Source organism: Ursus maritimus, unplaced genomic scaffold, assembly GCF_017311325.1.
Source record: "Ursus maritimus isolate PB19 unplaced genomic scaffold, ASM1731132v1 scaffold_5, whole genome shotgun sequence".
In the NCBI taxonomy this organism is placed as follows: Eukaryota; Metazoa; Chordata; class Mammalia; order Carnivora; family Ursidae; genus Ursus; species Ursus maritimus.
This window is the reverse complement of record NW_024426663.1, coordinates 83,486,946-83,558,791: the sequence shown is the minus strand read 5'-3', so window position 1 is coordinate 83,558,791 and position 71,846 is coordinate 83,486,946. Positions and strand designations below refer to the sequence as shown.

Genomic DNA, 71,846 nt, shown 5'->3' with positions numbered 1-71,846 from the left:
GAGAAGGAGAAATCGCCCCCAGCAAAGAAAAGACAATGAGTCTGTGGCCTCTGCCACAGAACTAATGGATATAGATATAACCAAATTATCAGAAATGGAATTCAGAGTAACAATGGTCAAGATGATGTGTAGACTTGAAAAAAGTATTAACAAAAATGTTAATGAGAATATAGAATCTCTAAGGGTGGAAATGAGAGCGAATCTGGAAGAAATTAAAAATTCTATGAGCCAAATGCAGTCAAACTAGACAGCCAGGGTGAATGAGGCAGAAGAAAGTATCAGCGAATTGGAGGATGGGTTAGTAGAAGAAAAAGCTAAAATAGAATCTGGACTCAAAAAAATCCACGCTCAGGAATGTAGGTTATGGGAAATTACTGACTCAATGAAATGTTCCAATGTCAGAATCATCGGCATCTCCGAAGCAGTGGAGAAAAACAGAGGTCTAGAAGAGATATTTGAACAAATTATAGCTGAAAACTTCCCTAATCTAGCAAGGGAAACAAACATTCATTTCCAAGAGTCAGAGAGGACCCCTCCCAAGCTCAACCACGACAAACTTACACCACGTCACATCATAGTGCATTTCACAAATATTAGATCCAAGGATACAGTATTGAAAGTGTCCCGGGCAAAGAAATGTCTCACGTACCAAGGCAAAGGTATCAGAATTACATCAGACCTGTCTATACAGGCCTGAAATGAGAGAAAGGGCTCAGGGGGCATTTTTAAAGCTCTTTCAGAGAAAAACATGCAGCCAAGGATCCTTTATCCACCAAGGCTGTCATTCAGAGTTGATGGAGAAATAAAAACCTTCCTGAATCGCCTGTCATTGACGAATTCCATAACCACGAAACCAGCCCTACAGGAAATATTAAGGGGGTTCTATAAAAGTAAAAAGACCCCAAGAGTGATACAGAACAGAAAATCACATTCTATAGAAACAAATACTTTACTGGCAACATGGCATCATTAAAATCATATCTCTCAATAATCAGTCTCAATGTAAATGGCCTAAATGCTCTCATAAATAACACAGGGTTGCAGATTGGATAAAAAGACATGACCCATCCATTTGCTGTCTACAAGAGACTCATTTTGAACCTAAAGATACATCCAGACTGAAAGTAAAGGGATGGAAAACCATCTTTCACGCCAATGAACCTCAAAAGAAAACTGGGGTAGTACTTCTCATATCAGACAGATTGGATTTTAAACTAAAGACTATAGTTAGAGACACAGAAGGGCACTATATTATTCTTAAAGGATGTAAGCAACATGTGGATATGACAATTATAAATATATATGCCCCCGACAGGGGAGCAGCAAGATACACAAGACAACTCTTAACCACAAAAAAGAGGCATATAGATAAAAATACACTAATAGTAGGAGACCTCAACACTCCACTATCAGCAATAGACAGATCACTTAAGCAAGAAATCAGCAAAGGAACAAGAGCTTTGAATGCCATACTCAAAGAGTTGGACCTCATAGATATATATAGAACACTACACCCCAGAACCAAAGAATACTCATTCTATTCTAATGCCCATGGAACATTCTCAAGAATAGACCATGTTCTGGGACACAAAACAGCTCTCAACCGATAGCAAAAGACTGAAATTATTCCCTTCATATTCTCAGACCACAACACTTTGAAATTGGAACTCAACCACAAGGAAAAATATGGAAGAAACTCAAACACTTGGAGACTAAGAACCATCCTGCTCAGGAATGATTCGATAAACCAGGAAATCAAAAATCAATTTAAACAATTTATGGAGGTGAATGACAATGAAAACACAGAGGTCCAAAACCTTTGGGATACAGCAAAGGCAGTCCTAAGAGGAAAATACATAACCATCCAAGCCTCACTCAAAAGAATAGAAAAATCTAAAATAGAGTTTTTATATTCTCACCTCAAGAAGCTGGAACAGCAACAGAGGGACAGGCCTAATCCACTCATGAGGAAGCAGTTGACCAAGATTAGAGCAGAAATCAATGAATTAGAAACCAGGAGTACAGCAGAGCAGATCAATAGAACTAGAAGCTGGTTCTTCAAGAGAATTAATAAATTGACAGACTCTCTGGCAAGACTTATCCAAAAGAATAGAGAAAGGACCCAAATTAAAAAAAAAATTATGAATGAAAAAGGAGAGGTCACAACCAACACCAATGAAATTGGAAGGATTATTAGAAACATTAATCAACAGCTTTATGCCAATAAATTAAGCAATCTGGAAGAGATGGAGGCCTTCCTGGAAACCCATAAACTACCAAGACTGAAACAGGAAGAAACTGATTTCTTAAACAGGCCAATTAATTATGAAGAGATTGAGTCAGTGATAAACAATCTTCCAAAAAATAAAACTCCAGGCCTGGATGGTTTTCCTGGGGAATGCTACCAAACATTCAAAGAAGAAATAATACCTATTCTCCTAAAGCTATTTCAAAAAATAGACAGAAGGAAAGCTATCAAACTCATTCTATGAGGCCAATATAACCTTGATCCCCAAACCAGGCAAAGACCCCATCAAAAAGGAGATTTACAGACCGATTTCCCTAATGAATATGGACGTCAATATACACAACAAAATCCTGGGAAATAGAATGCAACGGAACATTAAAAGGATTATCCATCATGACCAAGTGGGATTCATCCCTGGGATGCAGGGGTGGTACAACATTCGCAAATCTATCAGTGTCTTAGATTTTATCCAGAGAGAAAAATTCAGAAATCATATGATTATCTCAATAGATGCAGAAAAAGCATTTGACAAAATACAGCATCCTATCCTGATTAAAACCCTTCAGAGTGTAGGAATAGATGGTACATTTCTCAATCTCATAAAAACCATCTATGAAAAACCTACAGCAAATATTTAATTGGGAAAAGCTGGAAGCCTTTTCCTTAAGATCAGGAACACGAAAAGGATGTGCACCCTTGCCACTATTATTCAACATAGTACTAGAAGTCCTTGCAACAACAATCAGGCAACAAAAAGTTATAAAAGGTATCCAAATTGGCAAAGAAGAAGTCAAACTGTCTCTCTTCGCAGATGACACGATACGCTATATGGAAAACTCAAAAGAATCCACTCCCAAACTATTAGAATTTATAGAGCAATTCAGTAATGTGGCAGGATACAACATGAATGCTCAGAAATCAGTTGCATTTCTATATACGAACAATGAGACTCAAGAAAGAGAAATTAAGGAATCCATCCCATTTAAAATAGCACCAAAAACCATACATTACCTTGGAATTAACTTAACCAGAGACGTAATGGATATATATTCTAGAAACTATAAATCACTCTTGAAAGACATTGAGGAAGACACAAAAAGATGGAAAAATATTCCATGCTTATGGATCGGAAGAATTAACATAGTTAAAATGTCCATGCTACCCAGAGCAATCTACACTTTCAATGCTATCCCGATCAAAATACCGAGGACATTTTTCAAGGAACAGGATCAAATAGTCCTTAAATTTGTATGGAACTAGAAAAGGCCCTGAATCTCCAAGGAACTGTTGAAAAGGACAAACAAAGCTGGGGGCATCGCAATGTCAAATTTCGAGCTGTACTACAATGCTGTGATCACAAAGACAGCATGGTACTGGCACAAAAACAGACACATAGACCAATGGAACAGAATAGAGAACCCAGAAATGGACCCTCTGCTCTTTGGGCAACTAATCTTTGATAAAGCAGGAAAAAACATCCAGTGGAAAAAAGACAGTCTCTTCAATAAATGGTGCTGGGAAAATTGGACAGCTACATGCAAAAGAATGAAACGTGACCACCCTCTCACACCATACACAAAGATAAACTCCAACTGGATGAAAGACCTCGATGTGAGACAGGAATCCATCAGAATCCTAGAGGAGAATATAGGCAAAAACCTCTATGACATCGGCCAAAGCAACCTTTTTAATGACACATCTCCAAAGGCAAGAGAAACAAAAGATAAAATGAACGTGTGGGACTACATCAAGATAAAAGGCTTCTGCACAGCCAAGGAAACAATCAAAAAATCTAAGAGGCAGCTCAGGGAATGGGAGAATATATTTGCAAATGATGCTACAGATAAAAGACTGGTATCCAAGATCTACAAAGAACTTCTCTAACTCAATACATGAGAAACAAATAAACAAATCATAGAATGGGCAGAAGATAAGAAGAGACGCTTTTCCAATGATGACATGCAAATGGCCAACAGACACATGAAAAAATGTTCAAAATCATTAGCCATCAAGGAAATTCAAATCAAAACCACCTTGAGATACCTACCACCTTATGCCAGTTAGAATGGCAAGAATTAACAAGACAGGAAACAGCAATTGCTGGAGAGGATGTGGAGAAAGGGGATCCCCCCTACATTGTTGGTGGAATGCAGGTTCGTGAAGCCACTCTGGAAAACAGTGTGGAGGTCCCTTAGAACGTTAAAAATTGAGATACCCTATGACCCAGCCACTGCACTACTGGGCATTTACCCCAAAGATACAGACATAGTGAAGAGAAGGGCCATATGCACCCCAATGTTCATAGCAGGCTTGTCCACACTAGCTAAATCGTGGAAGGAACTGAGATGCCCTTCAACAGATGACTGGATTAAGAAGCTGTGGTGCATATATACAATGGAATATTACTCAGCTATCAGAAAGAACAAGTTCTCAACATTTGCTGCAACATGGACAGCACTGAAGGAGATAATGCTAAGTGAAATAAGTCAAGCAGAGAAAGATAATTATCATATGATTTCTTTCATCTATGGAACATAAGAACTAGGAAGATCGGTAGGGGAAGAAAGGGATAAAGACAGAGGGGTTAATCAGAAGGGGGAATGAAGCATGAGAAACTATGGACTATGAGAAACAAACTGAGGGATTCAGATGGGAGGGGGGCTGGGGGAATGGGATAGGCTGGTGATGGGTAGTAAGGAGGGCACATATTGCATGGTGCACTGGGTGTTATATGCAACTAATGAATCATCGAACCTTGCATCAGAAACCAGGGATGTACTGTATGGTGACTAACATAATATAATAAAAAAAACATTAAAAAAACTTAAAATTAAAATGCCCTTTAAGAAAAAAAAAGATAATAATATGGAAAATAATGAAACTCAAAAAGAAAGAGGGAAAGATAGGTATCAGATTATGAATGTAGAATTAGGGAACTCAGCATACTCCTGAAAGCATAATAACATTCACACCCATAGGAGTCCCAGAGGAAGAGAAAGAAAAAAGGAGTTGAAAGTCCATCTGTGGAAAACTTCCCTAATCTGGAGAAGGAAAAAGAAATCAGAATCCACTAAGCACAGATAATTCCCATTAAACACAAAAGCTGACCATCATCATGATAAATCATAGTCAAATTCACAAAATATACAGTCAAGGAAAGAATCCTGAAAGCAGCAAGGGGAAAAAAAGTCCTCATACTACACAGAAGACAAATATGGCTCACAGTAGACATGCGACAGAAATTCAGCAGGCCAGAATAGAGTGGCATGATATATTCAGAGCACTGAATGGGAAAAAAAAAAAATACAGCTAAGAGTACTTTTTCCAGCATGGTTTCCATTTAGTATAAAAGGAGAGACAAAGACTTTCCAAGACAGAAAAAAAAAAAAAAAAAAAAAAAAAAAGGAGTTCTTGACCACTAAACCAACCCTGCAAGAAATGTTAAAGAGGACATTTTGGGGGGGGGGGGGAGGAAACCGAAAATAACAAAGGCTAGAAAGAAACCTAAAACATCACCAGAAGCACCAAATTTAGAGGTAACACAATGGCACTAAATGTATATCTACACCATAAATGTAAATGGAGTAAATGCTACAATCAAAAGACATAGGACAATAAAATGAATAAATCAATAAGAAAAGATCCCCCTATATGCTGCCTACAAGAGACTCATTTTAGACCTAAAGTCATGTAGAGATTGAAAGTGAGGGAATGGAGAACGATCTATTATGTTAATGGATGGCAAAAGAAAGCCAGAGTTGCCGTACTTGTATAAGACAAATTAGATTTTAAAACACAAACTCTCCCAACTAACAAAACCTAGGGTCAGACGGCCACACAAGGAAATTCTATCAGACATTTAAAGAAGAGTTAATACCCATTCTCAAACTTTTCCAAAATTTAAAAATGGAAGAAAAACTTCCAAACTCATTCTATGGGGTCAATATTACCTTGATTCCAAAACAAAGACCCCACGAAAAAGGAGAATCACAGGCCAATAACCCTGATGAACATGTGTGCAGAAATTCTCAATAAGACACTGGCAAACTGAATCCAACCGTATATTAAAAGAACTGTTCAGTGGGGCACCTTGGTAGTTCAGTAGGTTATACATCAGGCTCTTGATTTCAGGTCAGGTCGTGATCTCAGGGTCCTAGGATTGAGCCCAGATCAGGCTCCAGATTTGGTGGGGGGTCTGCATGAGATTCTCTCTCCATTTCTCTCTGCCCCTCCAACACTCATGCTCTCTTGTTCTCTGTCTCTAAAGTAAATAAGTAAATGTTAATATATATAAATATATACCATGATCAAGTGGGATTGACTCCTGGACTGCAGAGGTGGTTCAATACTTGCAGATCAACCAATGTGATACACGTTTGCGAGCATTTTATTGAACATTTTGGCATCCATATTGATCAGGGATATTGGGTTTTCATTTTTTTTAGTTCGAGTCTTTATCTGCTGTTTGTATCAGGGGAATGCTGGCCACATAGAATGAATTTGGAAATTTTCCTTCCTTCTCTGTTTTTTGGAATAGGTGAGAAGCATAGTTATTAACTCTTCTTTAAATGGTTGATTAAATTTACCTTGAAGCCATCTGGCCCTGGACTTCTGTTTGTTTGGAGACTTTTGGTTACGTATTTAATTTCTTTCCTGGTTATCAGTCTATTCATGTTTTCTACTCCTACCTATTTTAGTTTCTGTAGTTTATATGTTTCTAGGAATTTATACATTTTTCCAGGCTGTCCAATTTGTTAGCAGTTAGTTTCTCATAATATTATCTTATAATTGCTTGTATTTCTGAGGCATTGGTTCTTTTTTCTCCTCTATAAATTCTAATTTTACTTGGGTCCTTTCTCTTTTGTTTTTGACAATTCTGGCTAGGGGTTTAACACTTTTATTATTTTTTTCCCAAAGAACCACCCCCCTGGTTTCATTGATCTTTTCTCATGTTATTTAGTACTTATGTTATTTATTTCTGCTCTAAACTTTATTAAACGCTCCATTCCTCTGGCTTTAGGCTTCATTTGTTGTTCTTCTTCTTGTTCTTTTAGGTGTAATGTTTTGTTTATTTGAGTTTTTCCTTGATTCCTAAGGTAGGCCTGTATTTCTATACAGTTCCTTCTTAGGACCCCTTGTACTGCATTTCAATGATTTTGGACCATTGTGTTTTCATTTTTATTTATTCCCATGTATTTTTAAATTTCTTATTTTCCTGATAGACCTATTCATTGCTTAATAGCATATTGTTTAACCTCCATTTATTTGTGGAATTTCCAATTTTTTTTTTTACTTCATGTTTCATAGAATTGTGGTCAGAAAATATGCATGGTATGATCTGAATCTTTTTGTATTACTTGAGTTCTGATTTGTCACCTAATATCTGATCTGTTTTGGAGAATGTCCCATGTGCACTTGAAAAGAATGTGTATTTTGCTACTTTAAGATGAAATGTTCTGAATATATCTGTTAACCCCATCCAATCCAGTGTGCCATTCCAAGTCATTGTTTCCTTGTTGACATTCTCTTCAAATGATCTGTCCATTGATTTAATTGGGCTGTTAAGAACCCCTGGTATTTTGTATTATTGACAATGAGTTCCTTCATGTTTATTATTAATTGTTTTATAAATTTGGGTGTTCCCATGTTGGTTGCATAAATATTTACAATTGTTAGATCTTCTTGTTGGATTGTCCCTTCATTGTGGTATGATACCTTTCTGAATCTCTTGCTACAGTCTTTGTTTTAATGTATAGTTTGTGTGATGTAAGTATTGCTACTCAGGATTTCTTTTGATATCAATTTGTATGAAAAAAAATCTCTTCATCCCCTCATTTTCAAGCTGCTGATGTCTTTATGTAGAAAATGAGTCTCTTGTAGGCAGCATATAGATGGGTCTTCTTTTTTTTTTTTTTAAATCTTTTCCTTTCTAACACCTTACATCTGTTGATTGGAGCAGTCTGTTTACATTCAAACTATTTGTTTGTAGTTGTGTATTTACTGCTTGTGCAGATTTTTTTTCTGATCCTTTCTTGTCTATGTCACTTTTGGTCTGTCCTTTGCACTCAAAGAATCCCCAGGGCCGGTTTAGTGGTCACAAACTCCTTTAGTTTTTGTTTGCCTGGGAAACTAATTATCTCTCCTTCAATTCTGAATGATAACTTTGCTGGACAGAGTATTCTTGGCTACAGATTTTGCCCATTCAGCACTTTGAATATATCATGCCACTTTCTTCTGGCTTGCCAAATTTCCATAGAGAAATCTGCAGCTAACTTTATGGTTCTAGTTTTGTATTTTAGGGACTTCGTTTGTTTTGCTGTTTTTTAGGACGTTTTCTTTATCCCTATATTTTGCAAATTTAAGTACAATATGTCTTGGTGTTGGCCTGCTTTTGTTGATTGTAATGGAGTTTTCTGTGCTTCCTGGAACTAGATGTTTGTTTCCTGCTAGGAATGTTTTCTGCTACTATTTCTTCAAAGAAAATTTATGCCCATTTTCTCTCTGTTCTTCTTCTGACACTCTTATAATATGATTTTTTTTGTGTGTGATGATGTCACTGAGTACACTAAATCTATTCTCGAGTTGCGTATTTCCTCTTTTGCTCAGCTGTATTACTTTCCATTACATTACCTTTTAGGTTACTAATTGATTTCTCTGCTTCTTCCCGTCTGGGTAAATTGAATTAACTCTGTTTACAATCTTATTTATTATACTCTTCATCTCTGATTCATTCTTTTCTATCTCTTTTATCTCTGTCGTAAGGGTCTCACTGATGTCCTCTATCCTTTTGAAGCCACTGAATATCCTTATGCTCGTTGCTTTATATTCTCGATCAGGCATGTGTTCTGCTCTTGTGTTTTGGCTGCTCTGTCCTGTAGGGCAATCATCTGTGGAGGCTCCCCTTGCCCATTATGAGCAGTGTTTCATCCCTGGCTTGAATGTGGTGGCTTGAAGGGCTGGCTCTTTCATCAGTGAGGTTTTTTCAGAGATGGGCAGAATCAAGACATCAAGGTATTCATGAATAATAAAATATGAGTGAATTCGAATAAGAACCAGATTCCCATTTTTTTAAATCCCTTCTATCTGAAAACTGAAGTTGTCATCATCTTTGAGAAGTATCTTTTATAAACAGTCAGGAAAGACTGCAATCTCCCAATGGTAACTAAACAAGTCATTTTGAGTTTTCTACCTTTCTTAAGGGTGAGATTTATTGTTAGTTATAGTATCAGTATTATTTATTAGTTGTCCCTGAGAAGAGACACTTAGATGTGTTTCTGGATTAAAAGCTATATGATATTGCCATTTCTAGAAATTTTACTACCTGTATTAGTTACTGAATGGCTGCAAGGCATATATTTAAGGAAATATATGGCACAAAAGAAAACACTGATTACATAATTATTTTGATGTCTTCCTCAATGATCAGTTGAGTTTCTGATAATCAGGAAACCTAGGGAATAAAGAATGTGAATAAAACTCACCTTCTCTTGTTTTGGCCCCTAGTTTCATCAATAACAAATTTGGGATAATTCACAAGAGAGTATAGTCATTGTAGCACAGTTTTCCACTGTACAATGGAAATAAAAATAAAACTCACATTATATGTTTATTGTGTAAATTATTAATCCAAATAAATGTATAGCAATGTCAGCAAATTTAGAATAACTGTGTCTTTACTATTGTATTATTAGTATGATTCTTATTTTATTGTAGATAAAATGGATTCAAAGTATTTCAGTTACCTTAGTCTGCTGTTATTATTAATCATGTTATAACCTTTCCATAATTAATGTCATACAATTTGGAGGAACCAAAGAGTTATACAGTGGATATTGAATGTGTTCTGGAACAACAAAATGGTCTAAACTTACATATCTTGAAATGGGAATACAACGGATATGTTTTTAAAAATATTTGTAAGCAAACATTCATTGAACATTACATCAAAAATTAATGATGCACTGTATGGTGACTAAAATAACATAATAAATAAATAAATAAATAAATAAATAAATAAATAACAAACACTGTGGTAGATAATTTTATATATATAAAATTATATATATATAAAACTATATATATATATAAAACTATATATATATAATTTGTAGGTATTATTTGGAACAGACTAGGTAGTGCATTACTTAAAGCAGAATGATTAGCAATGTAGATGGTAAAAATTAAAATAAGATGGAGATTTCATTTATTCCTCATACCAAAGGCATATAATATTTATTTCGTGATGTTGAATATTGAATAACAAGTGAGTCTATATTAATGTGTGCCTTCATTTTTCTCTAAACCCTGAAGCATCCACAACATATTCCTGTAAGTGAAAGGTTGTGTACATCTACAGGAGCCTCTCATCTCTGCATTGGAAACATGAACTGTGACAAGCATGTGGGGATTACACTCAAGTTACCAGAGTTATCTAAACCCTATAACCATCTCTGCCACTTTAGCGAATTTGACAAACTCACTAAAGTCCTCTGACTTCATTTAAGATATTTTTAAATGGCTGTTTCATATTTTTACAATCATCTCTGAAAATTCTGAAATGTTGTATAATAATCTTTTGTACTCCAAACAAGCAATGTTAACATAAAAAAAATAGTTCTTCTAAAAAACTTGCTTTGTACATGTAAGCAAATCTGTACAGGAATAAGCAAAACTTTATCCATAATGTGTATGTGTGCATTTGTATCTGTGTGTGCATGTTTGTGTTTTTTGTTAATGAATATTTTTGTTTTGTTCTAACATATGAAAGTATTTTTCAAACTTGAGCATGGATGTAAGGAGAGATAATTTAGGCCCTAGGTTATTTGAGTGCACACACTGGACTAGGTCTTGATGATGTTAAAGAATTAGTGTGTCTTTGTGATTTCACTATAGTTGTTCTCAAAGGACATTTCTTCTGCTCACATTATCAGTTTAATACTGACACTCAACATGGCTCAGGAAAATTTAAGCACCATCACTGAGTTGGTCCTTGTTGGATTTTCCAATCACACCCAGGCTGAGATTCCCCTCTTCTTCCTCTTCTCTGGGGTCTACCTGGTCAATCTCTTTGGAAACACAGCTGTCATCATCATGGTGGTAATTGATTCCTGCCTCCAGACACCCATGTATTTTTTCCTCTACCACTTGGCTTTTCTCAACGTATTTTACACCACAGCTCTGGTCCCCAAGATGCTCTTCAACTTCCTTGCTTCTAAGAAAGTTATCTCTTATGAGCTCTGCCTTGCCCAGACCTACATATCCCTATTAATGGGAACAGTTGAGTGCATTATATTGGCAATCATGTCTCTGGACCGTTATGTGGCCATTTGTTACCCTCTATGATACCTGCTTATCATGAACTGGTCTGTGTGTGTGCAGCTTTCTGTGGGGGCATGGACCATCAGCTTCTTTGTCTCAGTGGTGCCCCTCTACTTCACCATGCTTCCCTTATGTAGCCCTTACATTGTTGACCATATTTTTTGTGAAGCACCTGTTCTTCATATGTTCTGTGCTGACACATCCCTACAGGAGACAATGATGGTGATAGGTGCATCTGGTACCGTCTTGCTCCCCTTCGTCCTTATTACTCTCCCTTACCTTCGCATACTGGTTGCTGTGATGAGGATGCACTCAGCAGAGGGTAGGAAAAAGGCTTTCTCTGTCTGTAGTTCTCACCTAACTGTGGTGACCATTTCTTATGGGACAGGTATGTTCATGTACATGAGGCCCAAATGTCTATATTCATCTGAGGGTGATAAATTAATCTCTTTAGTCTATGCTGTCATCAATCCTGCTTTGAACCCATTAGTCTACAGTCTGAGGAACAAGGAACTGAATGGAGCCTTGAAGAGAGTCTTAGAAAGACTGTCAGTGTCCCAAAGTGAAATGATACTATCTTGAGATGCCAGGAGACAGAATTTTGTACTTTAATATACTCTTTAAAAACTGGCATTAGCAACTTAATTAGCCACAATTATGTCATAATTATTGCAAATATACAATATTATTCATTACTGGACACTCTTTGTGACCCTCCTTTTAATGACTAATGTTAGCAGATTATATTTTTATTAAATATTGTTACATATACATTATTTATTAAACAACAAGTAAGTATAACTTATGAGGAAAGTGCAATTGAAATTTCAAGGTAGGTTTTTCAATTCCATAATTTCACATAGAATCTATATTTTATAGTTCATTACCTTATGATATTTGTACACTTTTTTCTTTATTAACCACAGTTCATAGCATAATATTTATTTACCCTTTTCTAGTCTAAGAAATTAGAATTTATGATTCAATTCTTCATCTGTAAGCTGATAATTCCTGGTACATTTGTCCAATTCTAGTGTTTTGAATATGTTACTACATCCCCTCAAACTTGTGCGATCTCTCAAGTCATTCCTTTCTCAGAAATGTATTTGATATGAATACTGCAAAGCTCAGGTCAATTGTCACTTTATACATCAATTCTTTCTTGAAAACCTTATCTTGCTGTAAATTCTACTTCCTTTGATCCAAGACTTTAAATTTCAGCTCTTTTATTGTAAGTTGTATTTTATTTTCTCACATGTTTTTTGACAGCCGTTACATAATTTATTTAGACCATGCATAGAACATTGACTATCTGTAGAAATCTCATAATCTTACTCATTAGACAGTACTCACTGACTTCTAACTGCAGCACAGGGGAATAAAGCCCTAGTAAACTGAAGGGCCAACAGAAAGCCTTCCTTGTAATGGTTACTTATGCTGAGTCATGAAGAATGAGGAAAATTCACTAAGTGTACTTGTGAAGAAGAGAAACTAAATGGAGTTGTGGAGTGAGAAGAAAAAAAAAACTCAGTGAAAATAGTTCATTGTATCTTGGTGGAACTAACTCTACACTGTCCTCAAGTCATATACACATTTTTTTAATTTAATGAACAGAGCAGGTCTTAATATTTTTAAAATGATTCATTTATTTAATTTAGAGAAAGAGAAAGAGCATGAGAGTGGTGGGAGGGGCAGAGAAAGAGAGTCTTAATTAGACACTGAATTAAGCATGGACCCCAATGAGGGGCTCTATCTCGGTATTCTGAGATCATGACCTGAGCCAAAACCAATAGTCAATTACTTATGCATCCTAGCATTTTTTTTTTCTTCTCTTAATGTCAAGTTCCTGTGTAATCTTTATTTATTGAAATAAGTGTCATGTTTTACCTAATCGTACATTAAAATATGATTTTATATGTCAGATTGCCAACATAAATTTGGGGACAGTGTTTTTTTGTTTGTTTCTTTTATTTTGTTTTAAGATTTTATTATTTATTTATTTATTTATTTATTTATTTATTTAATCATGCAAGTGGTCAGGGAGGGGCAGAGAGAGAAAAAGAGAATCTTAAGCAGACTTTGGGCTGAGCAGAAGGAGCATGATTTCATGATCCTGAGATCATGACGGGAGCAGAAACCAAGAGCCAGAAGATTAACCAACTGAGCCACCAAGGTGACCCAAAAATTATTTTTATTCTCCAAATGTTATATTTTATGATGGTATTTTGACCAGTTGATATTAAACTATAAAATGCATTATGTATGCAAATTAAAAAATAAAAAAAATAAAATTATATTCAACTGATGGTTTTACTTAGTTTACTATTTTTAAATGGAAAATCCTTCATTTCATACAGTGTCTACTTTTCTTTACTCCAGATATCATGTCTTTCATTTTCTATTTATGTGGCAAGTGTGATCATTAAAAAAAAAAATAGAACAGTTCAGGATTAGAGCTCTGATACCACAATTGAGAGTCAGTTAAACCTCATTTTCTGCACATATAATTTAAAATGAGAAAAATAAAAATATTTCTTATCTGCTATTGCGGGGGTTACAGGACAGTTTTCTGTGCATAAAATTTTTTTAAGATTTTATTTTATTTATTTGATGAAGAAAGAGACAGCCAGAGAGAGAGGGAACACAAGCAGGGGAGTGGGAGAGGAAGAAGCAGGCTCCCAGAGGAGGAGCCTGATGTGGGGCTGGATCCCAGAACACCAGGATCATGCCCTGAGCTGAAGGCAGATGCTTAAGGAATGAGCCACCCAGGCGCCCCTCTGTGCATAAAATTGTAATAAGTTCTTAGAAAATCAAGTATCCTATTAATACCTAAAACACTAAAACACTGAATTTCCAAAGCATTTTCTTCTGTTTATTTTTTTAATAATAATTTTTTTATGTTATGTTAGTCACCATACAGTACATCCTTAGTTTTTGATGTAGTGACTTCTATTTCTTTAAACCAATGTGCCACAAATATATTTTGGAACCACCTGCATAACCTTTGTCAATACATCTTACTCTAAGACTATTAAATCTCTATCTTTATATGTATGAGGTGAGTTTCCTTTGTGTTGCAATGTACTGCCTATAGGATAGTTTCTGGCTATTGACATCATCTTTCCATAATCTAGACAATAACTCCATGGGGTATATGAACGTAGCTAACAGCCAAAGACTCTGAAATTAAATAAATTGTTCTATTGTCCATGCCTTCCACTTCTAGGAAATCTTCTGGGGAATCATTGCTTGGAGTTCAACTTTTAATGAGTTTTTTTTTTCTTCTGAGAGCAAACATAATAATGGGGTGAAGTTCCCAAACAACACACACTCACACATGCTCATATATATGAGGCAATAATAATAATTTATCATTTATGGTGATAGAAGGCAGAATCCAAGGCTCTCTGAGTTTGATAAACTGAGGTTAAGATATCCTACAAATATTGTAATTTACAACAGGGTAACTATATGTAAAATATATTTTTATGATTGTCAGCGATACAAAATAACTTCACAAAATTCACTAAATCAATGGTTGTTTTCCAGTAATGTCAGCATCATGGCAACATAATGTGTCCCCTTTTTGTTCCCTATTTTAACAACTAAAATTCAGCAACTATTCAGAAGCCAAAGTGCCTTTGTGCAAGCAGTGGAATAAAGCATCACATTTCAGAGTCCCAGGATTCTTGCCCACTTGTACACTAGGTAATAGGCAATACAACTCATGGTACAGGCTGTCCTTCATGTATTTTGCAAGTATTTTCTGTCACTCTGTGACTTGTATTCTAATTTTTAATGTCTTTTGCAGAGCAGATGTTTTCATTTTATTGAAGTCCAGCTTATCATCTATCTATCTCTCTATCTCTCTATCTCTCTATCTCTCTATCTATCTATCTATCTATCCACCTATCATCTATTTCTTTAATGAATTGTGCCTTTGGTGTTGTGTCTAAAATGTCATTGTTGTACCCAATGCTATAGAGGTTTTCTCCTTTGTCATCTTCTGGTTTTTTTTTTTTTTTTTTTACAGTTTTGTATTTTAGATTTATTGCTACCACCCATATTTGAGTTAATTTTTATGAAGAGTACAAAGTCTATGCAAGATTTGTTTTTGTTTTGTTTTGTTTTGTTTTTTGCATGTGGATGTCTAGTTGTTTCACCCTCATCTGTTTTTAAGAAATTATGTTTGCTTCATTGTACTGCCTTTGCTCCTTTGTCAAAGATTAGGTAAAAATACACATAGGGGTCTCTTTCTAGGTTCCCTATTCTATTCCATTGACCTATTTGTCTACTCTTTAGCTAATGCCACAGTCTTGATTACCGCAGCTTTATAGTAAGTCTACAACTCAGGTGACTGGTTTTGTTTGTTTGTTTTTTCTTTCTTTCAATATGGTATTGGCTATACAGAACATTAGAATGACATTGCCTCTATATGTAAAATATATACAAGATATATAAAATATCTTGCTGGGACTATTTTTGACTTGTGAAATCTAAAGAAAAAAAAGTTAAAAATTGAGCTACCCTATGACCCAGCCATTGCACTACTGGGTATTTACCCCAAAGATACAGACGTAGTGAAGAGAAGGGCCATATGAACCCCAATGTTCATAGCAGCATTGTCCACAATAACAAAATCGTGGAAGGAGCCAAGATGTCCTTCAACAGATGACTGGATTAAGAAGATATGGTCCATATATACAATGGAATATTACTCAGCCATCAAAAAGAATGATTTCTCAACATTTGCTGCACCATGGATAGCACTGGAGGAGATAAAGCTAAGTGAAATAAGTCAAGCAGATAAAGACAATTATTATATGGTTTCTCTCATTCTTGGAACATAAGAACTAGGAAAATCAGTAGAAGAAAGGGATAAAGAAAGGGGGAGTAATCAGAAGGGGGAATGAAGCATGAAAGACTATGGACATTGAGAAACAAATGGAGGGCTTCAGAGGGGAAGGGGGTGGGGGAATGGGATAGGCTGGTGATGGGTAGTAAAGAGGGCATGTATTGCATGGTGCACTGGGTGTTATACGCAACTAATGAATCATGGAACTTTACATCAAAAACCAGGGATGTACTGTATGGTGACTAACATAATATAATAAAAAATATAATAATAATTAAAAAATAAAAAAAATAAAGACTAAGTGGGGAAAACCTGACATCTTGATAGTATTTAGTCTTTCTATCCATGAACATGAAATATCTTTCCATTTATTTAATTTTTTTATTTTCAAAGATTTATTTATTTTACAGAGAGAGAGAGGGAGAGAGCATGAGTGGGGAAGGCAGAAGGAAAGGGACAGAGAAGACTTTGTCAAGGAGACCCTGCCCTGAGGGCAAAGACTGCACAGGGCTCAATCCAATGACCATGAGATCACAACCTAAACTGAAACCAAGAGTTGGACATTTACTCAACTGTGTCACTGAGACATCCTTTATTTTCATTTTTTCATCAGACTTTTGTTCTTTTCCTTATATAGATCCTGTACATATTGTATTTGATTTATACCTAAGTATTCATTTTGGGAGATACTAATTAAAATGGTATTGTTTAAAAAATAAAATAAAATGGTATTGTTTTTAATTCCAAGTTCTACTTGTTTATAGTTAGTATATAGGAAAGCAATTGATCTTGTATAATCACTTTGTATCCAGCAATCTTGAATAATCACTTACTAGTTTCAACTTTTTTTGTTGATTCATTTAGATTTACTACATGGATGATGATGCAATCTGTGAACAAAAGGAGTTTTACTTCTTCCTTCCTAGTAAATATATATTTTATTTCCTTTTCTGGGTTTACTGAATTATCAAAAACTTCCAATACAATATTGAAAATGAATGCTGAAAGGGAAGTAGCTGATTTTTTACTGCCGGATAATATTCAATTTGTAGATATATTAAAAATTTTTAATAAATTTGAGATATAATAGTGTGTAAGATATACAACATGTTACATTGATACACATATACTGTATTGTGATTCGTGAAGTAGTAATAATTATATTACATAATTTAGTAAAATATTAGTGTCTATATTCATTATACTATTAATTAGATCTGTTAATTATTTAGTACTTATTACAAATTTGTATACTTAAACACCAACAATCTTATCACCCCCAGACTCCCCACATTCACACACATATCCACTGGTACTACCACTTTACTCTTTTTTTTTTTCATAAATTTTAGTTTTTTAGATTCCACATACAAATGACATAATACTCTACTTGTCTTTGACTGATCTCAGCATAATATGTTCAAGGTGCATCCATGTTACTGGAAATGGAAGAATATGCCCCTTTGTCATGACTAAGTAACTGTTTTATTCATTCATCCATTGATGGTCATTTGGATTGTTCCTATAGCCTCGCTATGGTGAATAATTCTGTGATAAACATGGGAATGTATATGTCTCTTTGAAATCTGTTTTAGTTTTCTTTGTATATACCCAGAAGTGGAATATCTGGATTTCATGGCACGTCTATTGTTAATTTTTTGAGGACCCTTCATATTATTTTTCATAGTGGTTGGAGCAATTTGCATTCCCACCAACAATGTATATTGGTTCATTTTACCTTTTTCACCAGCATCTGTTGTCTCCTGTCTCCTTGATAGCCATTCTAACAGGTGTTGGGAGATATCTCATTGTGTTTTTGATTGGCATTTCCCTGATTAGTAATGTTGACTATTTTTTCTGTGTTGACCATTTTCCTGTCTCCTTTAGAAAAATGTCTATTTAGGTTTTTTTCTCCTTTAAAAAAAATTTATTTATTTACTTTAGAGAGAGAGAGGAAAAGCCCGAGCAGGGGGAAGGGTAGAGGGAAGCGGGAGAGGGACAAGCAGATTCTGTGCTATGTGCAGAGCCTGTTGTGGGGTTCCATCTCAGCACACTGAGATCAGGACCTGAGCCAAAACCAAGAGTCAGATGTGTAACCAACTGAGCCACCCAGGCATCACCAGAATCCCTTTTGTGTTCTGTCTCTATGTTGTCATTATTTTCTACTTCATTTTTAAATTATATTCAGTTAGACAACATATATAGTACATCATTAGTTTTTGATGTAGTGTTCAACAACTCATTAGTTGCATATAACAAGCAGTGCTCATCACAACCCCATCCCCTCAAGTCCCTACTTCTGTAACTGTCTGTCTGTTTCCCAGAGTCCACAGTCTCTCATGGTTCATCTCCCTCTCTGATTACTTCCCATTCAGTTTTCCCTCCCTTCCCCCATGGTCCTCTGCACTGTCTCTTGTGTTCCACATATGAGTGAAACCCTATGATGATAATTGTTTTTCTCTGGTTGATTTATTTCACTTAGCATAATACCCTCCAGTCCATCCATGTCGATGCAAAGATAGGTATTCATCCTTTCTAATGGCTGAATAATATTCCATTGAATATATGAACCACCTCTTCATCCACTCATCTGTTGAAGGACATCTCAGCTCCTTCCACAATTTGGCTATTGTGGATGGACATTGCTGTTATTTAGTTCTATTCATTTTTAAATATGTTTGTTAAATTCAAAAAAATATGAACAAATAAACAAGCAAAGGAAAAACCGAATCAGACCTATAAATACAGAGAAACAAAACTGATGATTGCCAGAGAGGAGGGGTGGAGGGATAAGAAAGAGTGGGGGAAGGGGAGAGGGAAGTACAGGCTTCCAGTTATGGAATGAATAACTTACAGACATAAAAGCTACAACATAGGGAATAGAGTCAATGGTATTGTAATAGCATTTTATGGTAACATATAGTAAGTACACTTGTGAGCATAGCATAGCATATAGAGTTGTCAAATCACTATGTTGTATACCTGAAACTAATGTAACATTGTGTAACAGCTATACTCAAATTAAATTAGATATGTAAAAATTTAATTCCAGGGGTCTTAAACTTTGGAAGACAATACTACCATAGTTGTCTAAATAAGCAATAAAGGGATAGAAAACCAGAATAGTGTACATATTATTGGAAGATAAAGTTGTTAATCTTAATAAACAACATATAATAAAAATAAAATCAGTAGGGATGCCTGGGTGGATCAGTCAGTTAAGCGTCATCCTTTGGCTCAGGTCTTAATCCTGGGGTCCTGGGATGAAGTCCCGCATTAAGCTCCTTGCTCAGTGGGGAGCCTGCTTCTCCTTCTGCCTGCTGTTCCCCTGCTTGTGCTCTCTGTCTCCCTCTCTCTCTCTCTCTGATAAATAAATAAATAATTAATTAATTAAATAAAGTCTTTAAACATAAAAATAAATAAAATAAATAATAAATGGAAAAATTGTTTTTTGTTGTTTTTAAGTTGACTGAATTCCTTATATGTTTTGGATATTAACCCTTAATTTATTGGATACCTTGCAAAAAAATTTCCAATTGTATAGGTTTTCTGTTCATTTCGGAATTTATTCCATTGTGTGCACAAGCTATTGAGTTTGATGTAGTTTCTCTTTCTGAATTTTTCTTTTGTGTATACTTTTGACATCATGTCCAAAAACTCATTGCCAACACTAATGTCAAGGACCATCTTCCTTGCATTTTCTTCTAGTTTTATGGCTATGAGGTCCTATGTTTCAGTCTTTGATCCGCTTTCGGTTAATTGTTGTGAATGGTGTGAATTAAGGGTTCAAATTTTTGGTTCTGAATGTGTTTTTCCAGTTTCCCCAGCACCACTTATTATAGAGACTATCCTTCCTAATTGGATATCCATGCTTTCATGCTCCCCTGTCCCCTCCCACCACATATTACTGTATATCCTGGGACTTAATTCTGTGATGTCTCTTCTGTTCTATTGGTCAATGTGTCTATTTTTGTGTCAATACCATGCTGTTTTTATTACTATGCATTTGTAGCATACTTTGAAATCAGGAAGTATGATATGGTTTTGTTCTTTTTTTCCTCAGGATTTCTTTGATTACTTTTGTGGTTCCACATAAGTTTTATAATTGTTTCTTCTATTTCTGTGAAGAACATCATTGGTTATTTTGATGGAGATTGTGCTGAATCCTTATATGGCTTTGTGTATTATGGCCATTTTAACAATGTTTATCATGATATGTGAACATGGGATGTCTTTCCATTTGCTTGTGTCTTCTTCAGTTCTTTTAGCAAAGTACTCTAGTTTTCATTCTGTATATAACTCACTTCCCTGATTAAATTTATTCCTATGTTTCTTATTGTTTTTGAGGCTATCATGAATGGGATAGATTGTTTTTGAGAGACGCTTCATCATTAGTGTAAATGAATGCAATTGATTTTTATGTTAATATTGTATCCTAGCACTCAACTGAAATCTTTAAAGAATTCCATTTTTTTATTACTCCTTCAATTTTTATCTATATTAGACCATATCATCAGAAAATAACAACAATTTTACTTTTCCCTTTCTAATTTGAATACTTTTCTTTCTTACAAAACTGCTCTAGTTAGGACGCTCAGTACTAAATTGAACAGGAGCACCGTAAGTGGGCATCCTTGTCCTGTCCCTAGTCTTACAAGAAATGTTTTCAAATTTATCCATTGAGTATAATGTTAGGTGTGATCTGTTGTATATGGTCTTTTTTTATGTTCAGCTATGTTTGTGCTATATCCAATCTGCTAAGAGATTTTACACAAAAGAATTATGTACTGTGTGAAATACTTTTTCTGGATCTACTGAGATGTACATGTGATTTTTATCTTTCATTATATTGATGCAATTTATTACATTTATTGAAAGATATATATTGCATCATCCTTATATCCTAGGGATAATTGGCACTTGGTCATGGAGTATAATACTTTAATGTGTTCTTGATTTTGGTTTACTAGTATTCCTCAGGTATGTTGGTTTGCAGTTTTCTTTTTCTTGTGATATCTTTATCTGATTTTGATATCAAAGTAATGTTGGCTTCCTATAATGAGTCCTTCTTGGTATTTTGGAAGATTTTGAGATGTAATGGTACTAATTCTACTTTAAATGTTTGATGGAATTATCCCATGAACTCATCTGCCCATGGAATTTCCTGAGTTGATTACTGATTAAATCTCTAGCTCTTTCCATGGTGCATCACTGAAGATCCTGGTGTGGCCATTGGTCGCCACCTTGCCTGGTGTTACCAGTATAGTGAGAACAAGCCATATCCAAAGTACTGCTTCTTCAGAGTCATCATCGATGCCAAGATCTGCATCTTTGACCTGGGGTGGAAGAAGGCAGAAGTGGATGTGTTCCCACTGTGCGGTCACAAGGTGTCAGATGAATATGAGCAGGTCTCCTCTGAAATCCTGGAGGCTGTTGTATTTGTGTTACCAAGTACATGGTGAAAAGCTATGGCAAAGATGTCTTCACATCCAATGCATCTCCACCCCTTCCATGTCATCTGTATCAACAAGACGTTGTCCCTTGCTGGGACTGACAGACTACAGACAAATATGTGGGTTGCCTTTAGAAAGCTCCAGGGCTGAGGGCTACAGAGGGGAGGGGGGTGGGGGAATGGGATAGACCGGTGATGGGTAGTAAGGAGGGCACATATTGCATGGTGCACTGGGTGTTATACACAACTAATGAATCATCGAGCCTTACATCGAAAACTGGGGATGTACTGTATGGTGACTAACATAATATAATAAAAAATCATTATTAATAAAAAAAAAAAAAAAAAAGAAAGCTCCAGGGCACAGTGACCAGTGTCCATATTAACCATGTCATGATGTCCGTTTGTAGGAAGCTGCAGAACAAGGTGCATGTGATTGAGCCCTACACAGGGGCACATTCAAATTCCCTGGCTGCCAGAAGATCCACATTTCCAAGAAGTGGGGCTTTACCAAGTTTAATGCAGACAAACTTGAAGACATATTTGCTGAAAGGGAGCTCATCCCACATGGCTGTGAAGTCAAATACATCCCAGTATTTATGGCCCTCTGGAAAAATGGTGAGCTCTGCACTCATAACAAACTCTGCACTGCTCCCTATTTATTCATGTGCAACCATAACTTCTACTTCCTGTCAAAATAACCAAAAAAACCAAAAAACTTTACTCCTTAATGGTCCAGATTTTTTATTTCTTCCTGATTCAGTTTTGGTAGGTTGTATATTTCTAGAAATGTATTTATGTATTCCAGGTTTTGTACTTTGCTGGCAAAGAATTGTTCATGATAATCTCTTATGATTATATCTATTTCTAAAAAGTTAGTTATAATGTCTCCACTTTCACTTCTAATTTTATTCGAGTTTTCTCCTTTTTTCCTAGTCTAGCTCAACTTTTTGAAGAACCAGCTCTCATTCTCATTGATGCTTTCCATTGTTTCTGTATCTCTATTTCAATTATTTCTGCTCTGACATTTATTATTTCCTTCTTTCTTCTAACTTTGGGCTTAATATATTCTTGCTTTTCAAGTTACTTGACGTGTAAAGTTAGTTTTTTTTTAAGAGCTAATTTTTTAAATATATGCATTAATTGCTATAAACCTTCCTCTCTAAACTGACCACTTTATCATTATATAATGATCCTTGTCTTTTGTTGCTGTTTTTTACTTGAAGTTTATTTTGTACAGCTATCCCTGCTATACTCTTCTTTTGCACTCTTCATACATATATTTTCCATTGTGTTTGCTTGAAATGTCATCTTCCATCTTTTTACTTTGAGCCTATGTTTGCCTTTGTAGCTGAGATATGTCACCTGTGGGCAGCATATAGATGGATTTTTTTTTCTTTTACTCAGACATTCTGTGCTTTGTAGTTAGAGAGTTTAATACATTTACAATTTGCACAATCATTAATATGTACTACAACTGTTACTACTACTATCTTATCTTATGTCTTCTGTTCATTTTTTGGTTCCCTTTTTTTCTTTTTCTTGCTCTATCTTTGTAAGCTGATTGGTTTTCCATGGCAATTTACTCAGTTTCACCTATTTTTTTTAAGTTTTGCATCCAGTCTAGATATTTGCTCTGTGGTTACCATTAAGTTTACAAATCATTTTTATAGATAAAATAGTTTTATATTTTTTCTGCTGAGAGCAATTTATGTTTACTTGTTTATACAGGTCTCATCCTGTTTTATTCCCCTTTTATATTTTAATGTCACAAGTTATCTTTTGTTTTTGTTGTTGTTGTTGTAGTTTGTTTGTTTTAGATTGAGTAGAGTTGGCTCACAATGTTACATTAGTTTCAGGTATATAACATAGTGATTCAGCATCTCTGTATGTTATGCTATGCTAACCACAAGTGCATCTATCATTTATCACCAAACAATGTTATCATTGACTATGATAGTATATGATTGACTATATTCCTTATGCTGTGCCTTTCATTCCCATGATTTATTTATTCCATTCCTGGAAACCTGTATCTCCCAATCCACATTTCTCATTTTTCCCATTCCCCACATCCCTTCCCTCTGAGATTCCTTTTAAATTACTGTTTTGTTTTTTTTTTTCCTCTGACTCTCTTTAAAATTCTTTGTCTTTAGCTTTTGACAGTTGTAATATGTTTAATCTTAGAGGCATTTTTGCTTTGAGGTAATAGGGTATTTTATTAGCTCCTTGGACTGCATGTTCAGTTCATCCCACAAATTGGGAAGTTCTCAACTATTGTTTCTGTAAACAAACTCTCTGCACTCTTCTCCCTTTCTTCTTTTCCTGGAATATCCATGATTTTTATGTTCTCTTTTTCTAATGGAGTCTGATAGCTCTTGTCAAATTACTTCAGTTAGAAAGAATCTTAGTTTTGTCTCCTTTTTCACCTGAATCCCTTCTACATTTGGATCTTCTAGCTCACTCATTCTCTCTTCCATCTGCTCTGCTCTATTTCCAATGCTTTCTATGGCATTTTTCATTTTATTTATTGAGTTTTTCAGCTCTAGAGTTTCAATCTCTTTGGAAAAGTATTCCTTCTGTTTATTAATTTTATTCCTGAGGTCATCATAGTGTCTTCCTGATTTTTCATGTAGCTGGTGGAACTTTTTCATAATAGCCATTTTGAATTTATCATTTAGATTGCAATACTCTATAACTTTGAGTTCAGTTGCTGGAAAACTCATTTTTTTTGTGTGATATATTACCATGGATTCTTGTGGTCTTTGGTAAAAAGTTCATCTGTTTTTCCATTTAAAATAGCCAATGTCTTTATTATTTAGGCAAGGCTTTGTTTACTTTGATTAAAGGCACAGGAAAGGAATTGTGAGCCTTCCACAAGGTGCTACACAGTATTTATTTCTCCTCTTGGAGATGATGTACTACTGAAGTTGGGAAAATATTATTGTTGTTGTTGTTGTTATTGTTATTATCGTTATTGTTATTATTATTTAAAGTTGGTAGGGAAAGAAAAAGAGAGAGAGAGAGATAGAATAACACACTCTTTTGTACATCTGAAGCTAGTGTAACACTGTATGTTAATTTTTCTTATTTTTAAAAATTAAGTTAAAAAATCTGGCAGAAAAGTAAAGGGGAGTTTGTGGCACGGTGTGGGAAGGTGTACAACTAACACCCCACTTGTGGGATTCCTGATTAGTGGTGTGGGTCCCAGAAGTCCAAGTTCCAGAATTTCAGGGCAAATAGCAAGAGACATTACCCTTCAGATTTCTTTTCCTATTTCCCTTTCCTCAGACACTGCAGTCTCTCTTCAAAGAAAGAGCAACATGTCCCTCCAACTGCAGGTGGCTGGGCAGAGTCTTGCTCACAGCCTTTACCCTCCATTTGCTTTGCCAGAAAGATCTTGCTGTCCCACTGCTGGAACTGGCACCACTTTTTCTGTCACTACCACTTCTGCCTCCAACTTTGCTACCACTCTTCTTGCTCCACAGCATCCTCTATCCTCTGCCGTCCAGTCCACCCAGGATCAGGTGCACAAATCTTTCAGGGATCCCAATACACTGCTCAAAGATTTGTTTTGTTTTGTTTTGTTTTGGTTATAGATGCTGATTATTTGTTAATCAAAGGGGAGAAAAAAGGGAAGAGACATGCCATCATAATACTGAGATCACTTCCCCCTTCAAAAAATTTGTATCCATTATAGCCAAACTTAGATAATAACAAGTAAATCTGAAGTGAACTTTGTGTTATACAAATTTGCATGTAAACATGCTTTCATTTTCTCTTTGATATATACATAAGAGTGGGATGGCTTAATCATAGTTGTGTGGTGGGGGTCCCACAACACAAGACAGAGAGAATGGCAAAAGAGAACAACCAAGAGAGATGGACACAGGATTATAAAGGGAAGCATTACCCTCAAGGCAGTGAATGTTGTAAGGAAGACATGGTGCAGATGGACTAAGAATAGAGTCTTTTTGCCTTGGACACAGGAAAAAAAAATAAAAAGCTGCAGTTTAAAAGAGCACAGACTAGCATATAAAAGAAACAAAACTAGAACACTGACAAATGGCAGAGTAGCTGTGATAATGCTCTGTGGGTCACAGAGATTAAAGGATGACAAGTTTATGTTTTCTTTCCACCTTAAAGGCACAGACCAGGCATGGTCTACTGGCTATATCCTGCCTCAGCAAGCCACAGGTCCACAAACTCATACCAGTCCCAGTCATGCTAGAGCACACACAAAAAAGCACATGCTTAAAAGGGAGGGCAGAGGGGCTTTGGGAATGTTTTTGTCAGAGGCACCTACTACTTCAGTGGGTGCTGAGTCCACAAGCCAACACCAGACCTGGTCACACTATGGCATGCAGAAAAATATTTTTTTCTTTTTTCCCTTTCTTTTCTTTTTCTTTCTTTTCCTATCTTTTTTGTCCCTTTTCCTATCTTTTTTCTTTCTATTCCCTCTTTTTTCCAAGATTTATTGATTTATTTTACAGAGAGTATGCAGCAGAGAGAGGCGAGAGAGAGAGTCTGATGCCAACTCTGCATTGAGAGAGTAGCCTGAAAAGAGCTGATCTCAGAGCCCTGACTTCATAACCCAAGCCAAAAACAAAAGTCCAATGCTCATCTAACTGCTTTACCCAGGTCCTCCTCTTTTATCTTTTTAATTTTTTCTTATAAAATCAATGGTTTTAAGGAGCAGCTAGCATATAAAACAACCCAAGAACCAACAAATGGCTGGGGGAGATGCTAGGGGATGGACTGATGGACACAGCCTATGCACCCCCTCCACCTTGAAATCACAGACTAGTCCAGGTGCACTAATTGGCTTGTTCCCTCAGTGAGCACAGGGCTCATAGCCTACACCAGCCCCAGCTGTCCCACCAAGGTGGCCACACAGTGATATACCCTGGGACACATCTGATTAGCATTCACTACACCCAGGGCTTTACAGCAAGGTAATGCAAGTGCAAAGCACTGCAGATCACTTCAGACCCACACAATAGCTTGATAGGGCACCCCCCATTGCAGTGCTCTAGAACTTGTCAACTCATTGAAGGAGGCATTCCCAATGTACAGTGGTCTGGAAACTCTCAGTTGATGTCTGCTTAAGATCCAGCCAAACTGCCTGGTTGATTTCTGCATGCAGTACCCTGGAAACCCCTATCCCAGTCTTACATCAGTTTCAGCCACTCCACTGTTACTCCCACTACATGAAGTCTCTTGGAACACACATGACTTAATCACTTGGGCTCCACTAGAACAACGATGACCATGGCATCCCTTGTGCTGAGCACCTTGGGACCCCTGGTTTGAATGCAATTCAGCTTCATCTTTCCTGTCAGGACATGTTTTTCACAGGTAGCTCAGGGTCCACATCAACCCATGCTTATGGTAGTTTTAGCTGCCCTTCCAGGGAGCCCTTGCATAGCCTGCCCCAAGACATCTTGGACTGAACCCCACCTAAGCCCCAGCCACCCCTTCAGGGAATCCTATGTGTGGAGAGTCCTGGAACATCCACTCATAAGCACTTCACTTTCAGCTTTTCTGTCAAGATATCCTCTGTACATAGAGCCCTGAGTCCCCCAGCTTGCATCCCAGCCATCCTGCCAGGGCACCCTATGCACAGAGAGCTCATTCACCTCCCAAACCGCATACCACCTCAACTCCAGTGACCCAACCAGGGTGCACCCTGCATAGAGCACCCATGGCTTGCACCCACTTCAGTTTTGTATGTCCTGCCAGGGGGTCTTCAAAACATAGAACACTGAGATATACCATTGTGTCCTAGATAGATTTAGATTTCTTGTGTCCTAGATAGATTTAGATTTCCTGATATGACATTCACTGAATGGAAATCCCCAGGACACCCAGGCCACACCATCCATAGCTCCAGCCAGCTAGTAAATGGCACCAAGCACACAGCATATAAATAGGGGAAGACAATACACAAGACCACTCCTTTTTTTTTAATAAAAAATCTTTTATTATATTATGTTAGTCACCGTACAGTACATCCCAAGTTTTTGATGTAAAGTTCTATGATTCATTACTTGGGACAAGACTACTCCTTTAAGTTTGGAGAAGTAGTTTTTCCCATAAAAATCTTACAGACAGTCAAACAAGATGAGGAGACATAAGACTATGCTCAAAAAGAAAGAGGACAGAAGAGACAATCATAGCAGAAGGGAGGGAAAACTGAATAGAAGAAATCAGAGGGAGACAAATTATGAGACACTCTTAACCAAAGGAAACAAAGTGAAGTTGCTGGAGGGGAGGTGGGTGGGAGGATGGGGTCACTGGGTGATGGGCATTAAGGAGAACATGTGATGTGATGAGCACTGGGTGTTATATGCAATTGATTAATTACTGAACTCTACATCTGAACATAATGATGTGCTGTATGTTGGCTGATTGAATTTAAAGGAAAAAAATGAACAAGACAAATCCTCAGAAAAATAATTAAATGAAATGGAGATAAGCAATATGCCTGATAAAGAATTTAAAGTAATGATGGTCAAGATGCTTACTGAGTTGGAGAGAAGTGATAGTTTCAATAAAGAAATAGCAAATATAAAAAAAGGAATAAATCAAACTTGAAAAATACAATAAATAAAATAAAAAATACACTAGAGGAGGGGTTCCTGGGTGACTCAGTTGGTTAAAGGTCCAAATCTTTGTTTCAGCTTAGGTCATGATATCAGGATCATGAGCTCAAGGCCCAGTGTCAGGCTCCATGCTCAGTGGGCAGTCTGTTAAAGATCCTCTCCTTCTTTTTCTCCCTCTATATGTCCTCCCGTCTCCTTCACTCTCTCTAGCTCTCTAAAAGAAATAAATAAAAATTTTAAGAAATACAGTAGAGGGAATCAGCAGTAAATTGTTGAAAATATAACAATGTATCAGTGATCTGGGAGACAGGGTAATTCGAAAACACAGAAGCTGGACTGCAAAAAGATAATAGTTCTTATATATAATATTTTAAATATATATATATATATGCACACACACAGACACACACACATATATATATGTAAACACACACACAGACACATATATGTGTGTATATATAAGTATATACATACATATATATATATATATATATACACATATTTTTTTCTCTTTTTACTTTTAAACGAGGGTAAGTTATGACCATATAATGTCACTACCTGACTTTTCAGCAGAAATTATGCAAGCCAGAAAGAAGTGGTATGACGTATCCAAAATGCTGAAAGGAAAATAACCATATGTGACAATATTCTACCTGGCAAGGCTATCATTTAGGATTGAAAGTGAGATAATTTCTTTCTTTTCTTTAAATTTGTTTATGTCATGTTAGTCACCGTACAGTACATCATTAGTGTTTGATGTAGTGTTCCATGATTCATTGTGTATAACACACAGTGCACAATGCAATATGTGCCCTCCTTAATATCCATCGCCAGGCTAACCCGATTCCCAACCCCACTCCCCTCTGAAATTCTGTTTGTTTCCCAGAGTCCATAGTCCCTTGAGGTAGTTTCTGAGGAAACAAAAGATAAAAGAGTTTATCACCACTAAACCAGCCCTACAAGAAATATTATAGAGATTTCATTAAGTGAAAAATAAATGGTCATAATTGGACGTGAGAAAATTGTCAATAAAATATATATATATATATATATATGAAACGTGTAAGAGGGAGAAAAAAGAAGTAAGTTTTTAAAATGTGTTTGAACTTAAGCTACAATCAAATTGATACTAACTGGTATATAGTTAGGATATTATATAAGAACCTTATATAAAAACCCAGAAAGTAGATTCACAGAAAAGAAAGAGAAAGAAAGCCAAACATAACACTACAGAAACTCACCAAGAAAGAAACAGAGAACTACAAAAGAAAAAAAAAAATAAAGACAGAAAGAAAGAAAAAAAAAAGAAAGGAAACCAAGCAAGCAAGCAAGAAAAGAAAAGCAAAATGGCAATAAGTACAAACTTATCAATAATTATTTTAAATGTAAATAGCCTAAAAGTTCCAATTAAAACAGTTAAAAATGCAATACCCATATATGTGATACCTCCAAATGAGTCAGCTCACCCCTAAAGACATAGACTGAAAATGAAAGCATGGAAAATAGTTACCATAGAAATGGAAGTGAATAAAAGCCAGAGTAGCAATACCTATATTAGCCAAAATGACCTTGAAACATACATGCTTCTAAAACTGAAGCAATGAGAAATAGAAAATCTGAACAGACTGATTAGTAGCAATGAAATTGAATTGGTATTCGAAAAACTGGTAATAATAGGCCAGTAATACCCTAATGCCAAAACCAAAGATACCATTAAAAAAATAAAAGAAACAGAAAACCAAAGACTAATAATCTTGATGAACATATGGGCAAGAAGCCTTAAGAAAATATTAGCAAGCCTCATTCAAGACTAGATTTAAGAATAACTCAGCACATTGAAGACAGATTTATTCTGGATATGTGACAATGGTTTGATATTCACACATCAACCAATATGATACACCACATCAACAAAACCAAGGATAAAAACCATATGATAATCTCACAGATGCATAAAAAGAATTTGACAAACTTCAGCATTCACCTATGAGAAAAGCCCTCAGAAAAGTGGGTGTAAAGGGAACATACCTCAACATAGTAAAGTCAATATGAGACAAAAGCAGACCTAACATACTCAATGGTGAAAAACTGAATTTTCCTCTAAGATCAAGAACAAGACAAGGATATTCACCCATGCTACTTTTATTCTACAAAGCACTGGAGGTCCCAGCCACAGTAATGATATAAGACAAAGAAAAAAGAGGCACCCATATTGGTAAGGAAGTAGTTAAAAGTCACTATTTGCAGGTGACATGATAATACACATAAAAAAATAAAAAAGACTCCTCCAAAAATCATGGAAATAAACAAATTCAGGAAATTTGTAGGATACAGGATACAAAATGAATACCCAGAAATCAGTATTGCTTCTATACACTAATAATAAAGTAGGAGAAAGAGAAATTAAGAAAGTAGTTCTATTTAAAATTTCACAGTAAATCAAAAACAAAAATAAAAACAAAAACGAACAAACAAAAAAACTAGGGGAACAAACTTAACTGAATAGGCAAAAGACCAGTACTCTAAAACAATAAAACATTGATAAAATAAATTGAAGACAACACAAACAAATGGAAAGATATTTCATTCTCATGGGGTGAAATACTATTGTTAAAATGTCCATATTACCCAAAGCAAGCCACGAATATACAGTCTCTTGCATAAATGATGTTAGAAAAACTCAACAGCTACATGCAAAATAATGAAACTGGACCACTTCCTTACACTACACACAAAAATAAACTTAAAATAGATTAAAGATCTAAATGTGAGACCTGAAACCATGAAAATCCTAGAAGAGAGTAGAAGCAGTAAATTATTTGGCATTGACTATAGCAACGTATTTGCATCTATGTCTCCTAAGGCAAGGGAAACAAAAGCAAAAGCAAACTTTGGGAAGCACACCAAAATAAAAACACTTTGCACAGTGAAGAACATCATTAATAAAACAAAAAATCAAACTACTGAGTTGTAGAAGATGTTTGTAAATGATGTATTCAAGAAAGGGTTAATATCCAAACTATATAAAAAACTCATTGATGCAACAACAACAAAATAATAATTAATAATAATAATAATAATATGATGATGATGATGAACAATGTGGTTAAAGAACGGGCAGAAGAACTGGATTGATATTTTTCCAAAGACAACATACAGATAAGCTACAGACACATGAAAAGATTCTCAACCTCACTAATCATCAAGAAATGCATATCAAACCCACAGTGAGAGGTGCAACTGGGTGGGAGTCAGTTAAGCATTGCCTTTGGCTCAGATCATGATCCTGGGGTCCAGAGATGGAGCCCTTCACTGGGCTCCCTGCTCAACGTGCTCTCTCTCAAATAAATAAATATTTTTAATAAACCGCAATGGGATATCATCCTATACCTGTCAAAATGGCTAAAATAAAAAAGACAAGAAATAGCAAGTTGTTGGCAAAATTGTGTAATAAAAGGAACATTTGGACACTGTTGGTGGGAATGCAAATGGTATAGTCACTGTGTCAAACAAAATGGAGTTTCCTTGAGAAGTTAAAACTAGAAATACCATATAATCCAGTCATTGCACTACTGGCTATTTACAGAAAGAAAACAAAAACGCTAGTTCAAAAACATATATGCACCCCTATGCTTATTGCAGCATTATTCACAATAGCCAGGATATGGAAGAAACCCAAGTTGCCATTGAGAAATGTATAGATACATAAGATGTGATATATTACACAGTCATTAAAAAAAGGGTGAGATTGTGTCATTTGAAGCAACATGGATGGACCTGGAAGGTATTACGCTAAGTGAAATGTCAGACACAGAAAGACAAATACCATTTGTGTTCACCCATATATGGAGTCGAAAAAGAATTTTAAAAGGAGAACTAGACCTGTAAATACAGTGACAAGCTGATGGTTGCCAGAGTGGAGGGGCAGGGGTGTGGATAAAATGGGTTAAGAGGAGTGGAAGATACAGGTGGCCAAGTAAGGAATGCATAAGTCATGAGAATAAAAGGCACAGCTTAAGGAATAAAAATAGAAGACTCTTAATTAAATTATTTTTTAACATTTTAAATGAATTATATCTTTGCTATGTTCTTCTGGGACTTCTAGTACAAATTTAAATATAAGTTGCAGAAATAAGCTTCTATGTTTTGTTACAGATATAATGGAAATAACTAACATTTGATCATTAAAATGATAGGTTAGAAGTGGAATTTGCATCAATTGCAATTATCATGTTTTATTTTACCTCATAATTTTAGGTCAGTGAATTACAGCCTTATAATTTTTAACTATTATACCAACTCTTGTCATATATAAAGCATACTTGGTAATATATTATTTTTTGTTGCAGCATTCAGTTCTTAAATTTTGTGAAATATTTGCCTCAATTTTAATGAGTACAGTTATATTTTGATAATATGTTTATACTATTCTTACTTGGTTTTGATTCCATGAGCCTATTAGCCTAATATAATGAAATAAAGAATCATTTGGAATTATTTTTCTCCCCTATTCTCTGAAGAATTTTCTCTGAGATTATAAGCCTTGTTTTTATCTCTTTATTCAATGCTTGGAGAAACACTTAAATAAACTAACCAGACATCACTATCTCCTTGTTGGAAATGTTAGCTTATTCAGTTTGTGTGTGTATGTGCATGTACAGGTTATAATAAATACTGTTGAAGAATTTCATACACTTCCTGTTTCTCTGCACGTCAGTTCATACAACCTCACCTTCACACAAAGACTTTTTCTTGCATGAGTGTTTCAACTCTTGAGCTCAGTTTAGTACTGAACCAGAGGTAACAAGAATATTATGTATGCTATACCCAGTACCCCAACAATGACTCTAGCAGGGTTTCATACATACACACCTGAACTCCCTTGCCCTTCTCATAAGATAACACTAAGTTGCAATGTTTTGTAGCTGCCTCAATAGCTCTTTGGTGAGAGGAGGCTGGGAAAATGGCTGGGTACAAGGAACTTAAGCTCACCTCATTCCATGGTGACAAACATATAACACCCACATCAGCATAGATTACCCAGAAAATGATCCAAAGACTGGAAGAAGAAACTCCACAACAGAGGTAGAGAAAAGGCCATATCAAAGAAGTTAGGAAGGGCAAAGATAATCTTTGGAAGTGAAACAGACCCTAATGAGCCTGGGAGGGAGGGAGCTGATGGTGGGGAGAAGTACAAAAAACAGATTTTTATACTGAGGGAGCCTCCAGAGGAAGATGATTCCCCCTAATATTTGGCTTTGAAAGTGAGATGGGCACACATTTCCTACGTTCTTATTCTTAAAACCCTATGACTTAGAACCTGGAATTTTATAAATCAGCAGGATCACCTGTCCAAGACCCCAGAAGGCATTAGGAAGTAGAGTCCCCATCCTAAAAGATGCAGCAGGACAAACAGGCTATGGAGATACAACAGAGAAGCAGCAGTTTGAAACACTCTAGGGGCAGATGGGAGGGAGAGTGATTTGTTCATTTCACAGCCTGTTTCAGAGAGGCAGGGATCATGGGAAAACTTCTGTAGGGACAAAGGAGGTGGCAGACACATGTCTATCCCCCGGATATCCAGATCTGGGACACAGAGAGATTCCCCAACAATATCAAAGGAGGGCCACACTAAAACACATAATATTCAAAATGGCAAAAAGTAGTGGAAAGAAAATAAATAAGTAAAAGCAGCAAGAAAAAACATGACAACTACATACAAGGGAACCCTCATAAAACTATCAGCACAGTTTTCAGCAGGAACTTCACAAGGCAGAAAGGAAGGGTATAATATATGGAAAGTGTGAAAGGGAAAAATTTGCAGCTAAGAATATTCTATCAGCAAGGCTGCCATTCAGAACAGAAAGAAAGACAAATAGTTTCTCAGACAAAATTCAAACGAATCCATGAACACTGAATCAGTCCCACAAGAAAGATTAAAGGGGCACTTTGAGTGGAAAGGAAAGACCACAAGTGAGATATGAAAAGTAAAACAAACAAACTAACTAACTAACAAACATCCCCATAAACTCAGTATAAATAAATATTTCTCTAAAAATCAATAAAAGAACTGATTATTCATAAAATACAAGGATGCAAAATATGACAGCACATGCCTTCAGCTGGGAAGGCAGAGGAGTAAACAGTGGGTTCAAATTTAGGTGATCGTGGAAGGAGACGAGATGCCCTTCAACAGATGACTGGATTAAGAAGATGTGGTCCATATATACAATGGAATATTATTCAGCCATCAAAAAGAATGATTTCTCAACATTTGCTGCAACATGAATGGGACTGGAGGACATAATGCTAAGCGAAATAAGTATAGCAGAGAAAGACATATGGTTTCACTCATTAATGGAACATAAGAAATAGGAATATCGGTAGGAGAAGAAAGGGAAGAAGAAAGGGGGGGTAAACAGAACGGGGAATAAACCATGAGAGACTATGGACTTCTCCAGAATTGATCCTGTATTAGATCTTCTCCAGAATAGATCCTGTATTAGACCATCCACAACTCTGAATATGTACAACAAGAATGAGATTGTATAATACATTTTTTTTCTGAACACAACAATATAGAACTAGAAACAACGAAAAGAAAAAAAATTCTAGAAAAACTACAAATAAATGGAGTTTAAATATTATGCTACTAAACAATGAATGGACCAACCAAAAAATTGAAGAAGAAATCAAGTTACATAGGAACAAATGAAAATGTAAAGAGAATGGTACAAAATCTTTGGGATCTGACGAAAGCTGTTTTAAGAGGGAAGTTAATAGAAATAAAGGCTTATCTCAAGAAACAAGAAAAATCTCAAAAAAAAAAGCCATGTAAACTTGCAAGTAATTAACCTACAAAAGAAGAATAAATCAAACAAATCCAGCGAGAAGAAACAAAATAATCAAAATTAGAGCAGAAATAAATGACATAGAATTTAAAAAAAAATAGAAATAGAACAAAATAAACAACAATAGAACAGATCAAAGAAATGAGGAGCTAAACAAAAACAAAAAGAAAACAGGAGCTGCTTCTTTCAGAAGATCAATAAAATTGAGAAGCCTTTAGCCAGATTCATTAAAAAAAAGAATTCAAATAAACACAATTACAAATGAATGAGGAGAAATAACAACCAACATCACAGGAAAACAAAAGATTATAAGAGAATATTATGAAAAAAAATGCCCAACAATTGGACAACCAGGAACAATAGGCACATTCTTTGAAACATGTAAACTATCAAAACTGAGGCAGGAAGTAATAGAAAATTTGAACAGACCAATGTAATGAATGAAAAAACTTCCAACAAGGAAAGTCCGGGACCAGGGAACATCGCAATTGAATTCTACTGAACATTTAAGGAGTTAATACCTATTCTTCTTAAACTATTCCAGAAAAATACAAGAAGAAGGGAAATTATCAAATTAATTCTGTCAGTTTTACCTGTTACTGAAAACTGACAAAGACACCACCGCCACGACCAAAAAAAAAAAAAAAAAAAAAAAAAAAAAAAAAAGCCAATATGTCTCATGAGCATAGATGCAAAATTCTCAACAAAATACTAACAAAGTGAATCCAACAATATATTTTTAAAAATCACTCACCACGATGAAGTGGGATTCATTTCTGGGTTATAAGAGTGATTGGATATCAGGAAATCAATCAAAATGATTCATCACGTTAATAATAATAAAAAAAGGATAAGAACAATATGATCCTTTCAATAGGTGCAGAAAAAAGCATTTGACAAAGTTCAGCATCCATTAACATTAAAAACCTTCAATGAGCGACTCCTGGGTGGCTCAGTCATTAAGCATCCGCCTTAGTTGGGCTCAGGGCATGATCCCAGAGTCCTGGGATCAAGCCCCACTTTGGGCTCCTCCACTGGGAGCCTTCTTCTTCCTCTCCCACCAGCCCTGCTTGTGTTCGCTCTCACGCTGGCTGTCTCTCTCTGTCAAATAAATAAATAAAATCTTTTAAAAAAAGGAAACCCTCAATGAAGTAAATTTAGAGGGAAAACACCTCAATATAATAAAAACCGTATAGGATAAACCCCCATAGCTAACATCATACTCAAAGTCGAAAAACTAAGAACTTTTCTCCTATGATCAAGAAGACACGGATGTCTACCCTAATCCCTTTTATTCAACCCAGTACTTGATGTTCTAGCCACAAGAATCAGAAAGAAAAAGAAAATGGAAGTATATTTGCAGATGACATGATAGTATATATAGAAACCCCAAAAGACTCCATGAAAAACTACTCTAATTAATAAATGAATTCAGACAATCACAAGACACAAAATCAACATGAAGAAATCTGTTGCATTCTTATGCATTAATAATGAAGTAGCAGAAAATGAAATTCAGAAAATTATCCAATTTAAAACTGCAGCCCAAAAAATAAGATATCTAAGACTAAACTTAACCGATGAGACTTGTAATCTGAAAATTATAAAACAGGGATGAATGAAGTTCAAGAAGATGCAAAGAAATGAAAGACATACCATGCTCATGGATAGGAAGAACCAATATTCTTACAATATTTCTACTTCCCAAGTGATCTACAGGTTAAATGTAATCTCTATCAAAATACCAACAACATTTTTCACAGAAGTAAAACAATCCTAAAATTTGTATGGAATCACAGAAGACTTCAAATACCCAAGGTAATCTTGAAAAAGGAAAATGGAACTGTAGTCATTAAAATCCCAGACTTTGAGTTATACTACAGAGGAGTAGTAATAAAAACAGTATGATACTGGCATAAAAATAGACACTTAGATCAATGGAACAGAATTGAAAACCAAGAAATAAACCCATAATTCCATGAACAGTTAATCTTGGAGAAAGAAGGAATGAATATACAATGGAAAAAATATACAGTGGATCTCTTTCAGAAATGGTACTGGCAAAACTGGACAGCTACATGGGAAAGAATGAAACTGCACCACTTTATTTCACCATACACAAAAATAAACTAAAAATGGATTCAAGACCTAAGTGCAAGACCTGAAAGCATAAATAACCTAGAAGAGAACAAAGGCAGTAATTTTTCTGCCATCTGTCATAGGAACATTTTTTCTAGATATATCTCCTGAGGCCAGGGAAACAAAAGGAAAAAAAAAAAAACCTCTTGGGACTACATCAAAATAAAAAGCTTCTGCACAGTGAAAGAAACAATCTACAAAACTAAAAGGCAGCCTACTGAATGAGAGAAGATATTTGGCAGATAACATATCTGATAAAGGGGTAGTATCCAAAATGTAGAAAGAACTGATATAATTCAACACCCAAAAAACAAACAAACCAATGAAAATGAGCAGAAGCCTTAGGCAGACATTTCTCCAAAGAATACGATGGCTAATGGACACAAGATAAGATGCTCAACATCACTGATCATCAAGAAAATGCAAATTAAAACAATGAGAAATCACCTCACACCTGTCAGAATGGATAAAATCAACAGGACAAGAAAGTGCAAGTTTTAGTAAGGATGTGAAGAAAAAGGAACCAACATTCATGCATTTTGGGAGGAACGCGAAGTGAAGCAGCCACTATAGAAAACAGTAGGAGTTTCCTCAAAAAGTTAAAAAAAATAGAGGTACCCTATTATCCAGTAATCACACTACTGTGTATTTACTTAGATAGATGATAGCTAGCTAGCTAGCTAGATAATAGATATAGATAGATGACAGATATAGATAGATGATGATAGGTAGATGATAGATGATGATAGATGATGATAGATGATGATAGATAGATAGATAGATAGATATAGATAGATGGTAGATAGATAATAGATAAGAGCTCCACTTCAAAGGGATATATGCATCCCTCTGCTCATTGCGCCATTTTTATTTATAATAGCCAAATTATGGAAGCAGCCAAAGTGTCCATCAATACATGAATGAATAAAGATGTGGTATAGATATGCAATGGAATATTACCAGTCATAAAATAGAATGAAATCTTGTAATTTGCACCAACATGGATGGAGCAAAATAAGTCAGAGAAAGACAAACAAAATATGATTTCACTCATGTGTGGAACATAAGAAACAAAACAAATGAAAAAAAAAGAAGAGACAAAGTAAGAAACAGACACTTAGCTATAGAGAACAAAGGAAGGTGGGTGGGGAGATGTGTTAAACAGGTGATTGGTGTTAAAGAGGGCACTTCTGATGAGCACTGGGTGCTGTGTATAAGTGATGAATCACTAAATACTACACATGAAACTAACAAATCATTTTACCTAGACTAAGGAAAAGAAAAACAAAACCCAGACCAATCTCAAATAAAATAAGAAATGAAAGGAAAGACACAACTAGGGGTGCCTGCCTGGGTGGCTCAGTGTTTTAGCGTCTGCCTTTGGCCCAGGGTGTGATCCCAGGGTCCTGGGATCAAGTCCCACATCGGGCTTTCTGCTCCACTGGGAGCCTGTTTCTTCCTCCCCCACTCCCCCTGCTTGTGTTCCCTCTCTCACTGTCTCTCTCTCTCTCTCTCTCTCTGACAAATAAATAAATAAAATCTTAAACACATACACACACACACACACACACACACACACACACAACTAATGCCACATAATTACAAAGGATCATAAGAGAATACCATGAACAATTACACTCCAGCAAATTGAATAACCTAGAAAAAATGATAAATTCCTAGAATTATACAACCTACCAAGACTGAATGATAAATAAACTGAAGATATGATCAGACCAATAATGAGAGGAGTTTCAAATGGATATGGGTAATTTATCTTGAGAAATGTTCCAGGTAATATTGCAAAGCACTTATAATATTGTTCAATTAAATTTTAAATACATATTGACTGCTTAGTATTTGATCATCTTATTAGTTTGCTATACATATTAACCACTTAACAGTTTCCTCATTTATTTCCTGAATCAATTAATGTTTATATACAACTAAGAGTTCTCAGGCATTCTTATGGATATTGGAAATACAAGAATAAATAAATAAAATATGAAAATCCCTTTTCCAGTGTGATTTGTCTCATATGCCACTAAGTAAAACATACTTAGCCAGCAACAGAGATTCCAAAATAAATACTGCAGTCATAATAATAGTCCTTAAGAAGCATCATGTCCTCTAGGAAAGATAATTCATCACTCAATTTCAATACTGTGATACATGTTCAAATAATAGTGGACACCAGTTGATGTTGAATTTGAATAATGTGAATTACTCACAGATGATGAAGTGTACCTTATTTTAGGATAACGGAGGGTAATGGAGGAAACTGTTGCCAGAGAGCCTGTACCCCTTCTGGTCAGCAAGCTTGTGCATTACTATAAAGCTGTTTTTTCTTCAGAGTTCATGCTCAAACACATACAAGCCTGAAATATATTTCCAGGTTATATTCATGGTAATAAAATAATAATAATATCAATGGTTATGTTTGAAAAAGCCAACCTATATCTTCTTCCACTAGACAGTAGTGCCTCAAGCAATATAGGTGGTTCCAGAAATGGCCTGGGAGTCGAAACAGGAATGCTAGAGTGCTGAGAACAGACAGACGCATTGAAAACATCACTACTAATATTGATTTATTTAGAGTCAGGATGTGTAGTCAAAGATATAGAGGATATGATAAATTCAATAGTTGGAAAAGAGATTTGTAGATTAAAAATGAGCTGGAAGTTATTGACAAGTTAAATGTAGATGATTCAAGAGCTTTATATCCTAGTTTCTATCTCCACTGCTGAGGCACACAGAAAGCATTCAAAGACAAATATCTTCATAAAGTGTGTATTTTAAAAAACATTTTCCATGCGACAGTGTTCTTATGAAGTCACCTGTTTCTTCCAAGAGCCAATTTAGCTATCATGAAATAAATACTTCATGTAACAAGAATGGATCTTCATTCATGTTCAAATGAGTACTGCCTTAAAACTATTTCCTTACTTACATTTAATTAAGATATTTGGACTGTTCATTCAACTGTAATCCCTCTGTTACCATGAAAATTTCTGGTCATTATTAGACTTTAAGAAAAATCCCATTGTGTAAAAGAATGAAACTGGACTACTTTCTTACACCACATACAAAAATAAATTCAAAATGGATGAAAGACATACATGTGAGACAGGAATCCATCAAAATGCTAGAGGAGAACACACTCAGCAACCTCTTTGACCTTGGCCATAGCTACTTCTCACTAGATACATCTCCAGAGGCAAGGGAAACAAAACCAAAAATGTATTATTGGGACTTCGTCAATATAAAAAGCTTCTACACAACAAAAGAAACAATGGACAAAACTAAAAGGCAACCTTCAGAGTGGGAGAACATATTTACAAATGACATATCTGATAAGGGGTTAGTGTCCAAAATCTATAAAGCATTTATCAAACTCAACACCACAAAACCAAATAATCCAGTTAAGAAATGGGCATAAGGGTCGCCTGGGTGGCTCAGTCATTAAGCATCTGCCTTCAGCTCAGGGTGTGGTCCCAGCGTTCTGGGATCGAGCCCCACATCAGACTCCTCTGCTGGAAGCCTTCTTCTTCCTCTCCCACTCCCCCTGCATGTGTTCCCTCTCTTACTGGCTGTCTCTATCCCTGTCAAATAAATTTAAAAAAAAATCTTAAAAAAAAAGAAATGGGCAGAAGTCATGAAGAGACATTTTCCCAAAGAAGACATATAGACGGCTAATAAAAACATGAAAAGAAGCTCAACATCACTCAACATCATGGAGATACAAATCAAAACCACAATGAGATACCACCTCACCCCAGTCAGAATGGCTAAAACTAACAACACGGGAATCAACAGATGTTGGTGAGGATGCAGAGAAAAGGGGAATCCTCTTTCACTGTTGGTGGGAATGCAAACTAGTCCAGTCACTCAGGAAATGGTATGGAGGTTCCTCAAAAAGTTAAAAATAGAACTATCCTATGTCTGGCAATTGTACTACTGGGTCTTTGCCCAAAGAATATAAAAATACTAAACACGGGGTACACGCCCCCATATTTATAGCAGCTCTATCTACACTAGACAATCTGTGGCAACAGCCCAACTGTCCACTGACTGATGAGGATAAAAAAAGATGTGCTATCTATATCTATCTATAGCTATGTCATAGATATCTATATCTACCTATATCACCTATGTATCAGCCATAAAAAAGAATGAAAGAATGAAATCTTTTTATTTGAAATGACATGGTCAGAGCTAGAGTGTATTATGCTAAGTAAAATAAGTCAGTCAGAGAAAGACAAATACCATATAATTTCACCCATATGTGTAATTTAAGAAACAAAACAAATGACCATGGGTGAAAAAAAGAGAGAGCCAAAAGATAAAACTCTTAATTGTAAAGAACAAATTGAGGTTGCTGCAGGGGAGGTGGGCAGGGGGTGGGTTAAAAAGCTGATGGGTATTAAGAAGGGCACTCATTGTGAGGAGCACTGGGTGCTATATGTAAGTGATAAATCACTAAATTCTACTCATGCCACTAATATTGTACTACATGTTAACTAACTTGAATTTAAATTAAAAAAATGAAAAAAAAATAAAAAACAGAACACTGACTACAAGCCAAGGAAGGGGGTGGCGAAAGGGCATGTAAATATGCCACAAAGTCATTTTTTAAATTATATTTGCTTTTTCTTGATGATGCAGTCATGTGGTGGCTAAGCATTTGATTGTTTTTTACAGAGATCTGAAGAAGCTGTTCCAACCATTTACATTAGTTTTTCAACGTTTACATTGAGAAACATAAACTGATTACTGTCTACTTTCTTAGCTTGTTGATGTCACCCCCTGATACAGTCATATTTGGGTTTCTTTGCCTGTTTGATGGTTAGAGTTGGTAGCTTTAATTTTTTGTAATGGCATATTTGTTGTTTTTTGTTTTTTTTTTTCCTTAAATTTTCTTCTTAATTTAATTGATGCTTATATCACCTATTTTTCAATCATTTTATTGTTTATCAATGTATTGAATAATCCATTTTCCTTAAACTTTATTGGTGCAAATACTGTGAAAAAGATTCTTCAAATACTGAGAGTAAAAGTTTTTTTAGATAGCTTTTTCTCTAAATTTTGAGTAGAAATTTAACATTATATTTGGGCATAAAACATTGTGCAGGTTTAGGCCATCTAAGGGGGCACCATTGATAAGTTATATATATTGTGATTTTTGTATTGGTTTTTATGTTATTTATTATTAAGTCAATTCTTAAAACAATAGTGTAATATGTGCTATTATTTTAATTTTAGATTTTAGAAGACTAACCAAATGTTAAATATTTGGACCAAATTCACACAGTAACACATGACCATGATACAACACAACACAACACAACACAACATTGTTTCAAAATCAAAACCAATTAAACAAGAGGGCACACTGACTTTCCAAATTGTTGTTGTTATTTTTTTACATATATATATATATATATATGATATTTAAGACTGTATCTTTACATATGTTTCTCTCTCATGTAAAATTTAAACATTTACATAATTATATCATGAAGAATGTTTTTGTTGGCAATCATGCAAGTCATTGAATTCTGTAAAAATATCATTTTTGAGGTCTTAAATTTATTAGCATACCTATGTATTTCCTGGAAGCACCTCTCAGGAATTCCTTGACTTTCTCATTTCGAAGGCTGTAGATGAAAGGGTTCAACATTGGTGTGACAAAGGTGTTCAGCACTGTGGCAAATCTGTTAATGCTTGCTGCACAGCCTTTCTTTGGATGAACATAGAGGAAGATGGAGCTCCCGTAATAAAGTGTAACCACTGTAATATGTGAAAAACAAGTAGAGAAGGCCTTCTGCCGCCCCTGCACAGAGGGCATTCCAAGGATAGTAATCACAATGTAGGTGTAAGACACTCCTGTCAGGAGCAAAGGAGCCCAAGAGCAACACAGCAGAGGAGACAAAGTCAGCCAGCTCAGCCAGAGCAATATCAGTACAGGCCAGCTGTAGCATGGGGGCTCTGTCACAGAAGAAATGATGGATTTATTAGGCCCACAAAAGATTAATGGGGCAGTTAAGATAGATGGCGCCAACATTAACAAAGATGCACCTAAATAGGATCCCAGAAGTAACATTATACATGTCTGCCTATTCATGATGATGGCATACCTCAGTGGGTTGCAGATGGCAACATATCGATCAAATGACATGACAGCCAGGATGAAGAATTCTGTGGATCCCAGAAGGAAGTAGAAGATAGATTGTGTGAGACATCCCACGAAGGATATTGCCTTGGTGTGGGAAAATGTGTTAGCTAACATCTTAGGCACCACTGTGGAGGTGATGGCAACTTCAAGGAAGGAAAGGTTGGCTACAAAGAAATACATGGGTGAATGCAGACGGTAGTCACCACACACCAAAAGGATGATCATGGTGTTGCCACTCAGAGATGTCATGTACATGAGCAGGAATGCAGAAAACAGAAGAATTTCTACTTCTTTCTCATTCTGAAACCCTAGAAGAATGAATTCAGTGACTCTGGTCTTGTTCCTATAATCCATAATGTCCCCAGTTTAACCTGGAATAACAGATAGTTCTTTTATAATTAATCCTTGCATCTCAACCCTGGATAAACCTTGTCAATATTCATAACTATTTTTTGCTGCTGTTGTCGCCAAGGATTGATTAATGCAGACAAATACACTTATTTTCAGTTTATAAATATCTACTGAGATAAACTCTACAAGATTTAGTGCTGAGGGTGACACTTACTTATTACAGCAAAATCAATTCCACATTAAGATTGTGGTAATTATGATTTGGGAAAGCACTTGAGACTCCTTTAAGTGTAGGGAACTGAACAATGGATCAAGTAACAGGAAACAGACTCTTGTCCAATCTCCCTCTGAAATAGATCCCTTGTTGTGTGTCACTAATCCATCACGGATGTAATGGTATTTTTTGAGATGCTAACAGAGTTTTAGTAAAATTTAATTCTACATAATTTTTTAAAAGGCACCTTTTGAGCTAAGTATATTATTTTACATATGGAATGAAATTATTCAAAAATCAGTGAACACAATTACATAACAGAAATATTTTCCAAAATGTTCATGACTCCTGGCTCACAGGCTCCAGCCTCCATATTACCAAATCAGTTTCTAACAATATGAAATCAGTGTAATGTAATCTTTGTAAGATATCAGGCTCCAGAGTGCATGAGATTATCACAGGTCTTACAAGCGTTAGGGAGAGGCTGAAATATAACTGAATTGATCACTATTTACTGTTTATCTTAGAATTCAGTCAGAGAGAGTATATGGTTAGCAAGCAGTTTAAAAATATTGAACTTCTGAATTTTGCCTGCTGAAAGAAGCAGCTCCTGCAATAGATTGCCGACTTCATACTAGAATTTGCAAGAATATACAAACAAATAAACAAACAGCAACATGGTGCAGAGAAGATAATTTTTACTTAGTCACTGAGCTGATTATCTGGGAGTATGTATATTGCTCCTTATATCTAGGTGATTCAGGACAAAAAGCACAGGTTAAGTGTCACAAGATATTTCATATCCCATATTACAAGACACATAGAAGTTCAATATTAAGAGATGCTTGAGAGCTAATTTTATTTTTTTATTTTTTATTTTATTTTTTTAAAGATTTTATTTATTTATTTGACAGAGATAGAGATAGCCAGCGAGAGACGGAACACAAGCAGGGGGAGTGGAGAGGAAAAAGCAGGCTCCTAGCGGAGGAGCCTGATGTGGGGCTCTATCCCATAATGCCGGGATCACGCCCTGAGCCGAAGGCAGATGCTTAACCGCTGTGCCACCCAGGCACCCCTTGAGAGCTAATTTTAAACGAATGTTTTATTATTTTTCTTTTCTAAACCTATGAGTGAGGCTTGGAGTGGTGAGCTAAAATTTGTCAGGGTCCATAGAGGTTCAGTGGTAGAAATGAGATAATATTCTGGGTGTTCTGACTTAGGTTTGCTGTTCTTTCTGGATAAAAATTTCAATTCCTTCTTTCATTCATTTCATTATTATACATTTAATGGACCAGGGACAGTAATGACTTTCTGACATATGCAATTAAAAATGAAAAGCTTAAATGCCATCATTTTGGATCCAAGTTGGTATTTTCTCTGTGATGCCTTAAAATGATCATTTAGAATTGTATCACATGAATTAAAAGTAATTATCAAGACATCACATTTTTAATATGTTCACATAATGTGAAGAACTTTAATCAGATTGTCTAATATTATGCCAAAGGAAAGAAAATGTGACACATTTGGAGAAGGAAAAGACGATTTTGGACTAAAGGGTATCACTGGGACATGTTCTTTCTGTAGCTAAATAAAAAGTGGTTTGGATTTGAGAAACAATGGGCACCTTGAGAGCACTATGAGAAAGACTGAAAGCTGAAGGAATGGCAGGAACTGAACCATCAAGTGAATACACTTCAAGGCCCATTTGGTTAACTGCAAAATTTTGCATAATTCTTCAGCTAAAAGAAAGAAAGGGGGGGAGAGAGGAAGAAATAGTAACGGGGAGGATGAGAAAAAAATAAATGAGTGAAAAAAAAAAACAGTTTTAAGAAAGTAATACAGTTGACCGGTGAACAAAGCAGGCATTAGAGGTGTAGATCCCTCTTGCAATTCATAATCTATTATAAGTTTTGACTACCCAAAAGCTTAACTCCTAGTGGACAAAAATTGACAGAAAGCCTTACTGATACCATAAACAGTGATTAACACATATCCTGCATGTTCTATGTATTATATACAGTATTCTTACAATAAATTGAGCTAGAGAGGAGAACATATCATTAAAAAAAATAAGACAAAATATTCAAGGGTTCACTGTATTGTGACATCTCTACTTACCTGCTGAGGTATGCCTCACACTTTGTATTAATGTTTACATTAATCTTTTTAGAATTGAACAAGGTGTCTCCCTTGTTAAGCTACATGGTTTGGATGAGATCCATAGTTGGAATCACTTCTATAAATCAGTTACTGTTGTTGTTGTTGTTGCTGTTTTGGTTGTTGGTTGCTTTTCCTGACAGTCTTAGAATTTTGGGAATGAAGGGGTGTAGAATATATTGATGACTATAGAATAGTTTATAACAGCTTAGTCTGGGAAGGATGGGTCTTCTCCCCTTGCCTTGTAGGACAGAAAATTAAGACTATGAAATTTCTAAGATCATATCCCTAAGTTAATTAATAAAAGTATACAGTGCAATTTACTGTTATTGAGTTAGGAAAAAAGTTGGTAATTTCAACATCATTATAATTAGCATAAATATTTGTAATTTTTGAATATTTATGTATTAGGAGTGTTGTTAAAAAATTTTCCGTATATTATCTCTCTCACCCTTTTAACAATAATATGAGCAATGTGATGTTATTGCTCATTTGTGGTATTTAGTTTATATAATTCATATAAGACAAACCATATAAGGTGTTAAAAGGTATTGAAATTTGAACTTATATATTATAAATTATTATTTCAATGTAAATTATTAAAATGTATTGAGTACTTACACATATTCTGAGTTACTGAGAAATGATGCTTGCATCAGAGGTTATAATTTAGTCAGAGTGAAAAGACATAAATGTGTTTAAAAAATTTACACATATGTTAATTTGTGTTTTTGGATATAGAGTATAGAAAATGTATTTCTATACTTAAGAAATGTTTGAATATGGAACTGATGAATCACTACCTCTACCTCTGAAATTAATAATACATAATATATTAATTAAATGATTTTATTATTTTTTATTTTTTAAATGTTTTATTTATGTATTTGAGTGAGAGAGAGAGAAAGAGCACCAGTAGGGAAAGGGGGAGAGGGAGAGGAAGAAGCAGGCTCCCCACTGAACAAGGAGTCCATGATGCAGGGGCTTGATCCCAGGATCATGACCTGAGCCAAAGGCATATGCTTAACCATCTGAGTCACCAGTTGCCCCTAATAGATTTTAAATTAAAAAAAAAAATCTTATAAAAAATGATAGAAACCAGAAAAAAAGAAAAGTTTGTTTCATTTTTAAAATTTTTTTATTTAAATTCAATTAACCAGCATAAAAAATAATGCAGAGGATCATAGGGGAAGGGAGGGAAAACCAAAATGTTTGAATGGTGTTCTCTCACAATATTTCATTATGACAAATTATCTTTTTACAGGTAAGAGAAGTGGTTATATATAGAAACAGAATCTATACTTAAACGTTACCCTAATCAATAGACTGATGGTTTCCATTCATGCAGATATTTGGTAATTCAGATAAAAAGCCATGATAATCTGTTCTTGCTTTCAGTGTTTAATAAACTATCCTTATCAAATAATTTGCTAAATTTTATATTATCTAGGATGAATTATAAAATTTTGGTAGACTTTTGTAATCATTTTCTCTTTCTTCTAGGTCATTATTTTCTGTCTCATTCCCCTTGCCATCTATATTGAAATTTGTTTTAGCTCTTTACATATCTTTAAAATTTTCAAGGTATAGTTAGTACATCTAATTACTCTTTGCCTGGAATTTTCTTTTTCTTTTTTTTTTTTTTTAAGATTTTATTTATTTATTCGACAGAGATAGAGACAGCCAGCAAGAGAGGGAACACAAGCAGGGCGAGTGGGAGAGGAAGAAGCAGGCTCCCAGCGGAGGAGCCTGATGTGGGGCTCGATCCCATAATGCCAGGTTCATGCCCTGAGCCGAAGGCAGACGTTTAACTGCTGTGCCACCCAGGCGCCCCTTGCCTGGAATTTTCTCACTACATTTTACCACGTTTAGCAGTCTAAATCCTCACATGACCTGAATAAATCTTTCTTCTATAAACATAGCCAGATTTTTTTAAATGTTTTTTTTATTATATTATGTTAGTCACCATACAGTACATCCCTGGTTTTTGATGTAAAGTTTGATGATTCATTAGTTACGTATAACACCCAGTGCACCATGCAATACGTGCCCTCCTTAATACCCATCACCGGCCTATCCCAATTCCTCACCTCCCTCCTCTCTAAAGCCATCAGTTTGTTTCCCAGAGTCCATAGTCTCTCATGGTTCATTCCCCCTTCTGTTTACCCCCCCCTTTCTTCTTCCCTTTCTTCTACTACTGATCTTCCTACTTCTTATGTTCCATAAATGAGTGAAACCATATGATAATTGTCTTTCTCTGCTTGACTTATTTCACTTAGCATTATCTCCTCCAGTCCTGTCCATGTTGCAGCAAATGTTCAGAAATCATTCTTTTTGATGGCTGAGTAATATTCCATCATATATACGGACCACATCTTTTTTTTTTTTTTTAAGATTTTATTTATTTATGTGACAGAGAGGCAGCCAGCGAGAGAGGGAACACAGCAGGGGAGTGGGAGAGGAAGCAGGCTCCCAGCGGAGAAGCCCAATGTGGGACTTGATCCCGGAACGCCGGGATCACGCCCTGAGCCGAAGGCAGATGCTTAATGACTGCGCCACCCAGGCGCCCCCGACCACATCTTCTTAATCCAGTCATCTGCTGAAGGGCATAACCAGATTCTTAGCTACAGTAGTCTCTATGCAAGTGCATTATACTTTTATTCTATTTGTAAGGCATAATATTTGCATTAATTTGTAATATCAGCTTTCCCAAAGAAGATAAACTTTATTTATTTATTTATTTGACAGAGAGAGAGAGAGAGACAGCAAGAGAGGGAGCACAAGCAGGGGCGAGTGGGAGAGGAGGAAGCAGGCTTCATGCAGTGCATGGAGATTGATGTGGATTTCGATTCTAGGACTCTGGGCTCATGACCTGAGCCAAGGCAGATGCTTAACAACCGAGCCACCCAGGTATCCAATAAATAAGCTAAACTTTAAAGGGGATCTTGAATCGTGTTTCCTCTATTAATATTGCATCTTAAATATCAAGCCCATTTCCTGTAACACCACCTCAGTAAGGACAGTATAAATGGATTAATAAATGGACTGGTGAATGATGTGAGAAACATACTATATTTGGAAAAGAAATGTAACACTATTCTATAAAGATGTGATTTTAGGTGCCTATGGAAAAACCAAGTGTGCATGTAATGAATTTAAGAGAACAAATAAATGTAGAATTTAAGTCAACTAGAAGGGTCAGAGTTCAAGGTCTTTAAATTTATGAACAGAAATTAGATTACTAAGTGGAGAAAGTGGTAGAGGAGAACATAGATAAGGGGGAAAAAGTTAAAGGGTGTTATACAACAAAACTTCAAAGAGAATCATTATGAAGTGCCAATGCCATAAAGATGTACAATGCTGGAAAGCTTAAGAAATGTTCAAGTATGACGTCATCACTCACCATTTCTACAGCAGACTTTTGAAGTAACTGATGATTAAAAAAATACGCCCCTCGGGGCACCTGGGTGGCTCAGTCGTTGAGCGTCTGCCTTTGGCTCAGGGCATGATCCCGGAGTTCTGGGATCGAGCCCCACATCAGGCTCTTCCACTGGGAGCCTGCTTCTTCCTCTCCCACTCCCCCTGCTTGTGTTCCCTCTCTTGCTGCCTGTCTCTCTCTCTGTCAAATAAATAAATAAAATCTTAAAAAAAAATACTCCCCTCATTCTCATAAGATAATGAAAAATATTTAAATGCATAAACCCCTTTAGGTTAAACTGCAGTAATTAGGATGTGAATGAAAATTATAAACTAACAGAATTCTGGAACTAGAAAACACTGAGAAAAAAAATTGGAGAAAGGATTCTTATCTCTGTTTCACTTTCTTGGGGTGAAGATGCTTGCTTATGCATTCATGCTGAGTACAAATGTGAGTAGAAGCAGAAGGTTTGAAGTTATAAGAATAGCATTATACCCCCAAAACAAATGATCCAGTTAAAACATGGGCAGAAAATATGAGTAGAAATTTTTCCAGAGAAAACATGCAAATGGGTAACAGTCACATGAAAAGATGCTAACATCACTCATTATCAGGGAAATAGAAATCACACCTACAATGAAGTATCACCTCACAACTGTCAGAATGGCTAAAATTTACAACAGAAGAAATAATATGTGTTAGCTATGATGAAGTAGATGGGGAACCCTGTTAACACTGTTGGTGGAAAGTCAAACTGTTGTAGCCACTCAGGAAAACAGTATGGAGGTTCCTCAAAAAGTTAAAAATGGAACTATCCAATGACACAGCAATTGCACTACTAGGCATTTACCCAAAAGTTACAAAAAGCCTGATCCAAAGGGATTGCACAACCCAATGTTTATAGCAGCACTATCAAGAATAGCCGAGTTATAGAAAGAGCCCAAATTTCCATCAACTGATGAATGGATAAAGAAAATATGATATATATATATATATATGATGGTAGATAGATGATAGATAGATAGATAGATAGATAGATGAGAGATGATAGATTTGATGTGATATAACACTGAGTGTTATGTGCAGCTGATGAATTACTGGACTCTACACTTGAAATTAATAATACACTATACATGAACTAATTAAATCTAAATAAAATAAGTTTAAAAAAAAAAGTTTGGTAGAATTTGCCTGTGAAACCATGTGACCCTGGACTCTCATTTATTAGGAGATTTTGTAAAAAAGATTTATTTCTTTTTATTTGAGAGAGAGAGCATGAACAGGGAGAGGGGCAGAAGGAGAGGGTGAGAGAGAATCCTCAAGCAGACTCCCCACTGAGCATGGAGCTAGATCCCAGGACAGGGAGATCATGACCTGAGACAAATTCGAGTGGGCTGCTTAACTGACTGGAACACCCAGATTCCCAAATGGGAGATTTTTAATACTGATTAAGTTCCTTTCCTGGTTATCAATGTCTTCAGGTTTTTTGTTTCTTCTTCTTTCAGTTTGAAGTAAGGTAAAATTTCCATGGCTCTTCCTTCCACTTGAATCTGGGGGTTCAGGAATGTGATTCCAACTTTTGATGAGTATGTCTACTCTGAGAGCAAGTACTGATACTAAGTTGAGGTTTAAGATGAGTGACATAAGTTAGTTCCTATGAGGCTCAATATCTTTACTGATTAAACACTAAGATTTTAGAAAGGAGGTTAATTATGTGAGGTAAAGTATGGTGTTAACCAAACTTACTGTTTTGCGATATGTAAGTATATCAAATAATCATACTACACACCCTAAGCTTACAAGTGTTATATGTCAGTTATATCTCAGTAAAACTGGGAAAAGCAAGAAAGGATACCTAGAGCAACTTTTTGTAAGAATAGCCATAAAGCATTTGAATGGTCCCCCAAATAATAAATGCAAACATGTACACACACATGCACATCACACATATTTGAAGAGAAGATTCTCAGCTCAAGGAGAACAATACATATCTATATCATCTATATCTATATGTATATATTTGTTTTAATTATGCTTAATGAGATATAATTGACAAATATATATATTTTATATATTTTTAAATATTGCAATGTGATTGATATATAATATATATACACATTTATGTTGTGAAATAATTACCACAGTCAAGATAATTACCATTTTATTGCCACACAATTAACGTTTTATTTTTCATTTGTTTTTGGTGAAGAATGGTTGAGAATACTCTTTTAGCAAGCCTCAATTATGCAATATAGTAACATTAGCTATATTAGGTATGTTGTACATTATAGCCTCAGAATTTTTTCATTGAATAACACCAAATGTGTATCCTTTGACCAATATATCCCCATTTCCCCCACCTCCCAGCCCCTGACATCTGCCATTCTACTCTCACTTTCTGAGTTTTCCTTTTTTTTGTTTCTGTTTCTATTTGTAGATTCTTTTTTTTTTTAAAGATTTTATTTATTTATTCGACAGAGACAGAGACAGCCAGCGAGAGAGGGAACACAAGCAGGGGGAGTTGGAGAGGAAGGAGCAGGCTCACAGCGGAGGAACCTGATGTGGGGCTCGATCCCATAACACCGGGATCACGCCCTGAGCCGAAGGCAGATGCTTAACCGCTGTGCCACCCAGGCGCCCCTCTATTTGTAGATTCTACATCTTACTGATACATGTGTTATTTGCCTTTCTATCTCTGGCTTGTTTTATCTAATGTAATGACTTCCTGGTTCTTTCAGGTTGTCCAAATCACAAAATGTCCTCCTCCTTCATGGATGGATAATCATATTTATTGGTTTACATATTTTAAACCATTCTTGCTTTCCAGAGATGTATTTTAATTGGTTGTGGTGTGTGATTCATTTGATATGATGTGAATTCTATTTGCTTCTATTTTGTTGTGTATACTGCATCTGTTTTCATCAATCATATTAACTTGTAATTTCCTTTCTTGTAGACTGCTTTTGGGTTTGGTGTAAATACAGTGCTGCCATGATAAAATGATTTTGAAGGATTTCTTCCTTTTCAATATTTTGGAGGAGTTGGAGAAGCATTGATGCTAATTATTCTGGACATGATTGGTAGAATTCACGAGTGAATCGAACTCTTCTTGGGCTTTGTTGTTGGGAGATTTTTGATCACTAATTCAGTCTCTATCACTAGTTATCTGTATGCTCAGATTTTCAATTTCTCATGATTTAATCTTGGCAGGTTACATGTTTCTAGGAGTTTTTCTTAGTCTTATAGGTGAGCCAATTTGCTGGCATGTAACTATCCATAACAGTCTTTTATGATCCATTTGTATATCTTCCCTGTAAGTTGTCATGTCTCCTCTTTCAATTCTGATTTTATTTATTTGCATATTCCTTTTTTTTAGTCTAGCTAGAGTTTTGTCAATTTCATTTTTCTATTGTTTTTCTCATCTCCATTTAACTAATTGCTTTACTGATCTTCGCTATTCCTTCCTTGTGATACCTTTGGGCTTAAATTGTTCATTCTCTAGTTCTTTAAGGCATAAATAGGTTGTTTGTTTGAGATTTTCTCAGTGGTGGTTGCACCAGTGTCTGATGGGTGAAGCAGCCACAGAGCTGGGATTGAGGCATGGATGCTCACAGAGTGACAACAGTCCTGGAGTCTGGGGCCCTGACTAGTTTGCAGTGGAATTGGTAGTGCTGCCTGAAACATGAGCACATAAGGAGAAACTGTGTAGTTGAAGTCTGGAGGATGGGTAGATGAGGAGGTGTTATAGAGCTAGAGTTTGGCACTCAAGCATGCACAGTTGAGCTGAGAATTTGGGGTTCATGGGATACTCATGGTTATGGACATTCACAGCCCTCTTCCCAGGGTGTCACAAGAGCAGTTCCTTCTGGGATGATGGAGCAGACCTGCATCTCCCAGCAATGACAACTGGTTACCTCAGACATGAGAACTGCCAATGTCCTCTGCAAAGCAAGCAACTGTGGACTGATGACAAACACAACATGGTCCTCTGCTGTGAAAGTGATGGAGAGTCTGTAGCTGTTGTGGGGTTTCCAGAGGTCCACAATAACAAAGGCTGTTAGGGTCTACTGCAGAGGAAGGCACTGGGGTTAACAATGGCAACTGCTGCATTGCTGATACTGGTCTCTTCTCCCTTCATCTTTCTAGCCTTTTCCGGACATCTCCAGATGTCTTCCAATTGTCCTTTCTGTGTGGTTATTTCATACTGGTCGCTCTACTGCTGTAGATTTTGAATTTGAATTTTGAGTCCTACAAGAGCTATTTTTTATTTTATTATTTTATTTATATTTATTTTTATTAGCTTGTTGATATGTGTTTGTGTGTGTGTGTGGGTGTGTGGATGTGCGTAATAAAGGCTGGTGTCTCCTACTCAGTGTTCTTGCTCTAGAATTCTTACTCCCTATGCTGAACAAAAGCAGCAGATCGGAAGGCTGGGGCAAATGAGTTTAAGAAATTAATTACCAAACGGTTGGAGTTAAGATGGCGGAGGAGTAGGAGACACCGTTTTCAGCCGGTCCTCCGAGTCGAGCTGGATAGGTACCAGACCAGCCTAAACAACCACGGAACCAGCCTGAGACGCAGGAAGACGCATCTGGATCTCTACAAATGAACACCTCCAGCGCTGAGTATTGAGGTACGAAGTGGGGAGCCATGAAACTGTGCACAGATATCGGAAGATAAACGGAAGGGGGAGGGAGCTGCCGCATTCGGGCACCGGGAAGCGGTAGCCACTTGCACGGGGGAGCGGGCGGGGCTCGCGGACGGCACCCGCAAAACAGCAGACTGAGACCGTGAGCCGGGTGCACGCGTGCCACCAAGCATCTCGCGGAACACCGGAATCCCGGTGCGCTCACTGGATCCAGACTGAGACCGGGAGATCCGGGAGCGTGCGCAGGGCGGCTGGCAGCTGGCGGCATTAGAAACACAAAGGACAGAGACGCGCCCGCCCTGGAAGTGAGGGCTGGGACGCCGGGTGTGGGGCCCACATCCCAGGACGCTGCAGGGTTGAGCAGCACCAACAGAAACAGAGTTAAAGTGGCCAGAACATTAGTAGAGAACGGGCCGCAATCCTTCTGTTCCGTGACAGAGGCTGAAATTTGGCCGCTGCTGCTCTGACTCTCAGAAGAGGCATAGCCAACCGCCAGGGAAAGCCGCCAGAGAACAAAAGCCTGGAAATACCGGCTCAGAGAGTGCCCATCCCCATCCCCCCTCGCAGGGGACACGGAGACTCTACCCAAACAGGGTTGCCTGAGTATTGGCGCGGCAGGCCCCTCCCCCAGAACACAGAAGGCAGGCTGAAAAATCAAGAAGCCCACAACCCGGGCGCCTGGGTGGCGCAGTCATTGAGCGCCTGCCTTCGGCTTAGGGCGTGATCCCGGCGTTCCGGAAAGGAGTCCCTCATCGGGCTCCTCCGCTGGGAGCCTGCTTCTTCCTCTCCCACTCCCCTGCTTCTGTTCCCTCTCTCACTGGTTGGCTGCCACATAAATAAATAAATAAAATCTTTAAAGAAGAAGCCCACATCCCTAAGATCCCTATAAAACAAGGGGCACGGCCTGGGACCCAGTCAATAATTTGGGCTCTGGAAACCCCGCAACCTCTCTTCATCAGAATGACAAGAAGGAGAAGCCCCCCCCAGCAAAGAAAAGACAGTGATTCTGTGGCCTCTGCCACAGAAATAATGGATATGGATGTAACCAAATTATCAGAAATGGAATTCAGAGTAACGATGGTCAAAATGATGAGTAGAATTGAAAAAACTATTAACGAAAAGGTTACTGAGAATATAGAATCCCTAAGGACAGAAATGAGAGCGAATCTGACAGAAATTAAAAATTCTATGAGCCAAATGCAGGCAAAACTAGAGGCTCTGACGGCCAGGGTCGCAGAAGCAGAGGAACGGGTTAGTGAATTGGAGGATGGGTTAATAGAGGAAAAAATGAAAATAGAAGATGGTCTTAAAAAAATCCACGCCCACGAATGTAGGTTACGGGAGATTACTGACTCAATGAAACGATCCAATGTTAGAATCATCGGCATCCCCGAGGGGGTGGAGAAAAACAGAGGTCTAGAAGAGATATTTGAACAAATTGTAGCTGAAAACTTCCCTAATCTAGCAAGGGAAACAAACATTCGTGTCCAAGAGGCAGAGAGGACCCCTCCCAAGCTCAACCACGACAAACCTACGCCACGTCACGTCATAGTGCAATTCGCAAATATTAGATGCAAGGATACAGTATTGAAAGCGGCCAGGGCAAAGAAATTTCTCACGTACCAAGGCAAAAGCATCAGAATTACGTCAGACCTGTCTACACAGACCTGGAATGAGAGAAAGGGTTGGGGGAGCATATTTAAAGCTCTTTCAGAGAAAAACATGCAGCCAAGGATCCTTTATCCAGCAAGGCTGTCATTCAGAATTGATGGAGAAATAAAGACATTTCAGAATCGCCAGTCACTAACCAATTTTGTAACCACGAAACCAGCCCTACAGGAGATATTACGGGGGGTTCTATAAAAGTAAAAAGGCCCCAAGAGTGATACAGAACAGAAAGTCACAGCCAATACAAACAAAGACTTTACTGGCAACATGGCAACATTAAAATCATATCTCTCAGTAATCAGTCTTAATGTAAATGGTTTGAACCATCCCATAAAACGCCACAGGGTTGCAGATTGGATAAAAAGAAATGACCCATCCATTTGCTGTCTACAAGAGACTCATTTCGAACCCAAAGATGCATTCAGACTGAGAGTAAGGGGATGGAGTACCATCTTTCACGCAAATGGACCTCAAAAGAAAGCTGGGGTAGCAATTCTCATATCAGATAAATTGGATTTTAAACTACAGACTATAGTTAGAGATGCAGAAGGGCACTATATTATTCTTAAGGGAAGTATTCAACAAGTGGATATGACAATTATAAATATATATGCCCCCAACAGGGGAGCAGCAAGATACACAAGCCAACTCTTAACCAGAATAAAGAGACATATAAATAAAAATACATTAATAGTAGGGGACCTCAACACTCCACTCTCAGAAATAGACAGAACACCCTGGCAAAAACTAAGCAAAGAATCAAAGGCTTTGAATGCCATACTCGACGAGTTGGACCTCATAGATATATATAGAACACTACACCCCAGAACCAAAGAATACTCATTCTATTCTAATGCCCATGGAACATTCTCAAGAATAGACCATGTTCTGGGACACAAAACAGGTCTCAACCGATACCAAAAGATTGAAATTATCCCCTGCATATTCTCAGACCACAACGCTCTGAAATTGGAACTCAACCACAAGGAAAAATTTGGAAGAAACTCAAACACTTGGAGACTAAGAACCATCCTGCTCAGGAATGACTCGATAAACCAGGAAATCAAAAATCAAATTAAACAATTTATGGAGACCAATGAGAATGAAAATACAACAGTCCAAAACCTATGGGATACTGCAAAGGCAGTCCTAAGGGGGAAATACATAGCCATCCAAGCCTCACTCAAAAGAATAGAAAAATCTAAAATGCAGTTTTTATATTCTCACCTCAAGAAGCTGGAACAGCAACAGAGGGACAGGCCTAATCCACGCACGAGGAAGCAGTTGACCAAAATTAGAGCTGAAATCAATCAAGCAGAAACCAGAAGTACAGTAGAGCAGATCAACAGGACTAGAAGCTGGTTCTTTGAGAGAATCAATAAAATTGACAGACCACTGGCAAGACTTATCCAAAAGAAAAGAGAAAGGACCCAGATTATTAAAATTATGAATGAAAAAGGAGAGGTCACGACGAACACCATTGAAATTGGAAGGATTATTAGAAATTTTTATCAACAGCTATATGCCAATAAACTAAGCAATCTGGAAGAGATGGAATCCTTCCTGGAAACCTATAAACTACCAAGATTGAAACCGGAAGAAATTGATTCCTTAAACAGGCCAATTAATTATGAAGAAATTGAGTCAGTGATAAACAACCTTCCAAATAACAAAACTCCAGGCCCGGACGGTTTTCCTGGGGAATTCTACCAAACATTCAAAGAAGAAATAATACCTATTCTCCTAAAGCTATTTCAAAAAATAGAAACAGAAGGAAAGCTACCAAACTCATTCTATGAGGCCAATATTACCTTGATCCCCAAACCAGGCAAAGACCCCCTCAAAAAGGAGAATTACAGACCGATTTCCCTAATGAATATGGACGCCAAAATCCTCAACAAGATACTTGCTAATAGAATCCAACAGTACATTAAAAGGATTATCCATCACGATCAAGTGGGATTCATACCTGGGATGCAAGCGTGGTTCAATATTCGCAAATCAATCAGCGTGATACATCATATCAACAAGAAAAGACTCAGGAACCATATGATCCTCTCAATCGATGCCGAAAAAGCATTTGACAAAATACAGCATCCTTTCCTGATTAAAACCCTTCAGAGTGTAGGAATAGAAGGTACATTTCTCAATCTCATAAAAGCCATCTATGAAAAGCCTACTGCAAATATTATTCTCAATGGGGAAAAGCTGGAAGCCTTTCCCTTAAGATCAGGAACTCGACAAGGATGCCCACTCTCGCCACTATTATTCAACATAGTACTAGAAGTCCTTGCAACAGCAATCAGACGACAAAAAGGGATCAAAGGTATTCAAATTGGCAAAGAAGAAGTCAAAATGTCTCTCTTTGCAGATGACATGATACTCTATATGGAAAACCCAAAAGAAGCCACTCCCAAACTATTAGAAGTTATAGAGCAATTCAGTAACGTGGCGGGATACAAAATCAATGCTCAGAAATCAGTTGCATTTCTATACACGAATAACGAGACCGAAGAAAGAGAAATTAGGGAATCCATCCCATTTACAATAGCACCAAAAACCATACGTTACCTTGGAATTAACTTAACCAGAGACGTAAAGGACCTATATTCTAGAAACTATAAATCACTCTTGAAAGACATTGAGGAAGACATAAAAAGATGGAAAGATATTCCATGCTCATGGATTGGAAGAATTAACATAGTTAAAATGTCCATGCTACCCAGAGCAATCTACACTTTCAATGCTATCCCGATCAAAATACCGAGGACATTTTTCAAAGAACTGGAACAAATAGTCCTTAAATTTGTATGGAAACAGAAAAGGCCCCGAATCTCCAAGGAACTGTTGAAAAGGAAAAACAAAGCTGGGGGCATCACAATGCCGGATTTCGAGCTGTACTACAAAGCTGTGATCACAAAGACAGCATGGTACTGGCACAAAAACAGACACATAGACCAATGGAACAGAATAGAGAGCCCAGAAATGGACCCTCGGCTCTTTGGGCAACTAATATTTGATAAAGCAGGAAAAAACATCCGGTGGGAAAAAGACAGTCTCTTCAATAAATGGTGCTGGGAAAATTGGACAGCTACATGCAAAAGAATGAAACTTGACAACTATCTAAAACCATACACAAAAATAAACTCCAAATGGATGAAAGACCTCGATGTGAGACAGGAATCCATCAAAATTCTAGAGGAGAACATAGGCAGCAACCTCTACGACATCGGCCAAAGCAACCTTTTTCATGACACATCCCCAAAGGCAAGAGAAACAAAAGATAAAATGAATTTATGGGACTTCATCAAGATTAAAAGTTTCTGCACAGCCAAGGAAACAGTCAGAAAAACTAAGAGGCAGCCCACGGAATGGGAGAATATATTTGCAAATGACACTACAGATAAAGGACTGGTATCCAAGATCTACAAAGAACTTCTCAAACTCAATACACGAGAAACAAATAAACAAATCAAAAAATGGGCAGAAGATATGAACAGACACTTTTCCAATGAAGACATACAAATGGCTAACAGACACATGAAAAAATGTTCAAAATCATTAGCCATCAAGGAAATTCAAATCAAAACCACACTGAGATACCACCTTACGCCAGTTAGAATGGCAAAAATAGACAAGGCAAGAAACAACAATTGTTGGAGAGGATGTGGAGAAAGGGGATCCCTCCTACATTGTTGGTGGGAATGCAAGTTGGTACAGCCACTCTGGAAAACAGTGTGGCGGTCCCTTAAAAAGTTAAAAATTGAGCTACCCTATGATCCAGCCATTGCACTACTGGGTATTTACCCCGAAGATACAGACGTAGTGAAGAGAAGGGCCATATGCACCCCAATGTTCATAGCAGCAATGTCCACAATAGCTAAATTGTGGAAGGAGCCGAGATGCCCTTCAACAGATGACTGGATTAAGAAGTTGTGGTCCATATATACGATGGAATATTACTCAGCTATCAGAAAGAACGAGTTCTCAACATTTGCTACAACATGGACAGCACTGGAGGAGATAATGCTAAGTGAAATAAGTCAAGCAGAGAAAGACAACTATCATATGATTTCTCTCATCTATGGAACATAAGAACTAGGATGATCAGTAGGGGAAGAAAGGGATAAAGAAAGGGGGGTAATCAGAAGGGGGAATGAAACATGAGAGACTATGGACTATGAGAAACAAACTGAGGACTTCAGGGGCGGGGGGTGGGGAATGGGATAGACCGGTGATGGGTAGTAAGGAGGGCACGTATTGCATGGTGCACCGGGTGTTATACACAACTAATGAATCATCGAGCCTTACATCGGAAACCGGGGATGTACTGTATGGTGACTAACATAATATAATAAAAAATCATTAACACAGAAAAAAAAAAGAAATTAATTACCAAATGTGGCACTTATTGTATTATTTGGTAGATAACCATATTTTTATTGCCTAATAGGGATAGTATTGATGATAAAAGAGATAATGTTAATGATTTGCTGAGACAACGGGCAGAACCCATGATTTTCTGAGTCTGACGAAGGAGGTTATGCTATCCTACATATAAGTTAATGTACTTTATAACAGGATGATACACGAATGTATTTTAAGACTATTTCTGATTTGGGGGACATAAAAATAATTTGACAGAATTTATTCATTTAAAATTGTGTATTCATTGAAATATTTATTTTATTTTGTTAAATTGCAATCAAAAATATTTTAATCAAGTTTTTATCATTTTTCTTTATCAAGCCAAATTACGTTATAAGCTGTTTGATGTTCACAAGACATTTTCACCACCTCTGCCTCATTCTCTTTTCCTACTCCTGAATTTATTCTGTCACATGTCTTCCCATGTTAAAATACTTGATACTTGTCATCGTGCTCTTTAATTGCCACAACACCATTCTAGGCCAACATTGTTCTCTCAAGAAATCGTTTGAGTCCCCTACATGTCTATTGTCCCATTATTTTTTGAAATATAATTTAACATCCAGTATTAGAAAATGTGCATCATATGATTTATTTTGTTTGAACTACATTGAAAATGAATTTGCAGATCAGCCGTGGTCTATCCTGAACATTCTGTATTCGCTTCCTAAGGGTCTGAAGGTATTAGGCGTATGTTACTACAGATTGTGCCACTTTGGCATGTTGATTATTTTAAGTTAAATGCACTAAGAAACAACAGGTGCAGAGAGGGCACTCTGACCATGCCTTTATTCCTGTAAAATGGAGATAAAGCTCCGTGTGAAAGGTGCACTGCTTTACCAGGAAGAAGGGAGACATCCTCATCACCAGAAACAGAGGATTTAGGATTGAAAAGGCTGTATAAACATATCTTCTTAATACCTCACCATTGACTACCTGTAGCCCAAAACCCTGTGCTTTGCAAATTCTTCAGAAATGGATTTTTCCCTTTTGGAAAGACATAGAATTTTCCTGTTGTGGTTGTTACTTAAGGTCTTCAGTGTCTCCTGAAGTCTCTCATCTATGTGTAAAAATTCAGTGAAAAGTGTATGCTATTAATCTCGTTTATGTCAAGTTAATTTTTAGGACTAGCCAGAGACCCTAAGAGGGCATAGGACATTTTTTTCCTCCCCATGAATAGAAAGTCTATTCTGAAGATAGTGTGTTGTTTTAATGTTTAGTTGGATCAAATTGTTTGATAGTGTTTACAAGCTCTATATGCTTACTGATATATTTTACTGATAATTACTTAGTGTTTATCAATCACTGCGAGAGATCATATTAAATTCTCTAACTAGGATCATGGGTCAGTGAGTTTTCCTTGCAGTTCTATAAATTTTGGCTTCATGAACTGGATGCTCTGTTACATTGTTACATAATTTGGAATATTATGATGTTCTCAAAACTGTCTCCTTTTTCCATCATGTAATACTCTTGATTTCCTCTTGCAATGATGTTTACCTTGAAATGTATTTGATTTATAGCAGTGGTTATTCCATTGTCCCTTTGCTTACCATTCCCATAGAATTTCTTCATTATTCTACACTTTACTTTTTATGTGGATCTTTCTTTAGAGTCCATGTTTGAAGACTGTGTAAATCAAGTTCTTTTTTATTCAACTGACAAGCTCTGCCTTTCTTTGGTTTTGGTGCTTTAACTCCATTTGTATTTAATTAATTTTCTGTTTCAGGCTTGGAATTTACCTGATTACATATTTTCACTTCATCCTGATTGCTACTGTTATTTTTCCTCAATTTATTCTTTCCTGTCCTTTCTTTTTTCCTTTTGGTTAATGACACATTATTTTACTTTTTATTTTTATTTTTTAGTTATGCATTACTTTAATGTTCCCTGTCATTTCTTCTACATGGTGTCACCATACACTCCATCACTATTTCTTCATACTTTTGCCCATAGTTCACCTGTTTCTACTCTGGAACCATAAGCACACAAGAAACAAAGCAAATTGGGACAAGGCTCCCTTTGGTGATACTCATCTTTCTTTTCCCCCTCTATTCTTCAATTAAGATAATTAATATGAATCTGTCTTCATGTTCAATTTCCCATTTCTCTGATATCTCTAGTCAGCAGCTTGGATGTACAGAAAATTTCCTGGAGCGTATGTGAGCATGGTTTGTTCTAAAGCAGAATTTCTAATATTACCAGTAGCCAAATGATTATTTCCTGGCTTATGCGAAAATGTTCCATTCTTTGTCCTTGATAAATCCATATCCATTACTTGCTCCTTCCATGCATTTGCTCCTTAAATACCATCTGTTGTGTAGACCTTCCATTAAAGTAAGTGTAGTATATTTTCCTGACAGTAACACTGAATTACGAAATACTTGTACTTGAAGAAACTGTGGTAAATATACATATTTAAATACTTTCTTTAGAAGCTTTTAATCTAAATAGAAATGACATAAATAAAATTGAATTGAAATGAAGAATAAAGAAAATTAGTAATGTGTATGTCATTCCAACATAAGATAAATGTTCAGCCCATTAAAACATTTAAATCCCATTCCAAAGCGTAATTCCTGTGTATCTGCATGTGTTTGGAGTGCAAAAGTGTTCTAAAACCGCTCTTTTCTATATCTATCATATATAATGTATGCATTTCCATCCAAGTGATATCTGAAATCGAGTTTTTAGTGAATACGACTACTTCTATTACTCCTACTCACCATTACCTTTATTACCACCTACGAATGAAAACTTTAATTATTGAAACAAAATCTTCAAAATCTAACATGCACAGGAAACCAGTATATTTTATTATCAAGTTAAAATACTTTCATAACTCATACTCTCATTAATTCACATACATATTGGGACATAGCTGGAATCATTTATGAAGTTGAGGATGCCATGAGTAAAGATGGTTCTCAAAGATCATGTCACTTGGACCTCATCTGCTGGAAGAAGTTTTGGCCCTTGGCCAAGCTGTCCTTCAGTGCATCTTTCATGGTTTCATTCCTTAGACTGAAGATGAAGGGGTTCAGGAGTGGTGTGGTGACACTAGACAGGATAAAGAGGATCTTGTTAAGATGCAAGCTGCTCTTCTGGGAGGGCCGGACATAGATAAAAATGGAGATCCCATAGCCCATGGAAACCACAGTGAAGTGAGAGGCACAGGTGGCAAAGGCTTTGTGTTGACCTTGTCTTGAGGGTATCTTCAGAATGGTGGAGATGATGTAAACATAGGAGACCACAGTGAGGGAGAGGGAGCTGAGGAGCAGGACAAGAGAGGTGAGGAAGTCCAAGAGTTCAATGACACGGATGTCAGCACAGGCCAAGTGGAGGAGGGGGGCACTGTCACAGAAAAAGTGATCGATCACATTGGGGCCACAGTATGGAAGCCCAGTCTTAAGGATAATGGATGGGAGAATGAGGAGAAAGCCGCCCACCCATGAGAAGATAACAAGACGCACACAGAGTGAGCTGGTCATAATCGTAGGGTACTGAAGGGGGCTGCAAATGGCCACATAGCGATCATAGGACATGACTGCAAAAATGATGAACTCCGTGCATCCAGAAAGGAAGTAGAAATACAGCTGGGTGAAGCATCCACCAAATGAAATGGTCTTTCTCTCTGACAGGAAGCCTGCCAGCATCTTGGGAACAGCACAGGTGGTAGTTAATACTTCACTGAAAGAGAGATTGCTGAGGAAGAAATACATGGGTGAATGTAGCCTGTAATCCAGGAGGATCAGGGTAATGATGAGGGTGTTTCCAAGGACTGTCACCAAATAGGCCAATAAAAAAATCAAGAACAGGAGGCCCCCAAGGGCTCTGGTTGTTGGTATCCCCACAAGAATAAACTCAGTCACCAATGTCCAATTGCCTCTTTCCATATTTGTCTCTTTTTACTGTAAAGAGAGTGATAGCAGAGGGGGGGAGAAAGTATGATGAATCATTCATTAAATTAACAAATTGATAAAATATGGTCCATATATACAATGGAATATTACTCAGCCATTAGAAAGAATGATCACCCAATATTTGCAGCAAGATGTATGGGACTGGAGGACATTATGCCAAGTGAAATAAGTCAAGCAGAGAAAGACAATTATCATATGGTTTCACTCCTTTATGGAACATAAGAAATAGTAAGGGAGATCGGTTGGAGAAGGAAGGGAAAAATGAAGGGGTGGAAAACAGAAGGGGAGAGGAACCATGAGAGACCATGGACCCTGGGAAAGAAACTTAGGGTTTTAGCGGGAAGGGTGGTGGGGGGATGGGTTAGCCCAGTGATGGGTATTAAGGAGGGCATATATTGCATGGAGCACAGGGTGTTATACACAAACAATGAACCATGGAGCACTACATCAAAAACTAATGATATAGCATATGGTGACTAACATATCATAATAATAAAAAAAGAAATTTTGGATAATTTTAAAATAAATTATTTTAGCAATCTTTTTCCTGGCAAAATTGATCCAAAAAATGATGTTAATAATTGAGTATAACATATCCTTAAAAAAATCTAACCTCTTGAGACGCCTGGATGGCTCAGGCAGTTAAGCATCTGCCTTTGGCTCAGGTCATGATCCCAGGGTCCTGGAATCAAGTCCCAAGTTGGGCTCCATTCTCGCTGGGGAGACTGCTTCTCCCTCTCCTTCTGCCTGCCACTCCCCCTGCTTATGCTCACACTCTCTCTCTATATATATATCTACCTCATCAACAAATAAAAATAAATAAATGAATAAATAAATAAATAAATAATCTTTAAAAATCCAGCCTCTTTCCTTTTTATATTCCATAAATCTTTGCAAAGATATATTAAATATATAATTACAACTATATGTTTTCTCAATAAGAAGTTTGCCATGTAAGTGTTCTGATAAACCACACCAGTGAAAGTTTTAGGTGGTACCTGTAAATATCATATCAATTTATTTTCAGTGCTTATCGTATAAGAACTTGGATGTCTAGATGTTGAAAGGACACATAGAGGGTACAGACTCCAGCTCCAAGTCAATGGTGCAGTTTGGTTCCAGAGCCATGGTGGACAGTGTGCAGACATGGCAGCCAGGTTTTCCCACCTGAGACTCTGGCACTCCAACTGCCAGTTAAGGTGGAAAATATGTGAATTAGCTTATCCTCCTTTGTATATTTAATATTACCTTCTAAAGTTTTTATTTAAATTTCAATTATCTCTATAGATTTCGACTTATACTTCTTTTGTAGCCCTTCTTTTTCATTGCACTGTACTAAAACCTGTCAAAGTGAATCTGTCTTGAAAATGTTGTATTGTAAAATATTATTCAACAATGTGTTAATACTTATAAAAGTCTTGATTATTGTCAATTATATTTTTAAGTATTATATTTGATGGGACACAGTAATGATTACAGGTTTGTGTCTGAACTAGTTACAGAAAAGGAAAAAAATTACAATGACCTTGCAGAAGAAGTACACAAAGAATCCTCAAGTTTGAGAAATAATCATATAAAACATAAGCACAGTAGTATATCTAGAGGTAGATAATGTAACTTTGACAGAAGTCAGAGTTACCAAAAGTGACTACACACACACACACACACACACACACACACACACACAAGTTGGGATAAAAATAATCATAATCAACTTTTCCAATAAAAGACTAAACAAAAAAAAACCCACAAAAAGCATTTTGAAAATAATAATTACCAATCTTAGGAATAAGAATTGTACCACTAAATATTAATATATCCCTGATACTGTTATAATCTAGGACTGTAATATAAAACCAATTGAGTTCTTTTTGATAGCTGAGTAATATTCCATTGTATATATGGGCTGGAGGAGATAATGCTAAATGAAATATGTCAAGCAGAGAAAGACAATTTTCATATGGTTTCTCTCCTCTATGCAACATAAAAACTAGGAAGATCGGTAGGAGAAGAAAGGGATAAAGAAAGGGGGGGTAATCAGAAGGAGGAATGAAGCATGAGAGACTATGGATTCTGGGAAACAAACTGAGGGCTTCAGAGGGGAGGGGGGTGGGAGAATGGGATAGGCTGGTGATGGGTAGTAAGGAAGGCACGTATTGCATGGTGCACTGGGTGTTATACGCAACTAATGAATCATCGGATTTTACATCAAAAACCAGGAATGTACTGTAAGGTGACTACCATAATATAATAAAAAAATATTATTATAAAAAAAATAAAAAATAAAACCAATAGAGTTTGTCAGAAACACATACAACATAAAATAGCTCAAGATATAAAAAATACAAACATTCGTATAAATATTTTAGGAAACACTTGTGAAAAACTAAAATATGTCGTGTCATATTAAGGGTAGAAAAATCACTATCAAAGCAAGGGACAGAAAATCAGATAAAAAACAGATCAAAATGTCATGAAACTATATGACATGAGAGATCACATCAGATTTAGGGGACACAACTTTTAGAAATAGAAACCGAAATGAAAAAAATATGGTAATAAGAGAATTTAATGCAATAGTTTCTATATGTTTCAAAGAGAATTAAATGAAGTATCAATTATATGAGATTAGTAAAATAAACTGGTTAGAAATAAATTATAGGAAATGTCTGTAATATTACAAATGGAATGACAGAATAAATCCATTAATTGGAATCAATACTGCAAAATTATTTATGACTAAAATTCAATTATAACTAAAAGGTAGGATTGGATTTTAGTTGAGAAATGCCCAGAATATGTAAAATGTAATCTCTAATTTTTAAAGAGTCTATTTTAAAGCAATATAATAAATATGATTACACAGTATGAGCTAGTATACTATTATTTAGACAGATCAAAACCCTGTAAGATAAATATCCCCAACGTTATAAATGCCCACATAATTATTTTTATTTAATTCTCTAGAGTAGCTGTAAGGAAAGAATGTTAACTGACCAATGATATTCAAATGGGGCATACTTGGGCACCTGGGTGGCTCCATTGTTTAAGTGCCTGCTCAGGTCATGATCCCAGGATCAGGCTACCTGTTCGGCGGGGATTCTGCTTCTCCCTCTGCCTCTGCTTCTGCTCTTGCTCTCTCTCAAATAAACAAATAAAATCTTTAAAAAATGGGTCATACTCTATCTGTAATCCACAATGATAAATTTCTTTTAAGAACTGATTGTCAGGATGTAGTGATCACACTGCATCAAAAACTAAGGATATACTGTATGGTGACTAACATAACATTAAAAAATTATAAAAAAATAACTGATTGTCAGGATACATAATACAGTGAGCATTACAAAGAAATGTGAGGTAGACAGAAGACCAAGGCTAACAAATGTATATTTAATAATTTTAGTGACAACAGCAAGTGAGGCAGTGTTCTTGATAATCTGAATTCAGACAACATGCCTCAATATCAGAAATAGAGATGAGAGAGAGAGAGAGAACAAGAGAGAGAGAGGCATAGGGAGAGGGGGAGGGACAGCAGGGGAGAGAAAGACTGAAGGAGAGGGAGGGACAGAGGGAGGGCAAGGGATGGTGAGATCAATGAAGAGAGAGAGAGGGAGAAGCTCACTCAGAATAGATAAGAAATAAGATTGATATAAAAGTTGGAACAGCTATTTGATGAATGTGCCTTGAAGTAAACCTAAACATTGAATGTTTGGGTTGGGGTTCAGGAAACTAATGAGGCAAAGTAGATACTACAGAAATGAAGCAATGTTTGAAATGCTGAAGAAAAATGTGTGAGAGTATGGAAGTTTATTTCTCATTAAAATGAATCAACCTTGTCTTTCTTACAACAAAATGTCGAATTAAGATCTAATCATACAATGTACTAACTTCACTAGTACCTCAGTTTCAAACAAATGTAAACTATTAAATGTGGGTGCATTTGTTCTCACTGGACAAACTTGTACACGGATAATACCTTTAGGAAGTCCCCCATCTTCTTTCCAACACAGAAAACTTCTTTCTCTATCACCCCATCGTCTTGTCTTACAAGAATTGCCCCCTGCCCAATAAAAATGGTTTAGATGAAGGAAAAAGCAGAAGAAATGCCCATCTTTGTGCCACTTTTTTCCTTTTGAAACTCAGCTCTTGGGCTCAGGAACTGGGGTTCATAAAAACTGTTCTGTCCCACCCCTTGTGATGACAACATAATACAGGATAAGTCCCCAGTTCCAGACCTTCTGCAGAAATAGTTTCAGAGGTTGGAACAGTTTTGAAAGCAGCTCCTCAGTCTATAAGCCCCCAGGGAGCATAGCTGGGTGGGGCGGGGCCATGTTCTCACTCTCTCTGTGTTCCTGAAACTTTAATGAGTCTACTCCTCTGTGACTCCAATATACAGAGAACACTTTGCTTTCCCAGAGGAGTTTAAAGAATAAAAATGATGATGTATTTCAAAAAAAAAAAAAGGTAATGGTTTTCTGTGCAAACGTGGCTGAAACTTTTTAGGTAAAATATTGTTATCTCTAAATAAGGTGTCCTCTGAAATCAGGAATATATGTGCTCCATTATTTTGTTTTTATTTCTTTTCAGTGGATGACTCTGGTTAAGTGCAAACATGATTTCCCCACATGAACCTGTCTTATAAATATGAAAGATTTATTCACCAAAAAAAAATCTGATTCCTTGACTATAAGTGTACATGAGGGAGGGAGAAATATTGATGAACATGTTGTTCACTGCGAAAAGAGCCCGGGGCAGGGGCAAAATCCACTGGACACTCAAAATAAGTCTGTGTGTGTGTGAGGATGGGGCTCTAAATTTGATGAATCCATTTTATTACCGGTTTTTTTCCCCCAGAGAAAGGACGTTTTTCTCATTTCTCTTTTATCCCCTTATGTATTTGTGGTAGGCCTGCTTGTATGTATATTGGATCTTACACTATTTTATTTCCACCTTTTTTCAACTTTCATTTCTGATGAATGCTCAATGTGCATTGTATTCCTGTCCTGCAAGAATTATTTTCTGCGATTCAAAAATAATAGTTTCTTTCAACACTGTTAGATTTACAAATGTAATTTCTTCTACCACAAATGCCTCTCTGTCCCATTTTCCATTAGGTAAAATGAAATAGACCTTTTAAAGCCTAATATGGTGTCCATCTTTTCTGTGTTCTCTCACATATGATCATCTTTCCTGACTCCGAGGATCCTCTGCAGATTACAGATATACACATATACACACTCTGCACTTAGTCTACCTCGAATGTATAGCATTGCCTTTCTCAAATCCTTAGTGAACATATTTAGAATAAATACTTCATTCACCTTGGATATTTTAACACTTAGAAGAGTGACATGTAGTAGATGGTTCAAAATATTTTGTGAGTGTTTGAATGAATGAATGAATGAATGAATGAATATGGGAAATTGCCATTACTGGCTGTTATTCATGAACAGTAGCAAGATCTGTAACAATCATTAGTTTTTCATAAAGAAGATTACAAAGGAAACTTCCAAACTGTGGATTGGAACCTAACGAAGACTGTATCCAAAAACAATATAGAATTTTGATGCTAGGAAGTTACTGAAGGACAAATAAGAAAGTGGTTTCATAGAATTTACTCTAAAAATGAATATTATGAGCAGATGTTATGACCTTAGAATTTATTCTCAATGCATGGTATCTGAGAAGATGAATTACATAATGTAGAGGAAGAGTTGATGAATTATGCACAGGCAAAAGCACTGTGAGATAATATTGCATTTTATATCTTCTTTTGAGACAGAAGAGAATGTTTAGGCTTTCCCTATCTCAATCCCTTCCACTCATGCAAACCAAAATACTTCTCATTTTTAGAAGTTGTATTTGAAAGCTGTGAATTATGACAATTCTCACAGTTTAGGGCTCCATAAGAGCAAACATGTATTCCTGACTTTATTTTTTTATAATAAATTTTATTATATTATGTTAGTCACCATACAGTACATCCCTAGTTTTTGATGTAAAGTTCCATGATTCATTAGTTGTGTATAACACCCAGTGCACCATGCAATACGTGCCCTCCTTACTACCCATCACCAGGCTATCCCATTCACCCACCCCCTCCCCTCTGAAGCCCTTAGTTTCTCAGAGTCCATACTCTCTCATCATTCATACACCCTTCTGTTTACCCCCCTTTCTTCTTTCCTTTCTTCTCCTACTGATCTTCCTACTTCTTGTGTTCAATAACTGAGTGAAACCACATAATTGTCTTTCTCTGCTTGACTGATTTTGCTTAGCATTATCTCCTCCAGTCCCGTCCATGTAGCAGCAAATGCTGAGAAATTGTTCTTTTCGATGGCTGAGTAATATTCCATTCTATATATGGACCACATTATCTTAATCCAGTCTTCTGTGGAAGGGCATCTCTCTCCTTTCACAATTTAGCTATTGTGGATAATGCTGCTATGAACATCTGGGTGCATATGGCACTTCTCTTCACTACATTTGTATGTTTGGGGTAAATACCCAGTAGTACAATGGCTGGATCATAGGGTAGCTCAATTTTTAACTTTTGAATGGACCTCCACACTGTTTTTCAAAGTGGATGCACCGACTTGCATTCCCACCAGCAGTGTAAGAGGGATCCCCTTTCTCCACATCCTCTCCAACATTTGTTGTTTCCTGCCTTGTAAATTTTTGCCATTCTAACTGGTATAAGGTGGTATCACAACGTGATTTTGATTTGAATTTCCCTGATGAATAATGATTTTGAACATTTTTTCATGTGTCTGTTAGCCATTTGTATGTCTTCATTGGAAAAGTGTCTGTTCATACCTTTGGCCCATTTTTTGATTTGTTTATTTCTTTCTTGTGTATTGAGTTTGAGAAGTTCTTAGTAGAACTTTGATACCAGTCTTTTATCTGTAGTGTCATTTGCAAATATGTTCTCCCATTCTGTGGGCTGCCTCTTAGTTTTTTTGACTGTTTCCTTGCCTGTACAGAAGCTTTTGATCTTGATGAAGTCCAACAAGTTCATTTTTTCTTTTGTTTCTCTTGCCTTTGGAGATGTGTCATGAAAAAGGTTGCTTTGGCCAATGTCATAGAGGTTGCTGCCTATGTTCTCCTCCAGGATTTTGATGGATTCCTGTCTCTATCGAGGTCTTTCATCCATTTGGAGTTTATCATTGTGTATGGTGTGAGAGAGTGGTCACGTTTCATTCCTTTGCATGTAGCTGTCCAATTTTCCCATCACCATTTCTTGAAGAGACTGTCTTTTTTCCACTGGATGTTTTTTCCTTCTTTGTCAAAGATTAGTTGCCCAAGGAGCCAAGGGTCCATTTCTGGGTTCTCTATTCTGTTCCATTGGTCTATATGTCTGTTTTTGTGCCAGTACTATGCTGTCTTTGTGATAACA

The 71,846-nt window shown here is 36.5% G+C and overlaps 2 protein-coding genes and 1 pseudogene across 2 annotated transcripts; 1 reads left to right on the top strand and 2 right to left on the bottom strand.

The window, feature by feature from the left end:
* The first annotated feature begins 11,131 nt into the window (after window positions 1–11,131).
* Window positions 11,132–22,085, top strand: LOC103680364 (annotated as a pseudogene).
* Window positions 22,086–22,316: 231 nt separating this feature from the next.
* On the bottom strand, window positions 22,317–43,994 carry LOC103680363 (olfactory receptor 6M1-like). Its single transcript, XM_008709899.2, has 2 exons — window positions 43,067–43,994; window positions 22,317–22,528 (listed from the first exon to the last, which is right to left on the bottom strand). The coding sequence occupies exons 1-2, from the start codon at window positions 43,992–43,994 to the stop codon at window positions 22,317–22,319; spliced, it is 1,140 nt and encodes a 379-aa protein (XP_008708121.2).
* Window positions 43,995–63,466: 19,472 nt separating this feature from the next.
* On the bottom strand, window positions 63,467–64,423 carry LOC103680361 (olfactory receptor 6M1-like). The gene has a single exon (XM_008709898.1). It carries the CDS (start codon window positions 64,421–64,423, stop codon window positions 63,467–63,469), a length of 957 nt encoding a protein of 318 aa, XP_008708120.1.
* Window positions 64,424–71,846: the final 7,423 nt, after the last annotated feature.

Coding starts and splice junctions, on each gene's coding strand:
- LOC103680363 (XM_008709899.2), bottom strand. CDS start 43,994: ATGGATTATAGGAACAAGACCAGAGTCACTGAATTCATTCTTCTAGGG. Junction 22,529..43,066: donor TGCTTCCAGGAAATACATAG/GTATGCTAATAA, acceptor ATGAATAAATAG/GGAGCAGTGCAGAGTTTGTT.
- LOC103680361 (XM_008709898.1), bottom strand. CDS start 64,423: ATGGAAAGAGGCAATTGGACATTGGTGACTGAGTTTATTCTTGTGGGG.